Genomic DNA, 58,879 nt, shown 5'->3' on the forward strand with positions numbered 1-58,879 from the left:
TTATAATCCTTGCACCGGCTGATGGAACTCGGAATCAAGTAGATCTCATGAAAAAATAAAAATAACAAAAGTCAGATTTACACTTTTTTAATTATATTGATAAAAGGTATTGAAAGCAGCTAGGAAATACCAAAGTAGAGTAAATGCTGCAAATGAAAACAGTTGTTGCTGTACTCCAAGTTACAGAGAAAGAAGTCACCAAACTCAATGCTGATCCAGTCAATTGAATCCCTATGGCCATCCAACTAACCTGCATAAGTTTTAAATAATACATTTCTCTAGTTACAGTTTTGATTTTATTTACTTGTAATGTGTTTAAAAACAGAAGTTATAAAAAATAGTGATCTACCGGATACATAAAGTTAGGATTAAAAAGTGTATACAAAATATATAAAAAACTTGTTTTAATTAAAAAAGGAATTAATATATACAACAACAAACTTGTTGGATAATGTAAACACAAACACATAGTTTCTTAAGTGTCAAGTTGTATCGTAGTTCCAAAATCTGTTTCATGAATGTTTGCTTAAATCAAAAAAGTTTTAATGTTTAGATATTTAGATGAAAATATTTTTTATAAAATATTAGATAGTAATACAAGGTAGTATTATGAAATTGTAAAGCAAGCTCTTGTTTACAATGTCAATTTAATAAAACTTTACAATATAACCAAAATGCAAAATACATCTTATTTGTACATACAAAGTCTATTTAAATATACAGAAGCAGGAGTGTATCAAAATGCTTGTACTAAACTTTTTTCTGTTTTTTTACAGGTCTTTTTTTTACAGCTCTTGTAGAACAAACCTCATATATGTTCGAAGGATGAATTTTGTACAAAACAGGTAAAACAAATAAGGCGCAAGGTATGGCGGGAAGGATGCACGATACAATATTCCAGAAATTTTTGGTACCTTCATAGTAGACCATAACCGGCACGCTTAGATATGCTATTGCCGAAATAAACGTCACTGCCATTGAAGCTCCAAGCATCACCTAGCGATTAAATGTTATGTTTATTTCTACTTTAATACTCAACTTTACAAATTTATAAGTTGGTTGAAATTAACATTTCACAAAACAACACAATTCAACTGTTTTTGAAAGTTTTTATTTTATATGAAGCAATTTTTATTTTAATCCTTAGTTGTAGTTTGATTTTATGTGACATAATTAAGTTAAAAAATTTACATTTTGTTTGCTGTTACGTTTTTAAAAATAAAGATAAATAGGTGTACAAGTCATCAAAGGCAATAAAAAAGCTATATATAAGTTTAATCCAGTAAGTACCATGTAGCATAATTGAACAATAGCAATACAAACTTTTTTTTTTACCCATATTTATATTTTGGTATAAACAAGTTTTACGTTGATTGATAGCATATGATTTACTAGCATTGTAAATTTAAAAACACACATACTTTAAACTGTGCTTTTAACTATCAAGCTCATTTCTTAAAAATTTGCTAGTAAATAGATAATATTTTTTATGCTAGCTCGACATAGTTATTTTTTTTTTTTATATATACAACTTTGTTATCATTATTTATTAAACGACAAAAGAAAAGCGTTTAAAAAGTTTGGTTTAAGGATCTGGTCTAAGGAACGGTTACCAAGTAGTATACTAAATGATTTTATATTGAATATCTATAAAAAAAAAACAATAATAATAATAATAATAAAACAAAAGAGCTTGTAAATAAAATGATAAATAACATGGTACGAGCTACTAAGATATTTATTAAAAAAACTGTTTAATTTCAGTTTGAACACTTTATAATTCTGCTTAACTATTATTTCTAATTTGTGTAATATAAAAAAAAAAATTTTTAAATGTTTTTATTTAGTTATAAATATTTTATTATAAAATATTAAATTAAAAATTATGCTAACCGGTGACATTTTTTTGCTTCCGAAAAAATAGTTTTCTAAATTTTGTTTGTTTCTATCTTTGTAGCCATGATATATTCCAACAAAAATTGCAACTAAAAGTGAGCCTGTAAGTATTTTTGTTATTCATAAGAGTTTTTATAAGCCTGCTAATTAATTTTGGGTAATTTAAACTATTATGTTATATAGATAATATTATTGAAAAAAAAATTTAATTAATTCAAACATACACTATTTGAAGCTTAAAGATTTAATACTTAGTAAAAGTACAAAAAACAACTTATTACTTTTTCTTCAATTTTTATGTTTTTCAGACTAAACTATTAGGCGAAAAAAGTTGATGTAAAGCTATATAAAAATAAACAAACCTACAAATAAAACCAAGTCCAAACCTCCTAAAATTTGTTCTTTCATACTATTCTTCGAGTAAATTATTTAAATTTCTGTTTTAGTAATAAACTTTATATACTTTACTTTTGAGTCTTGTAAAAAAAACTAAAACAAAAGAACAACAGTTATACAACAAGAAATTATTCTAGGAAACAGTTTGAGTGTAATTTCTTCTGTATTTTGTCACACACGCTTTTCTGCTTGTTTTTTTTTAGTGCATAATTTTTTTAATTCACATAAAGTCTATAATTAATAGTCATTCCAACAAACTTATACAAATAAATCATTTATCAACTTATCATATTAAGATCAAAACAGTCTAGTTACATGAAAATAAGTACAGTTTAAAAAAACTCAACTCTCTTTTTTTTTTTTGTAATGTAACATCTAAAGCAAAAACATAAAAACCTTAAAAGCTTTTTGAGTGGGCGAATTAAAATGCTGCTAATAATATTTGTTTAACAAAGCGTTAAAGTTTCTTTATGCTTGAAAAAACGCAGTTTTAACTTGTAATATATAAACCTTGGTCATTCAAGTTCTTCTCTCATTTAAATGACTTATAACTGAAACTTTGCCAACTTAAAAATTTTAAGTTGTTACGTATAAAATACGATTTTATTTAAATAAAGTGCTACCTGAATTTATAATACTTTATTATTTTAGCAACAAAATGTTTTTTAGTAACAAACCATTATATGCTATATTGTGTAACTTTACAAAAGAAAATCAGTAATAAATAGTTTTTTTTAATCCTATGCCCATGTATGATAAAATTACAAGTTTTATTTTAAGTGTCTAGAATTTATTAAATCCGTATCCAACCAGATTGTAATTCAAAAAAATAACCAGAACACTTTTAATGACTAATTTTGAAACTTTAATATAATTTTTATAGTTTGAAGACTTAAAACTAGGTAAAAGTATAAAAAACGATTTATTACGCTTTTTCCAGTTTTTGTATTTTCAGACTAAATTATTACACAAATAAACCTATATTCAAGTTATAAAAAAAGTCAACAAACCTGTATACAAAATCAAGCCAAAACTTTCTAAAAATTGTTCTTTCATGTTATTTTTGACCATTTTTTTCAGTTATACAGTAAGATATACAACACACACAATACAGTAAATTTAATATACTTCGAGCGGGGACGGGTCTGAATTGCACGAGTGCACAAAATTGCACGAAAAAGATTTTGTACCAAGGGTCAATTTTGCACGAGTTAAATTTTTGCACGCCAGTAAAAAATACAAAAAAAATTAAAATAAAATATAAACAGAAAAAAAAATTAAGAAATAATTTAATAAAATTAAAAAAAATTAAAAAAAAGTTACTGACCGAGGGTAACGGTAAGGGTTAAGGGTAACAGTGATAGTAAAAATAAAAATAACAAAAAAAAAAAATTAAATGTAAAAATTAAAAAAGTTTTTAAATAAGAAATAACTTACCGACCGAGGGTAAGGGTTAAGGGTAACAGTAATAGTAACAAATAAAAACATTAATAAAATTAATAAAAACACTAAAAAAATTTACCCATGCACAATTGTCTCCGAGCAAAATTGTCTTCTTGTGCAAAAGTGACCCTTCGTTCAAAAGTATCTTTGTGCAATTTTATGTTCGTGTTATTTTATCCCCTCATGCAAAAGTATCTTCGTGCAATTTTGTGCACTCGTGCACTTTTGCCCCCCGTGTAATTTTGTACGATCGTGCAATTTAGACAGCTATTCATTTCGAGCAGTTCTCATCAATAGAGTACAAAGCTAACAAGAGATAAGACTTTACAATTAACAAGTAAATTACAGTACAAAGCAAACAAGCTTTTATAAAAACCTTGCTAAATTTGCCCTAAAGCTGTTTAAATTACCACATTCAAATGCAGCAATTGAAATGTTGTTCAGCCAAATGGCAGTTGCAAAAATCGTTTACAAAACCGCATGTATATTGATTTGCTAAACTCCATTTTAATGATTCGGTAAATTTATTGATCAAAAATTGTTGTACAAAGTTGTTATTAATTAAAATTATATATTTTACTACAGAAGTTTTGTTAGATATAAAGCTACATGCTGCCACAACTTTATTATGAATGAAGATGATCTTAACAAAATTGGAACTTCCCTTGCTTATGATCAACCACCACAAACCAATGAAAATGTTTATGAAATTGCATCTGAAATTTCTAACCTTGAGGAAATTTATTTTAAACAGGTTTATTTTTTGATTCTTTTTTTTTTTTGTATATAGCTGTTGTAGATAAGTTTTTTTCACATGATCTACAGTAGACTACCGCTTAAGTACGCAAATTGAACCCGACCAAAAAGTGCGTACTTAGCACAGGTAGTGCGTACTTTTTGACAACATAGTATAATATGAAATTTAGTCGTTTGTTTTCTTTCTTACAACTAGCCACCAAATAATTAAGCCAAATAAACAAGTCTTTAATTTTAAATAACATTTAATACATAATTCTAATATGCAAAATTTTTTAATAGATTTTAAAATGATTTATTTTTTCTATAAAAAGTTTCTACATAATTAATACATACATTTAATATAGAAAGTCAATGTCAGTCAATGATATAAAAAAGAATATTAAGCCATATTTTTCGTATTTTGTTTTGTTAGAGGCAAAGTACCAAACTACATTGTGTTTACCAAACATTTTCAAATATCAATGTGTGTACATTTGAATTAAATTATGACTTAACTATGTTGTTTTTGTAGGTTTTTTTAAATTTGTCATCTAGATTTATTTATTTTATAGCATTACAGCTCAAATATCATTATTCTTTTCACTTTTCTGCAACCACTTTATAACTATTTAGTTTATTAACATTTAATAACAGGACTGTCACAATCTCAGGCCACTTAGACTACTCGGGATTACTCACCCTAGTTTAAAAGTTGTGAAAGTCTCAGGCTAACTCAGCAGGTTGGCCATTCTACTTGGAAACATAAAATAATCTGGAAAAACTTGATGATTGAAAAATTAGGCAATAAAACTGGAATCATTCTGGATAAGTGCGTACTTAAGGCGGGGTGCGTACCAAAAAAAGTGCGTACTTAAGCGGTAGTCTACTGTATTCTAATTGTGTGGTTAAAGTTTCTTTCAATTCTATTTTGTATGTTTGTGAAAGCTAATATCAAAGTAGTTTTGCAATAAAGGTTAAAAAAAACATTTGTTTGCAAGGTTATAAATTTTGTTGAAAAAAAACTTTTATGAAAATATTTAGCTAGTTTTTGTAGTTAATCATATACAGATATACTTACGAAATAACCAGAAAGTCGATAAAAACTTATTGTTTATTATTTGCAAAAATTTGTGTATTAATCACTTGGAAAATTTTTATTTATGTTCATATTTAGCAACTAATTAGTAGAATATAACAGTATAAAAACAATGATACTGAATATCATATTTATTACAAAATATTGTATTTAATATATGTTTCAATATATAAATTTTCAATTTGAATATATTGTTTAGTTTAATCTGTTTTTATCTTATGTTAATATAATGACAATAACACGTCTTAGAAAATATTACGAAAATAAAGAAATAGTGTAATCAAAATACTTTTGCTTACAAAAATTAGCTTTTTTAATAAAATACAACAGCTTATAGTTTGATTAAATCGGAAACATTACTGCATTCATATCTACGATCAACTGTCGGCTGTCTGTCCAAAAGTAAATTAATACGGCTACTTAATTGCGGTCACTCTATTCTTTTCTTTCATTTTTATATGTCAAATATGCTTTTGATTTAAAAGTGCTATCTAAAACAAACTTTTTTTATGTTTCCGAATTTGTTTTGTACAAAAAGCCAAAAATCGGTATGTAGCGTTTTCTGTATAACATTGTATTATTGTTCTCACATCATCAATCATATAGTTGATAAATGTTGACGTAATTATAGTTGATGCACACTTAATCACTACAAGTATACAGGCCCACTGTTTACTCTTGCTGTTCTTAAATTAAATCTTTACTATGAGGTTAAACAATTAAAAATTGTTCAAAGCAGTTAGAAAAAAGTTTTGGGAAAAAGAGTTTTTTATGTTTCAAAAATAAACACTTTTAACAAGTGGTGTCGATAGACTAACTTTAAATGTTACATTTTTATTTTAATGCTGCGTTTTCGTACTTTTAGTTGAAATTTTAAGTACTAAACAAGAACCAAAATGTACTAACACCAAACTATCTTTGACTAAAAGTTAATTTTATATTAACTTTAAAGTTTTTCCATGTCACATAAAAATTTGAATTAACACTTCGAAGCTTATATCTATATTCACTTTTAAGATTTAAAAATCCTAAACATTTTTAATAAATCTAATTCGCAAAGTGTTTTTTACAACTTTTTTTATACTGTCCTTTTTTTATCTTACAGTTTGGTAAAAGAGAAAAATTTACCACAAACTATATATTTGTAAGAAATCTAACTTTAACACATAAAGTAAACAATGCCTGTCAAAACATTTGTTATCTACCTATTATAAAAATGTTATAAAATACTCGTGTTTACCGCTTCGATTTTATTTTGTTTTAATATTTAGTTGGTTTTAATTTTGTTTAAAAAGTATTTTTGATATGCATATGCATATGATATAGATTAGGGGTGGGCAACGTTTTTCAATTAATGGGCCGGATCCGGAAAATTTAAGTCTTTTGCGGGCCGGAGCATTTTGAATTAGTAATTTAAGTCGAAATAGGACTTTTTAGATCCGAACTCGACTGAATACTAATTTTAAGTTGAGATCCGGATCCACTCGGATTTTAATTTTTTAAAAAGTTTTGAATCCGGCCGCATTATAATTTTATGGATACAGTTGATCACTTTTTTGAATCCTTCAAATTCACAAAACTTTCTCAAATCTGACAACTTAAGATGTAGATTGAGACGTGTCAGACGATTAGATAATGTCTATAAATAGAATTGACATTGTAATTGACAAATATCATACTTAAAAAAACACTTTGCTTGGGGTAATTTACAAAAAGAATTTCCAACTAAGTTAGATCAACACAAAATATTAGGACAAAATGGTGTATTTATTAGTACACATTAATTTATAAAGTCATTTTTTAGCATGTTTTTAAATTCAAATTCTTACAGTTTTGTTTTGAAAAAGTATTAAAAAAAGTTTTATGAAATTATTGTAATATTGACCCTTCGCGGGCCTGTCACTTTGCTCGCGGACCGGTTATTTTCATTTGCGGGCCGGATCCCACTAAAGTTTGAAAAACGTTCGGGGGCCGGTCATTTTCACTCTGCGGGGCGGATCCGGCCCGCGAGCCGTACGTTGCCCACCCCTATATTTATATAGATAAATATTTAGCTCCAATTTAATTTGTCGAGCACTATCGATCAGAACTTTTTATAAAACCTTTAATATATATTTATATACTTATTTAAAAATGTAATTAACTTTGAAAATAGCAATGGTCCTGGCTGGACAACATAAAATAATAGTTGGTAGTCAGTCATAATAAAATTTATATGTTAAACCAAAACCTCTACAAAGTTTTATAAATTACTATTAAAGATAACTATAATTTAAGAGCCAAACTGTAAACTTTTGCCCAAAAAAGTTTTTTGAATTATTTTAAAATGCGTAAGTTTAGCAGAAAAGTACTACGTGAGTCTAGTTTACTGACCTGCTCTAATAAAATGAAATAAGAAAATCAAAGTTTTTATTACATAAACTAAAACTAAACAAAAAACAGTAATTAATCAAAGTAAAAATTTGTAAAACTAAAACAAAAAAAAATCTTTGTTAATAAATTATCTACGTATTTTACATTTTTAAAATCGAGTTGAAATTAAGCTAGTTTGAAATAATATTCTCTAAAACATTTAAGAAAACACTTCGTTTGCTAAACACTTAAACAGTATTCTAAAATACTTGTATGTCTTAAATAAAGATTAAAAATGCTTGTAAAAATTATGTATTTATATTTAAACTTTAAATTTATATATACAAAAAAGGATATATGGTTTAATTAAGATAAAGAGTATACATAATAAAAAATCGTAACCTTTTGCTATTTAGCATAATAATACTCGCTTAAAGTTACATTTTAATTTTTTATAGTTTTTAAAGATTAGTGCAATAACTAAGTGTTCCAAATATCTTTTTTAAGTAAAATAGTGTATAAAGACTTGTAACATAATATAAAAATAAAAGTTATGTGCTTTAGCGCTACTATTTATGATAAGCTAAATAAAACTTCCTACACCTTAAATTAGATGTTATTGTGGTCTTCAAAATATACCTCACATGACTGAAGTTAATAATAGAACAAGTTGATAGGAGAATAATTTTCTCAGCAAAACAAATATATTCTCAATAAAATAAATATGTTACCTAATATTTTATTAAAACTTAACTTTACTAAAAATAAGAACATTGAAGATTTTGTATTACGGTTACAAGGGTTTTTTATATGTTTTTGTTGGTGTTATTGTCATGTGTGGAAATGTAACAACCAGTAATCAAGGTGGCCACTCTTTTTTTTTTTAATGGTAAAAAAACCATCCGTCTCAAACTCTACCCCTTGCAACGAAAAACGTTTTCTTTGCAACAAAAAGCAAGCCTGAAAGGTCAAAAATTTGTCTTAGTTTGTAGAAAAATAAAAATAATTGTTTGAGCCAAAAACTAAAGCAGTTACTGTTAACTAGCTTAAGTATCAGAATAATAATAAAATAACTTATATAAAACACAGGGTTGGAGAAAAACTATATATACAAAACTGTGAGCTTTTAAAAAAATCTGAACTAGCCAGAGTTCTTGGAATTGGAGTTTTTTCAAATTTGGCTATGATGAGGTGGAAGTAGAGTTCTAATTTAAAAAAAAGTAACAAAGCTACTGCACCTACAACTACAAAAACTATGAAAATTCATAAACTTACTTTAAAGTATTTTTATTTCACAGTACTTAAATTTGAAGTAGATACTCCTTAATCAAATCAATATATCATAAAAAAAGTTATCAGCTAAATACCAAATTGTTTCCACAGTGCACAATAAGGTACAGTGCTTATTCACTTATCCGGACATGTTGGGCAAGGTTTTTCTGTAAGCATACTTACTTTAAATACAAAGGTTTTTAATAACTTAACTTGTTTTGAACAAAATTTGAATGTAAGCTTTAGTAAAATTATTACTTCATAATAATGAACTAAATTGAAAAATCTATAAAATCACTTTAAATTTTCTTACAGCATGAAAGCTTGAATATTTGTATCACACAAAAATGTCTGTGTTTAATGTAAAAAAATTTGAAATTTCTTCTTGACTGAAACTGTCCGGATAAGTTAAGTCAAGATAAGGGAATAAGCACTGTTCAAATTTACTATTAGGAAATATAACAAAATAACCCTGTCATAAAATTAAATGATAAAAATAAATACAAACAGAGACTAAATGAATTTTTCTAAAAACAAGACCAGTGTAAACTTGATAGAACCTCAAAAAATCAATGATTAATTGTTTAGCTGAAATTTCTGCAAAAATTTAAACAATTTAAAAGAAGTTTTCATTGAGGTCTTTTTTTAAGATTTTGTAGTTATAGTTTTTCCTTAACTTAAGGTTTTTTTGAATAAATCAAGAAGTGCCTCTATAAAACTTTCTTTAAATTGTCTTAATTTCCACAAAATGTGTTTTTGTGATAATTGTAGAACAATTTTCAGCCAAATACTTTAAAGTTAAATTTTTGAGATCCCATACAGTTAACATTAGTGTTGTTTTCATAAAAATTGATTTAGCCTATATTTAGATTTCTTCAAACCATCTTTTATTTTACAAAATCTTTTTGTAATAACCATTTTTATAAGCACCCTAGTGCACGTATAGTTATGAAAATTCATATATGGTCTAGTGATTTTTTATTTTACATCATCCAAAGTTCAAGTTTATCAACTCATTCTGTAAATTATTGAATTCATTAGCTTATTTATGATGTAGCAAAAAAAATTTTTAAGCAACTATTATTGGCCCATATTTTAATTTTAAGCTATGTATCTAACAATTTTAGAACCCTGCAAATACAGTAATAAAAAGTTTTATTTGTAGTATTGATAACCATTTTTTAAGGCATCTAAAGATCAAATATTCCAAATTATTTCTGATGTGCATGGTCCAATGTGTCAGACTAAATCAAGTTTTTTTTTAAAGTTGGCAAAATGTCAGTTTTTATCATTTCGAATGATTTAAAATTTCTGAATACCACGTTGTAAGTTCAAATAGATAAAAACTGAGAATCAGTAATTTTCAATTAAACTATTTAGATGTAAATTTAATTTAGATAAGAATTTTGTTCTTGTGGCTTTAATTAAGTTACTTAAAGTTAAGGATTTATTGCAAGATGTTAGTTTTTGTCATTTCAAATGCTTGATCATTTCTAAAACCTAAAAAACAAGTTTTTTTAGAAAATTTAATTTCTTGAATTTATTTCTAAATAAGAACCTGGTTTTTCTATGGAATACGTCCTATTTTCTGGTCAAATTCTTTAAAAATTCTGAAATTCTAAAAAAATTATCTGATTTATTTTGGTTTTAATAGATATTTTTAACTTCCTCACTAGTAATATACTTTTCAATTAGCTCAATTTGTATCAGTTATTTGAAAAATTAAGAGCATGTGAGCTAGTACATTGAAAGGAATATTCTGTAGCAGTTAAATAAAAAACAAATTCCAAAAAAATAGGTGATGTTTTTCACCAAATTATGAGCCCAACTGGGTACCAATTATCAAAGATAATAATATCTGTCTAAACTTATTGATCTATATTTTGGAATGTCAGTACAATAATGTAACCCTGGATGTAACTAAACTCCAATAAAAAATATATTTTGCCTCAGTGTCTAGCAACTTGGTAAAATATTTTATAAGCAAAACAGTAAAAAGTTTAGGGTTACAAAATGGTGTAATTTTTGTGTGTTATGTTCAAGTTGAATTTTTAACTAAGAGTTTAAAAACGTTTTTAATTACTACATATAATTATGAAACAAAAAGTCTGAAATTATACTAAATCAATTTAACAACAAACAAAATTCTTATACTAAAACTAAGGTTTTGAACTATACAATAAAACTGTTACTAAAAACCAATTTAATATAAAGCATTTTAAAGTTTAATCTGATAAATATACTTTATTTGTTTATATTAACTAGACTTTAATAATTTTATACATCAGGATTTCCTATTTTCCTGTAAATTGTATCTAAGTCCTTTTTTTCTTTTTAATAACCTCTGAATATGTATTGTAATTTAATTGTTGCCGCCTTATTAGTATTTGCCCCCTTCCGCCCCTGACTTACTTAAATTGGAAACTTAAGGAAATCCTGGCATACATAAAGCTTCCAGAATATTTTGCTAAAAAGAGTTTTCAGTTTGCATTAAAATAAAAAAGTTCTCATCCTTGAACTTATCAATAACTCATAATTGTCAATTAAGTGTTTAATTAACTGTAAATGTTACCACTTTTCTTAGCAAAAAAAGTATTAAGGGCATAGGGGGTGAAACACTTTTTTCACAATTTGATCTTATTTTAATTACTTTTTACTAAGCTACAAGATGCTTTTTAAAGATTTAAAAAAAAAAAAAATAATTTTTGAGATATAGCCGGTCAAAGTCTGAGGCAACAATAGGTTCCTTATGGGAGGCGCAAACTAAAACGGCAAAATTAGACTATTTCACTAAAAATATATCTTCTCCTACACTTTTTGAGATAACTACCTCAAAATTTTAGGAAGTGTTTTTTTTTTTAGTTCAAATTTTGCAAAACTAGTTACATTATACTTACTTATGTTATATTATAGCCTTAACTATTCTAATACTTTTCTCAACTTTTAATTATTTTAAGGTTTAAGACTACTTTTTAACTACATAAGTTTCTTTTAACATTTCTGCACAAGTTATAAATTACCTTTCTTTTCTTAACATTTTTAGCTGTTATTACATTTAGTTATTAATCAATTATCTGCTTAGATACATTATTTATAAAATAAAAAATGGCATACCAGCCGGAGCAGCCTGGATTCACCACAAACCATGCACAGCCTCCCCCACCACCTAGTAAGTTTATATTGATGAAATATAAAAAGTTGAGATTTTTTTCATTTTTTTTTAACAAAGATATAAGTTGAGTTTTTTGGTGCTAAGCATTAATCTTGAATTTTTGTATTTTAGATATTGTTTTTATTTTTTTCAGTTATTGTAAAATATAACATGAGCGAAATTGATATTGTTTATGGTATAAAGTTTAGAAAACTTTACATAATACCTTTTTATTGTTTTTGTTTATCAAATTATATGATTTGCTAAAATATGATACTTAAAAAATAAAGCATTGCTTGTTCCAAAATAATTTTTGAAAATGATTTTTCAAATACAGATTGAAATGAAGTTTTTACCTAAAAATAGATTTTAAGTAGCTTTATAATAATCTGTTTAGAAGCATATTTTTTTATACAAAAAAACACTTACAATTTTTTTATCTAAAGCGGAAGATTTAAAATTGTATTGATTTGCCAATCATAAAAAAACATTCTTTTAAATTTTTTAAAGAATTACTGCAAAAGTTCATAATAGTCAAGTTTTTAACATTGTTATCAATGCGGTACTTAATAATATAAAGGAAGTAAATAAAATTCAAAAAAATATTTTAAACATTTAGATAAGCATATAAAAGTTAGTATCTATATCTTATCTATAATTCTTTTTTAAATTATATTTTTTTTCTAAATTGAATACCTTGTTCTTAAATAACTTCTAAAAATATGCTTTTTATTCAAAAGTTTTTAGATAAAGAGTATGCTAAAGAAATATTTTGTAGGTAAACCCATATTAGTTTGTTATATAATACTTTTATAATAAACTTCAAAACTTTCAATAACCCTAACTGCATTAATACCTATCTAAATCAATTATATTTTAGCTCGTTCAGATTAGCAGTTTGAAAAAAACGTGCGTGCTTGGCTTTATATCTATTGGTTTTAAATGTATGCTCTTTTTATACTATTAGAAACTTTAAATAGTATAAAATAGTTTTTGATTACTCAAAAATGTAGTTTTAAATTAGCTAGCGAATGTATAAAGTAAAGATTTAGTCATATATTTTTATAAAGTTCAAGTTTATATACTATATTTCAGTTTTAAATTTATGCAAAAGTGATTTTTTTTTTATACTTTGCAATTAGTAAACACTAAATAAACTAAAACCTAAATAAATTATTAATGAAATAACTTCTTTTGAGCTATTTAATTTAAGAAGTTATAAACTTTTTTATCTGAAATTATTGACTACTGCTTATAAACAGCTTGTTTAATGAACTGTATGTTAAATTTTATCTAGCAACCAAAGTTATTTTTATGGTAAAGTAAAAAAATGTTGTAAATTTATTTTGTTTAGAAGTCATGAAAATACTTTTATAATATATACGAACTACTTTAAATTCACATCAACAAGTAATTGTTTTTCTTCAATTTGTATCCTACACATTGTCTCTAAGTACCAAAAACAAAATTAAAAGTTCAAACATATATCAATCTCTGACTGTGCATTTATAAAATAAGGATGATAAACTCTTGCTTTTTGACCTGATATTAAAAAAAATGTTTAGTCTTTTAATCCGTAGTAATTTTGGTGATCTTTTAGATTTGTTAATAATCACAACTTTCTTGAAAAACTATCTGTTTTTACCTGGTATCTAATGAATTTTTCTTCGTTTACAGGCTACAACCAATACGACCCAAACCCTACAGCGCCTGACCAGTTCGGTCTGCCACCAAACAACCAGTACGGTCAACCGAACCCTCAGTACGGCCCGCCCAACCCGCAATACGCCCCACCAAACTCGAAATACGGCCCGCCTCCCCCTCCAGGTTACGGTGGTCAACCGGGAATGTACTACGGACCGCCCCAGGGTCAGGTCATCACCAGGACGGTTATTGTTGACAACAATAGAAACAACAGAAACAATAATGCTGATGAGGGTCTGCTGGCTTGCTGTGCGGCTATACTGTGTTGCTGCTTGCTCAACAACTGAGAGGCTGTGGTATTTTTGAATCAAATTTCAATTGTTCTGTCTGTGTTTGCAAGAAGCTTATGTCTTTTGCACATATACAAGAACACGTTTAATTTTGTCAGTAAGAAAAAGTGTATTGTAAATGTTACATAAAAGATTAAAATAATGATTTTCTTAAATCATTTACAACCAGTATGCATCACTTTTAAAAGCATTGATTTTAACACATTTAGGCTTTACCTATCAATTAATAATTCTTGATTCAAATATTTTGTTTTCCCTTTTTTTTTAAATTGATGGTAAACAGTTAGTTTTCTTTAAAAATATAGACTAAAGTAACCCTCAAGAGAATTAAAATGAACAGTAAAATTAAATTAACATGTGTTTTATATTACTTTTTTGTAAAAACTAAGCTGCTAATTCAGCTTTTATTTGACTCTATATGTTTCTAGTATTAGTTTTTTGTTAAACAGTTTTGAAGCAAAGAAACAATTATTTTTCATTTTTTATTTATTTGTTACAAAATTGTTTTAAAAGTGACGTCAGTTTTATTTGAGACAGTTGACACTGTTTACCCATAGTTATAAAAATTAAGCTATAAGAGAAAACAGATAACAATTAGTTTATTTTTTGAAGTATATTTTTTACTGTAAAATTTTTAATCGAATACAATAAACAAATGTTGTGTTGATTATGTTAGCAGATCATCTTAGCAGGTCAAAACAGCTGGAATTTTTAAAAAAAATCGGAAAAAACTGGAAAACCTGGAGTTTTGAACAAAAATCACTAAAAACCTGCAATTTCGTATTGTTTTTACATGTAAAGTAATAAAATTTCATTAGATACGTAAAAATATCATATATTTTTTTTTATCATTCAAAATTTTTTTATCAAAAAACACATTTTAAGTTACTTTACTATATCTTATCTATGTTGTTATACTTTTAAAGACAGTTATTTACCTTAAACTCTTTTTATATCTAAAAGTCTTTAAAAAACCTTGAAGAAATTCAGAAAACCCGGAACGAATTTTTAAAAATACCTTTGGCAACCCTGTCTTACATGAAAATATTTATTGCTAGTTTCGAATAGAAATAAGTTAAAAGTAGTTAAGTTTTGAAAATAGGTGTTTTTTTTAATTTTTATATTGATATAGTTCAAAAGTATTTTAACCTGAGGCATAAATTGTTTAAAATTTTCTCAATACTCAACATAAATATTTTACATAAAAGAAAGGGAGTGATATTTTATAGTATTAAACATTTAGATTGTACATTTAAGCTAGCCAATTTGTAAATAGTGTTTTTAAAACAAAAAATCTCTATATGTAAAAAGTATATATGTTTAACTGAAATTCCGAGTATCTTTTTCACTTAGTCTAATATTTAATTCACCTTTTTTTCAATTTTTGTTTGAGAAAGAAATAAATGATAAAATTTGAGAACACTAAAATAATAATAATAAAAGGTTTTTAAGTTTAGAATTCGTTAGTAGATTTTCTGAATTAGTGTGATAATATTGTTTCTATCAGCATTACCTTTTTTATAAATACGACCTTTTAGCAATTTTTTATAAGTAGTTTGTATTTAGTTTTCTACAATGGCTCATACATTTTTAGAAAACTCAATATATTAAAGTATATAGGAATTTGTAAAGTTTGAGTAGGCTTTTAAATTTGCATTCATTTTCAGTTGTTGCCTTAATCAGTTTTTCTAAAACTTTTTTACATTGGGTGCAAAAAATTATTTATTTAGTTGTAAAGTGTTAAATGGCTAGTAGTGTTTTGAAATTAGTTTTTAATAAGTTTTGTTTTTGTAAATAAAAATGAATATTTTTTATTACAGTCTTTGCACAGGTATTTTTTAGCATTTAGGTATGCGCAGCTTTAAATAAGCTTAAGAACCACTGATTTAAATCTTCAGTACTTTAAATTCCATAAATAGATCAACACATAGTTAAGAAAATTTGATCTGTCGGGTATTTCAACATACTTTTTCACGAAATGTATCAAATTAGTGTATAAATTTTCTGATTACAATTGCTTTACACCAAAACGTAGTCGAAACTTAAAAAGGCGTATTATGAATTATTTTAAAATGCTAACCGAATTTAAATACAAAAAGTTTACATTTTGTTTACTACTTAATAGCCTTTTTAACAGATCCAAAATGAAACAAATGTCAAGTAATAATAAAGAATGTAATTAAAAGATTGACACTTTTAATGTTTATTAATTCCATGTTAAGTAGGCCATTAGCCTTTTCTTATAAAAAAGCACAGTGATCTACTTTTAAATCAATTATATTAAAATGTTGACGGTATTTAAGTACATATAAAGTAAGTAAAATGTTAAAGCTGTTTTATAAAGATTAGATGACTTATTTTGTCAAGATGATATTCATATTAAAAATTAATAAAACTTTGTTTATGTTTCTAAAATTAGTTCTTTGGTTTATATGATTGAAGATTGATTTTATATAGGTCAACAAAATTATTTTAGCTTGCTTTGTTCAAAGCAGCTTCAAAAACAAAGTATTCAAAACATTGTTAACTTGTTTTAAGAAACTAGCTGTCAGTAAAGATTATATTATAATATTCAAGTCAACTTTTCATAAGTTAAGTTGGCGCCATGCATATTGTTTGTTTTACTGTTAATTTTGCATTTAATGTATAGTATTACTTTAATCAATACTAGTACAACAATTAAAATCTGAACTGGTGTTTTAGCCTTTCAAGACCTTGCAGAATCGTAAGTTAACAATTTTTTCTAGATTTTGACTTTGTTAACTAAACTTTTTTTTAATTTTAAACAATCCATTAAGTTTTTGCATTGTTTTGTAAGCTTCTAGTTAAATAGTTTTGTAAATAACTTATGTATGATACACAAAAGTATGTTTACTACTTTAAAAATTATTAATCATGTGGTCTCTAACAAAAGTTTATTTATTGTTTAATTTTTAAGGTTTAATTGTTTTTTGTCAACGAAACGCTTGGATTTGTTTAATTGATTAAAAGTTTTTTGAAGAAATAAAACTATTTTTTACATAGATTAAAAAATGAATTATCTTATGTTTTGAGTTCTTAAGTTAGCAAAAATAATCTAAGGTAATATTTTTTTTAAAGAAATAAATAACTTTTCGAAATCATTTATTAACAGTTTAAATGTTAAAGGGAAATTAACAGCTAATAAGATAAATACAAGTAAGTTAACGTTAAAAACTTCAATTCACTAAGGAGATTGGAAATATATACACTGTATTTGACACTTATTTTAAGAATTGTTTAATTTTTACTTAAGTTTCTTAATGTTACAACATTATAAACTATGATGTCATAAATTTTATTCTCAATAAAGTATAAGCAAACAATATATAAAAAATACATCAGTGTAATGTTTTACAACATTGATATTTTATTTTTAAAACTTTTTAATATTTCCTAAAATTAATAGTTTGTGTCAAGCATATCTAATACTTTTACTGTTAATATACTTATTTTAGTATTTATCACTGTTTTTTTTTTCATTATGTAGCAAAATATTTTCTTGAAAGTTTTAAAAGTATAGAATCTAAATAAACTTTTTTATATCTCTTTTGTTTTTTATTCAACTCCTAAAGTTTATGACTTTTATCTAATAAAAGCAACAATTTTTGCAAATGTTTTCTGAATTGGGGAAACTATTTTCAAAGTTATATATTTAAGGCCTATCAGTAATACTATTAAAACTGAATTCTTAACTAATACTTTTATTTCAAATGAAAGGTTTTATAGGTTCATAAAGTTGCAACACATAAAGAATGATAGGGGGTCAAGAGCAGTACAAATTGTCTTGTATTCAGTTATTCATTATACTTCAACATTCAATTTATTTTTAAATTTTTAACAAAACTGCACACTTTCATATCAAATTAAAGGTAGTTAAAACTACTCTAATCCCGCTATGACGTCATCACACATTATTCTTTTACACAGATTCGTAACTTTTTTGAGCTAGCTACGTCCCTGGTATAGACGAAAGTAATAAACTAAACGTACATAAAAAATAACAAAATATATTTGTTTGTGTTCTAAGTAAATTTAAACTATTTACAGATTTTGTATAGTAAATAAATGGCATCAGCACCTCCCCCACCTCCGTATTCTGTTGAGAATCCAGTAAAGGGAGTTCCCCCTCCCCAACCTGGTTACGCAGCCCCGTATCCCCCTCAGCAACCCGGGTATCCACCCCAACCAGGATACCCACAACCCGGTTTGTTTGTTGGTTTTTTTATAACAATTTACCTTATTGGTTAGTCAATATGTTTGCGAGCACCAAACATGTTTACCTAGTATATGACACTTGTGACTATGAAAACTGTTTTGTCTAAAGTTGCAATACATAGAGTTTTTGTCGTTTTCTTACGCATAGTATAGAATCAGAATCTAGAAAAAAAGTATCACTTAAATCAGGGGTCGGCAAACTGCGGCCCGCGGGCCATTTGCGGCCCGCGAAGGGTAAATCTGCGGCCCGCGAGCACATTATTTTTTTGAATGGAATGCGGCCCGCGAAAGAAAATTTTGTGGCCCGCCAGCATGTAAATGTGGCCCGCTGGGCAAAGATATATTTCAAGTTAAATTTTTTCGGTAATTAGATTTAATTTGATTAGTTTGGATTTAAATCTCTGTATAACATTTTTAAATAATTAGAGCAAATTACTGCTTTAGTTTAAAAATGTAAAAAGACAGAATAGCATTCTAACAGGATATTTTTTCAGTTTCATAATAACTTCATAATAATTTCATACTAATTTTTTAGAAGTTTACTTTGCTCTTTAAATTAGTTTCTATGCACACCAACTTAAAATGATGCTCATATTTTAAACTACTTTTTATTTAATACTTTAGTTAGTTTAAGTTTAGTTTATGCATAATTTTGTAACATTGTTGTTTCTATATGTAATATATAAATTTGTACAGACACATTTAAAGCAATATATATACAACATAAATTAAAATAGTTTTTGTTAGGTATACATTTTCATTTTTCAAACATTGTTTTTGTCAAATTTTGTTAGTTTTTATGTCTTGCATATCAATACACACAATTGCTGTTTTTCGGAGCTACCTATTTAGCATAAACTATATTTAGGGATGGTAAATTTGTTAAGTTTGTATATTGTTAATCGAAATAGTTCAAATTCAAGCAAATTAACAACTAGACATTGCTACGCACTCAGACTATCACTGTTTGAAGACTTCAAATCTCAGGCCAACTAAGTAATTTTTTAAGATTTTGGCTAGAATTGCATTTTGTATACAAAATATCATGAATGTTTTTGTTGATTCAGGCTAGCTTTTTTTGCTTAAAAGAGTGGCAAATTAGTTTTATGATGTATGTTTTGCTCAATCCACAGTGTAAGTTTAAGTTATAATATAAGTAAAATTTTAAGTCTTGCAGCTAATATAATTTAAAATATTGTTTACATTATTGTGTACATTTAAGTGTGAACAATCAGTGTTGCCAAAAAAATGAATCCCGGAAAAGCTCTGTATTTGAAAATTTATGCTTAAAAATTCTGGAAAAAACTTGGATTTTTGAAAAAACCCGGAATTTCAAACAATTTTTACATGTAAAGTAATGAAATTTCGATTTGACACAAAAAAATTACAGAACAAATATTGTTTTATTAAAAATTAAAATAAAGTAACTTAACAGTATTTTTTAGTATTGATATATTTTATATAACATTATTTTTGACTTTTATTATTCTTTATACTAAAAATAAAAGAAGAAATTGTACTTTCAAAAACTTTGTATTTCTGCATTGCATCTTTACTTGTAAAATTTCACCGATTGTTATGCTTCGCATTGGAACTATACCAAGAAATTCTACTAAACTGTGAAAGATAGTAAAAACATTTCTAACAAAAAGTCTCAGATGAGCAATAGTTTTTCTATCAGTGCTCACATGTTAGCAGAATCATAAAGTCCTAATTTGATTTATGCGACTTTATAACCTTAATGCATTTCCTAAACATCACTTCTTGTTGTCATTAAAGAAATAAACAAAGTTTTTCGTTATCACTAACATAAGTTCTTTAAAAAATTTTCAATTATAAACGGTATCTCATTTTAAGTAATAAATTTTGCTATTTTATATTTTGCCTTAAAAATTTTTTCTGATTATTCTGTAGTTATTGAAGATAATTATGTGCTTGTTGGAACTGACTTTGGTGATTTGTTTTTTATCGTTTCTCGCAATAACTCCTAACGTTTTTTTATTCTTGTAGCTCGTCTTATATTTTACAATTATTACTTTTAAATGCAATATTCTTATTGCAGATAAAGAATTGCTATGATGCTTAATAAGAAATAATTTTTTCTACCTCGCTAATGACTCAATAAAATTTTATACTTTTGTTAAATTTGTTTAAGAAAAAATTGTCCATTCCAGCTGACTTATAATTTTTTTGGCATGCAATTTATTTACTGTTAATAACCTTCGTTATTTCTTTATGTTGTGAACTTTATTTTAACTGGGTTGCTACACAAACAGGCTATTTTAAAAACTTGGAAACTCAGGTGTGTGTGATACTTTTATTTCAAACACTTTAAGTAAAACTTCCAACTCTCAGAATAGTTTTTATGACTGTAGTGTAGTTTACTTATTGTAAATTTTTCTTGTTTTCTTAAAATTTGTGTACTTTTTGATAATGATGGTATTTTAGCTAGAGATTTAATCTTGATTAACAACTTTTTATTAGCTTTTCAACTTTTAATAAACTTAGGCTGGTTTGATACAACTCAGACATTTTTGCATTTTAAGTGGCAACCATGTAAAAGACTAACTACTAATAAGATATTTTTTCTTAGTATTCGAGAGTTAATTATGTTATAGAATTAGTTTTAGCTTTCTGGAATACCAACATGTATTAATTTTATTAATTTAACTATCTACTAATTTTTTTAACAAGTTTAAATTGTTTAACACGCAAAAACTTTTTTGAAGTAAGTCATCTAGAAATATGAAAAAAGGATTGATAATATAACAAATGTATAAACGTAACCCATAAATTGTCTTTCAAGTTAGGTTTTTATAGAAAGTTAGGTTGTAAGTAAAGTTACAAAAGTACTAAGTTTAAATTATTAAGTGCTTATGAAAGTACATAGTTTATTAACACTCAAATGTATTAGTCAATATGAATTCTAATCTAATAAATATTAATTTAAATAGGCATTCTATGTATAGCTAAAAGTCGTTTGAAATAGTTAAGTGAATAAAAGTAAAACTTTTCTCAAATGTCACTAAAACTAAAACTGCGGCCCGCGAAGACTTTGGAAACTTGAAATTTGGCCCGCGACTACCAACTGCCTGCCGACCCCTGACTTAAATAAATCTTTAAATGTACTCATAATAATAAACTACTTTCAAGTTAAGTTGAGAGCTTCTTTCATTGTTTTCCAAAGTTTTAGAAGTTAAATGCTATTTAATTTACTTACACGCATTCTAACTAGTTACTAACAAAAACACAGGACAGTATCAGGGTGCGCCGTACCCCCAACCGGGTGCTTACCCTCCACCGCAACCGGGTGCTTATCCGCAAGGTGGTGCCTACCCGCCGCAGGGGGCTTACCCTGCTCAACCTGGGTACGGACCGCCTCCTCCTGGCCAGGTGATAAACAGGACGGTTGTGGTGCAGCAGAAACAGAAGCAGAACACCGACGCCGAGGACTGCTTTCTGATTGGTTGTTGCACTGCCCTATTGTGTTGCTGCCTGATGGATTAGAGCGACATCAAGTGTTTCAAGTAAAAGTTTTTCTTTCAATTTAATCCGCAGACGACCACTAGTTCTTTTTTCCGGTAACTTTGTGTCTTTTAGACGTCGTGCATTTAATTATGAAACATTTTTTGAAACTGTCGTATTACCACGTAGTTATGTTCTTGTATTTTTTCTAAAAAATAATTATTTTGTTAAGTGTAAGAATGTTTTTTTTCAAAAACTAATTTCAATAATTTTTTTCTGAAATTCTTTTTTCCTGTTGCTTCTTTTAAATATAAATATTTAAACAGAAAGTCATGCTTGTTTCTTGTTAAACCTATAGTTACAAAAATAATTTTAACTGCGAAATATTTAGATAAAAACTTAATCAAAATTACAAAAACTTCGTATTATCTAAATAGTTTGTTATGGTACATTACAAAACTTAATATTCTTACTTTCGAATTAAGCCAAATATTGAAATAAAGCTTTTAGTTCTCTTTTGTTTCATAAAACAATGTGGTTAGTTTAGGAATTCACGCCCTGTTTTGAAAGCCTTGTTTGCTCAACAATTGTTTGCATTGATGACTTTTAGATTGAGCAATTTAAAATTTAGCTATCTCTTTGTTTACTAGGTTTAAGTAGTAATGTAAATTAAAATATATATATATATATAGTTAGCAAACTATTAAGTATTTTTTTAAACTAAAAATAAAGTAATATCAATTTGAAGATAAAAAATAAACAAAAAAAAATCAGTTAAAAGTTAAGGTTTTCGCAAAATTTTAAAAGTAAATAAATATAATATTGGTTATCTTGTTTACAATGCATAAAAACACTGCTTAAGTAAGTTTTTATAAATATAAGTATTTTACAATAAAACTTATTATAAAAATCTATATTTGAGTTCGTGTAATATAGCTTGTAAGAAAGATACTTTGTTTAATCGATATGTAAGTGCATGTAACTCCAACCTTAGTATGTTTTTACGTTTAACCTCTAAAAACTTAAGTATTATAAAATAGTATTATAAATAACTTTTGAAATATTATCATTCCATTGATAAACTTAAGTGCCAATTTTTAAAGCCAAAACTAAAAACTTACTTTAAGCTATAAATCTTGAATGTATTAGCTATTAAAGTATAGAATTTCTTAAATTTTTATAGTCGAGTATTGATAACAAAAATAAAAACTTAATAAAACAAGACATAGAAATTAATAGTAAAAGGTATGGCAAACATAAGAAAAATTTGGAATATGTAAAATTTTCACAGAAAGCCTTTGTTGAGGTTATTTAATAGTTGATTAATTATCAAACTTTTTGTGTTTTTATATATTTTATATGCTTCTTTTTGTGACCAGTAAGTCTAAATTTTTCTACGTTTGAGTGTTCCTAATAATAATTAAATAATTTCAATTAATAATCTTCAACTTGAAAAATATCTATATAAAAGTTTTAAACTTTTTATTAGTTTTAAAACAAATTAATTTGTTTTATACTATCAAACTACTTGTAAGTGAGCTCAATAATGAACTTTCAAAAGTACGTAAGATCAAAAACATATACATTTATATACTTTGTCAAGTGCATCAACTTTTTAAAAACCTTTTTTTGTTTAATTTACTAATATATAGTAGAACTTACTAATATAGAACGCACCACACGTTTTAAGCTAAACACTACAACGCGCCGTGTTTGTTTAGATCTTCATGAGTGTTTGTCTTGTGCTTAAAATTATTTTTATCCAGATAGTATGCTTTAAAAGTCTTACTTTTTTCGTTTCAATTTCTAAATCTGTTCATTTATGGATATTTTACGAGTTAGAGTTTAATATTTAAACTTTTCCAAAGTTCAAGAGTATTGTTTTTTTTTTTTGTAAGATTGTTAAAATAGGTTTGTTGCAGTACTTTCAATTTCAAGTAAAACGGTGATCAAATGATATAAAATTTTTTAATCACAATGACTAAAAGGTTTTATAATCCTTTATTAGCTGATTTTTTTATACAGGATATATTAGTAGAATTATAAGTTATGACAAAAAATTGAATTTATAAACTTTAACTCGATCTTTTTTGTGTGTATCAAAAAATAATTCAAACTAATTTATTTTTGGTTATTTACAACATTGCTTAAGCTATTTGTTTTTCCTTTGTAAATAGTTACTTCAAATTACAAAAAATATATGAAGGTTGTTATTTAAGAAAACAGTATGATTTTGTTTATACTAAACGAAAAAAACGCTCAAAAATTTTGGTCCAAGGACCTGGTGCACGGAAAAACATTTCGGTTTTCGAATCATACACCAAAACAGTTTAACGTCATGTCCATGACAATGACATTTCAATTTGCTTTTGGCCAAACTGATGCCTCGAACTTATCATATCTGAAATGAAAAATGAATAAGATGTTCAAAAAAATTAAAAAAACTATTTTTATTAGCACAACTTTAAGTTGTCTTCACTGTGTTTTAATACTTCTTTTTTTTCTTTTCTTTAAGAAAATTTGAAACACCGTTTAAAATATTATTTTAATCAAAGGTCGGCAAACGGCAGACCGTAAAGCAAAAAAAAATGTGGTCTGCGATATACTTTTGAGCTGAAAACATACTTTTCAAAAGAATGAAAATAATACTTCGTTGTATAAACTTCCAATCAAGAATTCAATTTAACAACTGCAAGTTATTAATGCTTTATTTTTGCATATTTTATGACAATTTTGTTTCAAAATAGTATTTTATTTTGTATTACTTAAATTAATTTAATTAACTGCGGCCAGTAAAAGTTTTTTTCTATACAGTGCGGCCCGTGAACAATTTTTCTAAAAAAAATGGCCGTTTAGTTAAAATTGTGTAATATATAGAGAGTTTGATAGTTAACGGATAATACAAAATCACTTTTTGGAACACAATTTTTAAACAAATTTACAAAAAGCTCCATTGACGTAACTATCTGAATATTAAAATTGCATATTCATTTAATTCTCAACAAAAAATATTAGAAGAACTTTTCAATAAATCATAAGAGAACAATACTAACTGAGTAAGAAATATTTACATTAAAAAAACTGATGACTTAAAAGCAACATGTGTTCTAGTTGCGATATATTGCGTATTGTTTATACATCAATTATCCGTTAGTTTTATTAAATTGTTCTATTTTTATTTCATAAGTTTAATTAAATGTTTTCGTTTTGAATTACTTACAAAAATGTTTAGTCTAGATAAAATATTTGATATCTAATAAAATATGATAACTGTAAGTCAATTGTTATAAAAGTTTTTTGTTAAAACAATATACATAGTCTATCATAGGATCTTTCCAAAATCAGATAAGTAGGTTTTATTGTATTGTAAAACCTTATAAACCATATTTAAAAAAGTTGTTTGTTTTTTACGTTAAGCAAAATATACCTGTTTTGTGAGCCTTTTAAAATTAAAATAAAACTTTTATATACCAAAATAATAAATAGTAAGTGGCTTCTAGTAGTAACTTTCTTTAAGTTAAATATAGAAAAAAGTCGAGTAACATTTATTACTCATAGATTTAAAATCAATGGTAACTTCTTTTTCTGTATATAACAGCTTAAAGAACTTTTCAGCTAAAAATGTCTTTGGTGTTTAGCACTAAAACATATTTAGTAAAGTAATATACGATTTTAAGCTGAATAAGTAAAGTTATTAATCTTTTCCAAACGCTTATAATGTACTCAAGTTAAAATTCGTTCAGAGTCTTTATTTATTATATTTTTAACTTTGTATTTTCAAGTATCGACTAACACTGCTTTAAAATAGACTTAAAAGTTAAAACCAATGTCTACAAAGCAACTATTTTCTTTAAATTTTAAAAACATTTTAATTAGACTGTTAAAAAATTTGGACTAAGTAATTTGTTAACATCGGCATGCTTTCAAGGCATTTTAACAAAGCGCCTTTCGATCCCAGAGTTAAATATATTAGTACAACATTCTTGTAAGATTAACGTTATAGATACAAAACTACCAAAGAGCCTTAAGAAACTAGATTTAGTAAAATCACAAATCTAAGTCACGCAAAACTTAACTTTTTTAACAAACACTGTAGTATGCGGAAACCCACCGGAAATAGAAAACGGGTTTCACATCGGACCAAACATTCCGTCGTTCGGGGCGGTGTACGAGTACCAGTGCGACAGCGGGTACGTGCCGATCAATGAAGGGTACGAGGAAATCATATGTCTGTACACCGGGGAGTTCTCCCACGCGGCCGACGAGCTCATAGTCTGCGAAAAGAAAGGTTGTTAACAAGATTAGCGATTGAAAAAAATGACTTTTTAGCGCTGTTGCTTTTTTTTTATTTTTAGAAAGAAGCTTTTGTTTTAATTGAATAGCATTTTTTAACTGGGTTAGCTGTTTTTTTTGAAAATTAATTAATAATAAGTTAAAGAATTATTATATAAATTGATTTTTAGAACTCTTTTTTTTAAACTTTACTTTTAATAATAAAAAAACACTTATAAACAAGATTTCCAATAAAATCTTCAATTTTAGAACTATTTTCATACATAGATACAATGTAAACAAAAATTCGAAATTTTTAAGTTTGTTAAAAAATAAAAGCAGTTTTTCGTTACAGTATTGTTGGTAATTCTTGTTTTTTTTTTTTACATTTTGTTAGCATAAAAAAACTTTATAGCTAGCAAAGAATACAAGTTTAACAAAAAATCTTAGAAATTTTCAAAAATGCCAGGAAGTTCTACTGGAACAAACTGCACTGTGCTTGATATTTAATGTAGTACTTTTATCATGTGAGCTAAAATTCACAATTTCGAAATAAACAAACAATGTCAACTCAAACTAACTTGTTGGTTTTGTTAATTCAAGTAAACCAAAACAGCATGCGATAAACCTGCTGCCATCGAGCGTGGCAAGTATGACGAGGAGCAGCTGGCGGACAACTACATGGAAGGGAGCGAGCTCACTTTCTACTGCGACAACATCCGGTCGTTGATGCTCCCCGAATCCGGCGTGATACGCTGCTTGCCGGACGGGTGGGATCACGAGCCCAAGTGTTCCTACCCCGACTTGAAAAGTTAGAGTTTCGCTGTGTACCGTTTTTCTTTTTGGAAGTTCGGATTTTGTCGTGTAAAGGATGTTTTTTATTTGATCTCAAAGATTTCAAAGTTGTAAAGCAAGAAAGAGTTTTTATTGGCTAACGTGTTCTTTTTCTCTGATATTTTTTGTTTTTGTAATACATTACTTGAAATAAAACTAAATTACTTAAGCTGATAAAAAACAATAATTCAAAACATTTTAAAACAAACGAAACCTTTAAAAAAATTTCGACTAAACCGAAACGAGCTTCTTCAAACTTCAATCGTTTGAAAATATCCGTTTTCAAGGCGCGCAACGTTCTTTGTTGACCAATTACAAAAAAGTATACAATGAAATTTCAACGCAGGGTGCGACGATCCGCCGGCGCCCAAACCGCACTCCAGTTGGTCCCTGCAGTTCAGCTTCGTGCCGGGAGAGCTGATAGCGGGCGCGGTGATCGAGTACAGGTGCGACGAGTTCTTCACGATAGAGGAAGGAGACGAAGTGACTTCCGAGTGCTACGACAACGGGAAATGGAGCGTCGTCAGCGCCCCGGATTGCCTTGAAGGTTTATTTTTATTTTAGATATTTGACGCACTGCAGCAGATTTGTCTTTGTCACGTTTGTAGCTTTTAGCTGGCATTGCAAATATTTTTTACAAACAGTTAGTTATTATGAACAATTTTGAAAGTTTATAATTTTTTTCATTTTCACTGGTCGTTTGCAACTGCATTAAGCCATAACGTCACACTAAAACTTGAATTAAGAAAGTAAAGATTCCATGAGGTATATATTGTTATTTAAAAAGTACCTTCCATCTATTATTTTCTTTTTCTAATTCCACTAGTTTTTAAACATAAATTAAAGTCAGTTTTAAAAGCTTTACTATTTCAAAAATTATTTTTAAGTCATCTAGTAAGTGATTACAGCTTTGCTATAAAACTAAAAAATATTTTTTATACCTTTCGAAATTGATCGTACATTACTACATATTTTACCTTTATATAACAAAAACAAATATAGCTAGAAGTAACAACTTTATTTTTTTATTTAAAGAACTTAAAAAATATATTCTATTTTATAAGGTTTGTAAAAAAAGTTTTTTTTTTTTCTCAGTAGCAAAACTAATTTATATTAACGATTTTTTTTAGTTTTCAATTTTTTTCTAATTATTAAAGTTGGGTCCTAACCAAAATATAAAAATTTCAATTTTTAACGTTAAATCAACTAAAACTATTAAAAAAACTGTAAAATAATCTAAAAAATAAATATAAATAGCGTTATTGTTATTTCATCATCGTTTTTTGTTTCTACTAACAAAAATAAAAAATCACCAAGCTTAAATTTACTTAAACTACTGCAATTAAAAGCAAATTTAAGTCATACCTGTTTATTTGAGCATCTAAAATACAAATCATTAAAACAGTGTGCGGTTCCCCTCCGAAGATAGCTAACGGCTACCTTACGATCGTAGAACCTTGGTTTAAAAACGGCGTATATCTTTCCAGCATTGTGAGGTATACATGCGACCAAGGGTACGTTTTCGACCAATCAGCAAGAACGAACTCGCAATGCATCGACGGCTCAAAATGGCAGCCAAGCATCTTTCCGAAGTGTTATGCTGGTAGGTTTTCTTAAGCTTGACGGTGTTTTGTATTTTGTTGCATGAGTAATACTGTGTGTGTACTAAATTAACAAAGTGTTTGATGGCAGTTTTATATTGTTACTTTAGCGATTGTTGAATTTAGTAGAAAAAACTGTTTTAATCACAGCATGTGTTAGTTTAATTTTATAAAACAGCTAATTTCTAATTACATCGACCTTTTTTTAACAATCTACTGTTTCTTTTAAATGTTTCGTGAAAAAAAATTTGTAAACTATAGAGACATTAATAGCACCACACTATGTAACACTTAAGTACTTGTTGATCCTTTTACGTTACTAGCAAAATAAAGTTCACTCAACCCTTTTACAGTATGCGATGACTTTCCTGTCGTTGAATACGGCAGCGCAGACAACAGTAAAGCCATAAGGAAACAAAACAAATTGGTGGAAGGGAGCGAACTGGTGTTCAGCTGTCCTGATGGGTTTGTTGTTAATTTCCCCACCACGACTTGCAACAGCGATGGGAAATGGAAGCCTTCGAACATCGAGTGCTTCCCTGGTAAGGCTGATACTTTAATCAAGTATGAAAAGTAAAAACTGTATGTAGAAACTGACAAGTTCTTAAGTATTTAAGAGTGCAAGTTTTTTTTTTTGTTTTACCTTTAAAGTTATCTAGACTGAGATGGTTTTATTAATGGAAGCAATTAAAATCAAAATAACTCCGTTTAAATAGTATGACTTAGATCGGCAACTAATCAACACCAACGCAGTTTCAACTCCAAAGTAATTTTTATCTACTTATAAATAAGTTCTTTGGTTTGATTGTTAAAACTATTATTCTTATACAATTAGAACTTTTTTTTTTTTAAAGTAAACTCCATGTGTTTAATTTTACTGCGCAAATAATAGCTAACAGAAACAAAAACGCTTTCAAACCGTATTTTTAAATTTTTGTCCTTTTACATACTTCAGTTGTTATGATGTTTACCTTCCAGAGCGACATCTTTCTTAGGCTTAAAAATTTCAGCTTCGTGTATGGCTTTACGTTAGAATGCCATTAATATACATCATACGTTCATTGTGCACTGATAACCTAAGTTATAACTTTATAAAACAGACTGCGGGGATTCACCGGAATACTGGGGCGCCACCAAGGAGGTTACCTCGGTGAGGTTGAACGCGAGGACTGTTCTGGAAACTTCCGCAACCTACATCTGTAACGAGGGGTTGTTCCTGACCCCTCCCACTGCTGACGGGGTCCTGGTCTGCGGGACTGACAGCAAATGGAACGCAAACGTTACGTTCAACTGCCGAGAAAGTTGGCACGTTGTTTTGTTTTTCTTATAAAGAAAAAAATAACCGACCGCACACTTTTTAACGAAGCTGTACTGTACAATATGATAAATTAGAGAACTTTTATTTTTAAGCAGTTTTAGAACATTTGCAGTTTAGTAACTAATTACTATTAAGTCATTTGATGGTAAGTGTTTTAATTGCGTGAAATACTAAGTTTTGTATTGATATTTTGGTAGGCATTAAAGCTTAAAAAAAAAGTATTTAAATATCATGTTCTTACTCAGAAACTTATTTGTGTATTAAAACTAAAGAGTAACGTTAAAGTTATGACAAATTCCCTAAAGTGTTTGTAGTTTATGTACAAAAAATAGAACCATTCAAAACCTGTAGAAACAAAACGCACTTTTCACTTTCAGCCTGTGCTACCTCATTGCCCGTGGAAAACGGCGGGTTCGCGTACTCCGCACCGCTGACACCCAGAATGACGTTTTACCAGGGGACTGAAGTCACGTTCCACTGTGACGAGGGCTACCGGCTGAACAACGCTTCTCTGGAAACGAGCAGCTGCCTCGGCGGCAGAAGGGGGTGGACCAGAAGCATCCCAAAATGCTTGAGAGGTATAAAAATGCATAGAAAAAATTGAATGCAAAACCTAAAGGTTTTTTATTAGAAAGTATTGAGCTTTAACAAGTATTGCGTTGTGTTTTTGTATAAAGGTTTTCGTAATGTTGTAGAGCATTGATAAGTTTTTTTGAACCGTAGTGGGCAAAACTAAGTTAAAAAATTCGTAACAATTATTTGTCGCTGAGTTCGCATTGCTTTCTTTTGTATAAGTATATTCATTAAGAAGTGAATTTTTGTTTTGAATGATTTTAATTATCAAAACAACTTTGTAAAGAAAGTTGTATCAACTTCAAAATAAACTATCTCTTAGAATTTTAGTTTTTTAGAAACATTGTCTTAAAATTCGTGTCTTTAATATTTACACAAAACTCGATAAAGTTTTTTTTTATATTGCATGTAAAAACAAAAGTTTCGACAAAATAAAGTTTAGCACGTTTTAGCAATAAATAGTTCTTCGCATTTACTATTTATCAAGTATTGTAGTAAAAGAAAATATAAATATTAAAACTTAGAATGTGAAGAACCTCAGCCAAATTCAATAAGTTCAATTAATAATCTGGTAAAATCAAGAGATGAATACTATTTGGAAGGTGATATCTTTCGGTATGATTGTAATTTTGGTATCCTTAGTAAAAGTAAGGATTATAAATGCCTTAAAAGTGGATCTTGGGACAGTTCAATTGAAATACCTTGCTTTAATGGTGAGAATTTTATAAATAACTTATTTTTATTAGATTTACTTTATTCTCTGTAGTTTTGTATTTGCGCTGGTATTTATTATATTTTCTTGAGCTTTTTACAATTTAACTTCTACCTCTACTTAAACTTATCAATATTAAAAACTGTCTTCGTTTAAATTACAATTTTGATAAATTTAAGTTTCTTACTAAAAAAAAATTCACAAAAACAGAGTGTCAAAACCCACCCGAAAGCAATCTTTTTTCCTTAGTTCGACTTACTGGTTCAGGAAAGTTTTGGAGCGGAGATGAGATAACGTACGAGTGTAAGAAGGGCTACCTTCCTGAGTACGGAACAGTGTTGCCAACATTAACGTGTGGAATAAATGGAAGCTGGAACGCTGCGAAAGCTCCAGTTTGCGTAGAAAGTAATTTTTCTCAATGAAATCGTGTAAAGTGTATAGAGTATTTTACGTAGTTATGCTGTTATGGTTGTGTACTTACGAAAATAGTGTGTACTCCTAATACGCTAAAAACTTTATGCAACTTAAGGAAGTATAAACTTATTTTCAACACTTTACTAACATTCCAAAGCAAATTTCTTAAAAATTTTGAAGGCTATCACTTTAAAATATTATGATGGAATTTTTTTTTAAGACGAGATTACTCTGCATATATTTTATTTAAAAACTAAAGTTAAGTATATAACATGTCAAACCATTATTTGCTTGATTTTTTTTTCAATTAGAAAAATATAATTTAACAATTTTGATATTTCCAACAAAAAAAAAATTATAAGAAAATAAACTATTAAGTTATCAAAGATTATTATAAATATATATTCCTAAAAACGTTTAACTTTAAGTTAAAAAACAACAATAAAGTTTCTTTAGTTTTCAGTTTGTTGTGTTGTCCTACAATTTGTAAAAAATAGTAGTTTAATTTTTGTAACTAAAATACAGCTGTTTTGTTTTTAATTCAAGTGTACTATTAATTTTTTATCAATCTAAACAACTTTACTTATACGAGGAAGTATATAAAATTCATATAAACTTGACTAAAATGCTATTTAAAACTTAATTATGATCTTTTTAACATAGTTTTTCATAAGTGTGCAAGTATTTGTATTAATATTGTTGCTTAATTGACTCAAAATAAAAACTATAACTTAAAACTTTTAGAATTTTTTTTTTTTTTTTATTAGAAAAATCATAAAAAAATGTTTACCATTTGTTTTTTTAATTTAAACAGCTTGTATGGCACCACCATTTGTGGAAAATGCAGATATAACTTTGACTCCAACAAACGATGATTCAAGCGTCAGTAACAAGGTATCTGTTGAGTATTCGTGCAAAACCGATTACTTTACAAAAGACGAAAGTGTTAGTATGACGCTCGATTGTGAAACTAGTAGTGGGTGGGAAGAACAAACGCTCCCGGCGTGTGTGAAAAGTTGGTATTGTTTGGTATAATTATTAAAAATAAAATTGAAAATATCTAACAAGTTTAGTAACTTGAGCTTTATAAAACTTAATCAAAGTTGTTATAACTTTTTTTTTCTAAAAAAAAGCACTAAATTAAACTTTTAATTTTTAATTAGTTTCTAAACGTCTTGAAAGTTGAAAAATACTTTTTAGTTTACAACAAAACATTAAGGCAGAAGTTGTAAAAGCTAAATTTATAGCTTTTTGAAACCGCTACTTGAGTTTTTATGCTCTTTAACCTCTGTTTTAAACACTTATATCAAATTATTTCGTTGCTTTTTCAATTAAAACACAGAGTGCGAAGATTTTCCTGATGTCACCAACAGTGCCGGATATGATTTAATTTTTGAAAATCAAAGGGACACGTTTTATCTGAACCCAACTGAAATCAGCCACAGGTGCCAAAGTGGCTTCATTAAAAAAGGCTCAACGCTCACTTGCGATGAAAGTGGAAATTGGGTAGGCGAGGTAGCCTGCATACCGAGTAAGTATAAAAATTTCTGCTGACCTACCAACAACGAACATACATTAAACAACATAACAGCTCTATGTGTTTTGGTAGAAATAAAGTAATTTTTTCTGCTCATTGCAGACTGTGGAGTGGCAAGCGACATTACAGGAGCCACTAAAGTTGTTGAGAAGTTTGTAGACATCACCGAGAGTTTGTCTGTTGAATCTGTGGTGAGGTACTCTTGTGCGGGTGACAAATTCATGGTTCCCCCGTCCAAACCCATAAGTTGCACTGGTACCTCTTGGAATATTGATGATTTTGAGTGCGTGTCAGGTAACATTAAATTTTATTATATTTTTGATTTCAAAGTTATTTAAAAGTTATTTAAAAGATAGGTAAGTTACAGTCTAGTTAGCTACAATATCAAAATCAGGTACATTTTAGATATAATGTACTTTTAGAAATTTGATGCATCGTTTTATTAAGCAGTTATTTTCAATAAGCATATAAGTTTATTAAGAACAGAAAGGAGTAAATAACTAAAGTAATAAAAAATTCTAGCATAAAATTGTTTAATTAATAAATAAAAATAAACTTGCATTTTTATACTTTGTAATGACAATCAAACTTAAACTGACTGGTATCTACAATCTTACTTTACTAGTTTTTATTTGCTTATTGTTTTTATAAATGAGTAGTTTTCTAACAAATCTGTTTTTCAAATGTTTTGGAAAGATTAAAAAGGTTTAATTGAAGCAAAGGAAAAAATAAGATATTATTTGTATGGAAAATACTTTAAAACAAATATTATAAACATTTCTTATTAAACATGTTTTATAAATAAAACTTGTGTTTGTTTGAAACCATTGTGTATGTATTCAAATTTTAATTGCATAAAATTTTACCTTAAATATCTTAATTTTAAAACAACTTATAAGCATAAATCTTATAAAAAAAAAACAGATTGTCCCCCTATAACAAATATTTCCTTTGATGTTACTACAACCATTTTAAAGGATAGGTTCGTAGCAGGTACAGTGGTAAAATTTTCATGTCCTGCGCCATCAAAACTTTCAGACAGCAGGAGTTCAGTGATAACTTGTGGTGGTGATGGTAGTTGGTCAACAACTGTCCCACACTGTGTACCAGGTAAATAGTAAAAGTAAAATCTATTCATCAAATTAAAACTTAAATCTTTCTCTCATAACTTATTGTAAGTGTAAATTACAAAAAATTTTGAAAATAAAAGTTTTATTTTTTCGAATTTTTTTTACAAAATTTATTGTTTTGATATGACAACTTTAGAACTCAAAACTTTGTTAAAATTACTGATTATGTTTATGTTTCATAAGCCAAACAGTTGTAACTACCGAAATTACATCAAATCAAATGTCCACACTTTTTTAAGAAACATGTATTAGTTAATTTAAATTCTAAACATCTTGTATTGTCATCATAATTTGAAAGTAAATGTCCAAGGAGCTTTATAAAAAGAATAATTTACAACCTAAACTTCTCCAAATAAAGTGTTTTTTCTACTAAAAATTACAGCAAAATTTAATAGAAAAAATGGTTAGATTATTAAAAGGTATTGATTATTGAACACAAACTTGAAAAATTGCATTAAGACAAAATATAAAAACTTACTGTTAAAACTTTAAAAATATTTAAGACTGTGGAAGCCCGCCAGTTCTTACTGATAGACATTTCACCGAAACTTCAAACAAAAATGTCTACCTCAACGACAAGTATGTTGAACTTCCGCAAACATTTTCATACAGTTGCATGGAGGGTTTCGCATTTGCTTCAGGTTTTTCTTTTGATGTAGAGTGCAAACAAGATGGACTTTACCAGCCCACCGTACCTGATTGCATAAAAAGTAAGATTTGTTTAAAAGTAAAGAAGTTGGATTTTTCCTTGCATCAAGTTTTCAAATTAAAACCAAAAATATGTCAGTAGAATAAAAGCTACACTTTATAAACGAGCTGAAACAAAGTACGTTTGTTGTAAAAAATGTAAAACTATTGATATGTTTTTTAAAAACTCTGAAACAAAACAGTACTCATTCAAGCTTTTAAATATAAATTGAATAAAAAGTTTTTGTACTTTACATAAAAAGCTAGCGCAATTTTTATGCTTGCTTTTTGTCTACGTATGTAACACATTAATCTGGTACAATACAAACTTAATAAGTCATTGACAACTTCAACATTTTAAAAGCAGATTTTTTTAACTAGTTTACTTTAACTAGAAAAATTTTTTGGTATTTAAAATTCGCATAAACTATTCTGAAAAAAAAATGTGCTTAACATTTATGTTTTACAGTGAGAATTTTAAAATATTAAATCAAAGTTTTATTTCAGTTTGCCAGGACCAGCCTAAAGTAAAAAATGCCGATTACAATTCCACCAAAGGTTACGCCATAGAAGGCTCATACGTTATAGGGTCGGTTTTGGTGTACAAGTGTGCACGCCCCTACACACTGATACCCGTCAGAAAGAACACCGTTCGTTGTGACGATGAAGGCGTGTGGCAAGGGAAGCTTGGAAACTGTTTCAGAGGTTAGTATAAAACAGGGGTCGGCAAACTGCGGCCCGCGAAGGGTAAATCTGCGGCCCGCGAGCATGCTATTTTTTTGAATGGAATGCGGCCCGCGAAAGAAAATTTTGTGGCCCGCGAGCATGTAAATGTGGCCCGCTGAGCAAAATTATATTTCTAGTTAAATTTTTTCGGTAATTCGACTTATTTGATTAGTTTGATTTTAAGTCTCTCTACAACATTTTAAAATAATTTCAAGTAATTACTGCTTTAGTTTAAAAATGTGAAAAAGACAGATTAGCGTTCTAACAGGATATATTTCTCAGTTTCATAATTACTTCTTTTTTACAACAGTAGGTAATTATCTGAAAAAATAGTGTCAAGAGTGCTTGGATTTAATAAGTTGGTTGTATAATACCTATTTATAAAATTAACTAAATGCAAATATCTTCCATTTTGTACAAAAGTAATGCACAGTAATTAACTAAAGTGTCATTTCTTTATAGCTTAGATATTCTTTTTCAATATTTTTTATACCTCAGTTTCTTTTATAATTTTTTTGTTTGTAAATGTTATACTTTAGTGTGAACACATTTAAAATAACATAGTAATAAGAGTAAGGTTCATTTGATTTTTGTATTGACACATTTTAATTTTTTATAAGTTGTCTATGCACACCAACTTAAAAAAATGCTCATATTTTAAACCACTTTTTATTCAATACTTTAGTTAGTTTAAGTTAGTTTATGCATACTTTTCTAACATTGTTATTTATTCATGTCATATCTAAATTTGTACAGACACATTTAAAACAATATATATGACATAAGTTAATATAGTTTTTGTTAGGTATACATTCCATTTTTTAAACATTGTTTTTTTCAAGCTAAGTTAATTTTCATGCCTTGCATATCAATACACACAATTGCTGTTTTTTCGAGCTACTTATTTAATATAAACTAGATATAAGGATGGTAAATTTATAAAGTTTGTACATTGTTAATCAAAATAGTTCAAATTCAAGCAAATAAACAATTAAACATTGCCAAACACTCAGACTATCACTATTTGAAAACTTCAAATCTCAGGTCAACTAAGCCATTTTTTAAGTTTTTGGCTAGAATTTCTTTTTGTATACAAAAATATCAGGAATGTTTTTGTTGACTCAGGCTGGCTTTTTTGCTTTAAAGAGTGGCAAATTAAACTTATGACGTATGTTTTGCTCAATCCACAGTGTTAGTTTGAGTTTTAATATATGTTAAATTTTAAGTCTTGCAGCTGATATAATTCAAAATATTATTTATATTATTGTGTACATACATTAAAGAATGAACAATCAGTGTTGCAAAAAAAGTTGAATCCCGGAAAAGCTTTGAATTTGTGAATATATGGTTAAAAATTCTAGAAAAAAACTTGAATTCGAGAATTTTTGAAAAAACCTGGAATTTCAAACAATTTTTACATTTAAAGTAATGAGATTTCGATTTGACTCAAAAAAAATTACCAAATAAATGTTTTTTTATTGAAAAATATATTATAGTAGCTTAACAGTATTTTTTAATATTGATAAATGTTTTAAGACATTTTTTTAAACTTCAATTAAACTTTATACTAAAAATAAAAGAAGGAATTGTACTTCCAAAAACTCCGTATTGGTACATTGCACCTTTACTTGAAAAATTTCACCGATTGTTGTGCTTTTCGCGTTGGAACTAAACCAAGAAATTCTACTAAAATGTCAAAGTTAGTAAAAACACTTCTAATAAAAATTCTCAGATGAGCAATAGTTTTTCTATCAGTGCTCTCATATTAACAGTTTGATTAAAGTCCTAATTTGATTTATGCGACTTTATAACCTTAATGCATTTCCTAAACACGACTTCATGTTGTAATTGAAGAAATAAACAAAAGTTTTTCATTACCGCCAACATCAATTCTTTATAAAAGTTTTCAATTATAAACGATAACTCATTTTAGGTAGTAAATTTTGCTACTTTATTACTTGCCTTAACAATTTTTTCTAATTAGTCTGTAGTTACTGAAGATAATAATGTGCTTTGTCGGAAATGACTTTGGTAATTTTTTTTTATTGTTTCTCGCAATAACTCCTAACTAACGCTTTTTTTATTATTTTAGCTCGTTATATATTTTATAATTAATATTTTTAAATGCAATATTCTTATTGCAAATAAAGAATTGCTATCATGCTAAATAAAAAAAAAATTCTACTTCGCTAATGACTCAATAAAATTTTATACTTTTGTTAAACTTGTTTAAGAAACTCAATTGTCCATTCCAGCTGACTTATACATTTTTGGCATGTAATTATTTACTTGTAATTACCTTGTTATTTCTTTATGTAGTGAACTTTATATTAACTGGATCGATACACAAACAGGCTATTTTAAAAGCTTTAAAACTCCGGTGTGTTAAGCTTTTATTTCAAACACTTTAAAGAAATCTTCCAATTCTCAGTATAGTTTTTATGACTGTTGTGTAGTTTACTAATTGCATTTTTTTCTTGTTTTCTTACACTTTGTGTACTTTTTGATAATGAATATATTTTAACTAGGTATTTAAGCTTGATTAACAACTATTTATTAGCTTTTTCAAATTTTAATAAGTTTAAGCTGGTTTGATACATCTCAGACATTTTTTCTTTTTAGTGGCAATCATGTAAAAGTCTAATTACTAATAAAATATTTTATTAAAGTATTTGAGAAATAATTATGTCAAATCATTTTTTTTAGCTTTCTGGAATACAAACAGGTATTAATTTTATTATGTTATCTAATTACTAAAATTCTTAATGAGTGTAAATTATTTAACTCGCAAAAACTTTTTCCGAAGTAAATACTATTAGAAATATAAACAAGTGTTGATGATATAACAAATGTATAAAAGTAACCCATAAATTGTCTTTCAAGTAAGTTTTTTTAGAGTTAGGTTGTAAGTAAAATTTAAAAAGTATTAAGTTTAACTTATTAAGTGCTTATGAAAGTACATATTTCATTAACAATATTAATACATATTTTTAAAGTATATTAGTCAATGTAAATCATAATCTAATGAATATTAATTTGAATAGGCATTCTATGTATAGCCTAAAAGTCATTTTAAATAATAAGGTGAATAAAAGTAAAACTTTTCTCTAGTGTGACTAAAACTAAAGCCATAAGATTATTCAAATGTCACTAAAACTAAAACTGCGGCCCGCGAAGACTTTGGAAACTTGAAATTTGGCCCGCGACCACCAACTGACTGCTGACCCCTGGTATAAAACGAGTTATTGTAAGCTACAGTAGAGCTTTAGGTTAAAAATGTTGCTTGGTTTTGAGAGTTGTTAAACTTTGAATGGTGTATGTTAAACCTTGAATGTTTATTGACTACTATAAGTTTGTGTAATTGTCTATAGTTTAAGGTATTTGTTTGTTGAAAATAGCAACGTGCTACTAAGCAAAGCCTTAAAAAAGCTTAACTAGTTTCTTTTAAACTTTTTTTAATGGCAGTTCAAATTTCTTATTGGAATTTAAATTTTACAAATGTACACAACAGGGAAAACAATAATTGAAAAATAAGATTGTTACTAGAATATTAACTTTAAGATTAATTTTAGAAACTATAAATCGCCAAATTGAATACACTTAAAAACTGTAGACTGAAACTTTTATTAACAATTTAGTTAAGAACTCTGTTTTTAATATATTAATCTATTATCTTTATTTTTATAGAAAATAATTTAGACACAGCTTTAGTAAAGATGTATTTTACTTTTGGATTGTTTTTTTTTTCTCAAACAATAACCATATGCCTTTTTTTTTTTTAGCCTAAGCTTTTTGATTGATAGCTTTAAACCTCAAAAAACTTAAACTGGTTAACAATTACAGCATCTTATGACTTTAAAAAAATTTTCTGCCTCATAATTTTATTTTTGTTAACTTTTTTTTCAAGCACTTTAAATTTTAATCGAACAACTTTTATTTTTCAAACTCCAACCACTAACCAACACAACCTTACTTTACGCAACAAAAAAGTTGCCAATATATTTTTCTTTCACCAAAACTCACATGTTATGAACAGGATATCAACCTTGATTTTTAAATGTTTGGCTTTAAACTGATTAACACTTAAAAGGCTTAACGAGTTTTAAAAACGTTTTGTCTTATATACATGACTTATATTTTCTATATTTTTGTTTCAAACGTCTTTTAAGCCGAAGAACTTTTAAATTTTAAAAGTCAACCAATGACCAACACAGCTTCACCTCACGCGCAAAAAACGTTGCCAATTTTTTTTTTAAACTTTCACAAAAATTCACCTGACCAGGATCGTCGGCGTTGTTCGACAACGAGTACGAGCTGCGGACCGCCAGCACCTCCTTCCTGTCCGCAAAGTACGATTGCGCAAGAGGGGAAGTCCCTCGAGTGGAAAACGCTCGGCACCGCGTCGACTCGTGGGTGGACGAGGAGATGATGTTCCCGGGCACGATGGTCAGGTACGACTGCAACAAAGGGTTCACCATGGCCCCGGACAATTTCGAGGGCAAGATCTGCGGGGAGGACCGGACTTTCGAGAACGTGCCACCAAAAGTTGAGGGGGCTTGCGTGAAAGGTATGGAAATATTGCAGTCTAGTTATTTGAGTAAACCGTAAGTGGTTGAGCCTGCAGTTTTATAAAACAAATATTTATTAAAACAGCTTCATTGCTACAAAATTTTTATGCGAAAATGTTCTTGTAAAACTACTGCTAATTTGATTATTTTTTCTTTTTAGTTTTAAAGTTGCATAAATACTAGATCTCTTTCTTACAATCGTTATAAAGTGTTTTTATGCTTTTTAATGTCTTTATTTTTATGTAAGATATATAAATAAATCAAAAATATTTTTTAATAAAAACTTAAAGCATCCATGAAAAAACTTGTTTTAAATTCCGTTAGTTTTTAATTTTTATTTTGAAGATAAATTTTTCTTTGGATCAAACAGGAATTTTTGGCTGTATACTCTGTATACTTATCCTAAGAGTGTAAAGTGTGAACAAAGTGTTTTAAGTTTTTATATTGATATTTCAACAGATTGTGGACCTTTTCCCGAAGTTGACAACGCATCCAAGCGTGTAATTAAATCTGTCGTCGTCAACGCAACGTACACAATCGAACAAGAAGTAACTTACGAATGTGGTGCAGGAATGGGATACACAATAAGAGACAATTCAGTGTGTAATGCAGAGTTGCACAGTAACAATACTGGAAAGTGCGTTGCAGGTTAGAAAAAGTTTTGAGAATATTTTACTTTCAAAACATTTTTTTTGAGAACATCAGTTTTACTCTATTCAAAAATGAATACGGCAAGAAAACTAAAATTTTAAGTATTCTACTTTTAATTTATTTGTAAAAGCTAAAAGCTAAAATTAATACTATTTTTCTTTAGTAGTTCGGTTTTGTTTTGAAGAAGACTTAAACTAAGACTAAAACACAAAAAAAAGTAAAATTTTATGAAGTAAATTTTGCACATAAATAACAAGTGGTTTATCAACACAGAGTGTCCTCGTTTACCGCTGAATATTGACAACGGTAACGTCACAGTGGCCCACGCGTTCAGAGATGACAAGTACCTGGAAGGAATGAGCGTCTTGTACAACTGTGAAGCCGGTTACGGTTTCAACAGCAACGATGCAAATTATTTGTGTCAGTCCAATGGGCTTTGGAGCAACGATAACTTGGCACCGCAATGCGTAAAAGGTAAATTGTATATAATTTCTATGTAAATTAGTTCATAAAGCTGTCTATATACAACTAATACAAAGTATTTTTTTCATGTTTGTTACAACGATGTTTGAACATTTAGACAAACTCAACAAAACTAATCAAAACTTTTTTTTTTGAATTGCACAGTGTGCGAAACATTACCTAGCATTGAGTACGGTACGTATGATCCGGTTGACCCAATGAGACTCGGTTTCAACATGATCGGTGACGTTTTCAATTTCAAGTGCGTTGAAACTCATGTTCTGAAAAGTGGTGAAGTTGCAGACTTTCAAATCGAGTGTATGGAGAGCGGTAGTTGGAGTCCATCAGAACAGCCTGTCTGTATAACCGGTGGGTAAAGTTTAATAGTTTTATGTGGATCTTTTTTTTTAGATATAGTTTGCTGTAATTTTCTATATGAACGCTAGTTAATACAAAAGTTTTTTAAAGACGTACTCTTAATTGATTAACATAATTTCAAATACTTATGTAACAATTTTTTCATTAAAAGTTTAGTTTTTTGTTACTGTCTAAAGCAGTTTTTTTATTTACCATGTTTATGTTCAAAAATTCAGTAAGTAGTTTACTTTGTTGTACAATTTTTTATACTAGAGGATATTTTCCTTCAAAATTTTAAAGTTATATCTTAAACTTGATAGATTTAAAAACTTTAATGTATTTTTTACCACCAAATTACTCCAAAATTTTTAAGTTTATTTTGTTAAATAAATTTTTAACATTGTAACCTTTCGAATAAAAACTAATGATAATTGCTTGAAGATTACCAAGTACATTGTTTAAGCACATCTAAAGCTGACCTAATCTAAATTTTTAGCATTTTGTAATAAGTTTAAATAGCAGAGCAATTACGAAAAATTATTTTACAGCTCTAACATTTATAAAAACAACTACAAGCAGCCTACACTTTTGCAAAATTGAACGGCTTTAATTAATTTCTTACTTAAAGTGTACATTTATATAAGTGTGTTGCACACTTTATTTTTGTCAGTTTTTATAAGTTTTATTTAAAAAATCTGACCAGATTTACAGATAGATTGTCTTATCGAAACTAATAGTTTAACTTTATAAAACTTGTTAAGCGTTAAAACAACTATTACACACAGTTTGAGTTTTAATTTTAAAGCACTTTATTTAAACTTTCCAGAGTGTCCTGATTTTCCTGTGACGGACTCAGCAAGGATTTCTGACGTGAACTACGCGCACACCGATGGCGAAAACTGGACGGGGACGACAGTGCAGTACACTTGCATGAACGACTATGCTTTGAAGTATGGCGAGAAGTCTGTGTTAACCTGCCAAGCGGATGGAAGTTGGGATGCAGAATCAGCTCCTACGTGCCTTCCGTGTTAGTGTTTTTTAACTTAAATGTTTTTAATGTGTTTTCGTCTACCTAAAAAGTTGTACCAGATTTCTTTTGTTTAGGTTATTTGTATAAGGTTCAAGATTAACTTAAAACTGCTAGAAAAATTATCTTTTAAAACATGACTTAGGCTTTTTCTATTTTCATCTTAAGCTACTAAACTGTTACTTATTTATATAAAGCAACGTAAAATGTTTTTGTTAAACCGTTTTTATTTAATTCATTTGGCGCATACTTTTTGTCCAAAGCATTTATGTAAAATATTTAAGTTGTAAAATAAGTTCTAGTAGTTTTTTAAGCTCTTATATGTGCAATAATCTTTATAAACAAGTTATAAAGCCTGTTATTTTTAAGTGTGTTTTTGTGATTTACTAAGTTTACATGCTGTGTAAAAATTTCTTATTTTTGGTTTTCAATCTAAAATGTAGTTTACACCTTTTACCCATTTATGAATAAAAGGTTAGGCTTACGCAGAATTACTATATTTTGCTACAATTTTTTCAATGTTGACTTATATAAGCAAAAAAAAATGTTTAGTAAACATCTATTTTTATTTTATAAGCTACAAACCTTGAAACTAAAAACTAACTTATAGTTTGTGAAAACCCGCCTGAAGTCATTAACGCACGATTTGTCAACACGTCGACACATGCAACTTCAGATGGATCCACAGCTCACATTCAGTTCGAGTACAGTTGCAATGAAGGGTATTACCCTAACAACTTCGACAAGACATTGGTGACCAACTGCATCTCAGGGAACACCTGGTACCCGGCCATAAACTTTGCTTGTTTTAAAGGTAAAACTAAAAAAAAATAACTTTAAGGTGTTTAAAACTCGAAAATATATTTACAACAAAGTTTTTGATAACACGTAATGGTTAATTTTTTCTATTAATTTAAAATAAAAACTTTGAGTAAACGTTTAAGCAAAACAGTTTAATCTGATCTATTGAGAAAAAATTATAAAAACTATTTTCTAACAAAAAAATTTTAAACAAAAAATTCTAAAATTTTGTCTATGTGTCAATTTTGTTTTTTTCGTATTACTTAAAACTTAAGTACTGAGCTTTTATATTATAGATAGACGATTAATTTCTAATACCTTTTTTTTCTGAATGATTTTAAGCAAGAACTTATAAAAAGTCTAAAACATATTACTTAATTAGTTAGTAGAAAAAAAAATATTACGTACTACCTTTGTGTATGATCATACTTAATGACATTTTTTAAATCCGAGCTATTGACTAAGCTTTATCAATGATAAAACATTTTTGTAATATTGAGGTCAAGCCTCTTAGTAAAAATAGCTTGTAATACTGTACGGCTGAGTGATTTTAAAACCCCTTAGAGTGTGATACGATCCCCGAAGTGGAAAACAGCGAATCACATGTTGCCACGCACGCAAGCAGCAGGAATGACGTGTACGTGACGGGTTCGCAGCTCGCCTTCACTTGCAAGGATGATTATTTTTTGATAGGGGAAAACCCCGAGTGCGGAACGGACGGGAAGTGGGAGCCAACAAACACGTGTCAGCCGGGTACGACTTTTCTACGTTGTAACATTGTTGAAATTTAGTTTTGTTCCTATGTGTGTCTGTGTAGAAAAAAATGAGTTAAGTGTAGTGCATTATTCATTTGTTTCGCTTACCTTGTTTTTAGTAAAATAAACTTGCTTATTACGTTAAGTATAACTCTAAGTATTTATTTTTAGTATGTTTTTGTATTAAAGAGTAAAAATAAAACTTACAGGGATGCAATGCTTTATAACACATTGCAATTTTATAATGGTTATAACTTTGCATAAACTTGGGTATGTATTTTTAGTGATATGTATTTAAGAGAAAGTACGTTTTCTACTAAGTATAAAAACGCTGTAAATAAAGAAATTAAATTTTATTAACAACAAAAAGTTCTACAACTTTTATCTTTGGAATAGACAAAATCTATTTTATTCTTTTTATGTTTTATTCTTAACTTTCTTTATTTAAGACTGCAAAGACCTACCATTAATCGCAAAAGCGACAATAGATGTAGAGTATGTCAAAATAAGTGACGACTTCAAACTGGCAACCAGAGTGAATTACAATTGCGATACCGGATTCGTCATTAAACCGTCTACATCTGACGGTTACAAGATTTGTTCCCATGACAACGCTGCTTGGTCATCCGAACCATTTAAATGTCTTCGCTGTTAGTTTGACTTTTATACTTAGAATCGCATTTCGAATTTTAGGTGATTCGAAGCAGTTGTTATGTCAACAATACTCCATCAGTTACTTGCTGCTAATAAAAATGTACAAACTATAAAATGTATAAATTAAATTTGTCTCAATTCATTAGGTAAAAGGTTTTGGTCACAATTTATTTTTAAGAAAACGTGTTTTATTTTAATACACACTTTTAGTTTAATAATCCTTTTTTAACTGTTTTAAGCTCGATGACCGAATGGTCTTTCTATACCTTGACCATATTTTTGAGCGTCGATTTCTTTACCTTGTTCAACAAAATAAGCTAGTTTTACATGACCTTAAAATTAACAAATAAGAAAAGTTGTGACTTAACTTTTCTTTCAGCTTGTCCGGACATAGAAACGATTCATGGACTTTCTTACCAAACGACGGGTACTACCGAAACCAGCGAAGAAACGATAACTGAAGGAACCACTGTTTCATTTTCGTGTGCAGATGGTTTCTATATGAGTGACGTAAGCCTGGAAAGCACTACTTGCACGGACGGAGGAACGTACAGCTCCAGTATACCTTACTGCGTCACAGGTTGGATGAAAGCTGTTTAAAAGATCTTTTTTGTACAGAGCATTCTAGTTGGTATTTTTTAATAGAAGAAATATAATTAATAATCACTTTCAATTTAACATGAGATTTCTCGTTTGTGATTTGACGTGTAAATACAAAATGTTATTTTTATCTTAAGTATACACTAAAAGTAAGTTGAGCAATTTAATTATAGTTCTGCTGAACATTTGAAAAGTTTGTTTGTTATTTTTAAGACTTACCCGGCATTAAGTTTTTGACGGTAAATTAGTTACACAAAAAACTTTTTTTGTGTTGTTGTATTAATTTAAAAAATACTATGAGTTTTTTAACAGAATGCGAAATACCAACTGTAATTAACGGAGAATACGAAGTAAGCAAGACTGTAGCAGTGATGATTGAAGGCGAGACTAAAAGTCTGCCGCAACAACTAACTCTGAATTGCAACAGCGGTTTCGTATCCAACCCGGCTTATCGAATGGCAGATTGCGTAAATAAAGAGTTTTATCCGATTGAAGAATGCACAAGAGGTTTCAGTTTTTATTCAATTTTTTTAATGATCGCTTAATTTTGTTCTAGAAACTATTTAAACTTAGATAACCTAGCTCAATAATAAATTTATACCAATTCATTTGAAACTACCAACAACACCAGATTGTGGCTTACCGGGAGAACTGACAAACGGCAAGTACGATATAGCCAAGAGTGCGCTTGAGTACGCCTCCACAGTGGGTTCCGTTGCAACTTACGAGTGTGAACCTGGTTACACGATACTGCCTGCTGAGCATAACCAGCTCACGTGTACAGAATCTGGCGATTGGGAAGGGGATCTTGGCAGTTGTTATTCTGGTGAGCAGTTTTTTTTAACACGGTAGTTTTCTAAATGGCTGTAAAAAGTTCAAAAAAATGTACTTTCATTAGTTTGTTTCTAATTATCTTAAGTAAAAAGGCTGTAAGATATGCTCAACCAAATGTTATAAACATTTTTTTTACTCCTGCAAACTGAGCTATAACGCGAAAATGCTTTACAACAAAATTGAAATGTTATTACTTACAGTAAAAATTAGTGACCGCTGTTTGAAGTGAAAAGTTAAGTTAAATTTGTTCCTTATTTTCATAAGTCCTAAAATACCAATCTGATTTGTAATTACTTTAATGTTCGCAGCTAAGGCTTTCATTTCTATATTCAACTAATAAGTAGTTAACTTTAAATGAGTTTCTGAAGATAAAACATTTGTAATTATTTTTTGTTTTAAAGGAGCATTCGATGAGTTTTTACAAAAATTTGTGCATAAGTAAGTGCAGAAAATGGTTAATACTTATTCGTGTTTTTTAAACCTGAAAATAAAATATCAAATCAATACTAGATTCATCACAAATAAAAAAACTCTTTAAACCTATAAATAACATTCTTTTTGCAAAAAACATAATAAAATGATACCATGCAAAAACTTGTTTGTTTCGTTTTGAACCGGTGCCAACATTTTTCAAAAAAAAACTACTACTCCTAAGCATTGACACCAAAAACACAGAGGCCAAGTGCGAAACTCTGCCGACCATTCAAAATTCTGAGTTTACCCGAAAAACGAGCCACCCTTTCGACCTGTATTACCCTGGTGACGAGTTGACACTTGCGTGCGACACGGGCTTCGTGCAGCGCCCGGTGGGAGAAGTAGGGGAAATATGCAACAACGACCTCAAGTGGGAACCTGTTTCTGAGGTCGGGGTTCGCGGCCAGTGCATAGCAAGTTTGTTGCATAAAGTTGTAGAAATTAATTAACATGATGCTTTCAACCTTTTATGTCTTTTTGAATACATAGTATGATACTTTTACATTTTAACTCTTTCTTTAATACGTTCAAAGTTTATTTTAGTGTATAAAAACATTATTTCGGTTTCAGCTTTTCATCAATAAAAAACATAAAACAAACTAATTAAGGGTGCCTGAAGTAAACTTTTGAAAGTTTAGAATTAAATTTTACCAGAATGCGAAAACTGGCCTGATGTTGAAAACGGTCTTAAGTCTATAACAAATGGCTACACTGTCGACGGAGAACTGTACACCACTGCAGTTGAGTATACCTGTTTCCCGGAGTATCTATACAATGTGGCAGTCAGTACGGTGGTATGTTTGGGCGATGACAAATTTGATAATGCTATAGGTGATTGTAAAAAAGGTAAGAGAGTTTAAAGTTTTAGGCAATGTTTTCTAAGGTATCATAAATATTTTAATTGAATCTAAAACTAACTATCGTTTTAAAGTATATAACGCTATACATTTTTTCATACAATTCAAAGTTGTTGTTTTTGTAAAAAAATAAATTAACTAAGACTATGTATTCAAACTTTGTATAGACATTAAATACTGTAGTATGTATAGTTTTAAAATATAACTTGAAATAAAGTTAAAAATAATATTTTAAACTTGCAAAAACTTCTCATCCTTAGATAAGTTTGATACATACTACCTTGAAAACATTTTGTGAGTAAAGAAAATATGTTGTTGGATACAATTTTTCGTTTGAAACATTTAACTAGTTTTTTATACAACTTTTATCGTTTATACGACTTACTTTATTTATGTTTTTAATTTTATACCTCTTAGTTAATTCTAAGTCTTTAAGTTTAGTTAAGAAATGACATTATCATAATACATAGTGTTTATGTAGGTTACAAATAAAATAAAAAAATGTAAAAAAAATTTTTTTTTATCTTTATTCAGATGAGTTTAGTTTAGTAATTACTTCTAAGACTAATTAGTTTCATTAGTCTTTTAGTTTTGTATGTATTAACGATTCAAAAAGTATCAAACTTTTGTTATGCAGCTACCATTTGATAGGTAAATTTTACAGAAAAATATCAAAACTTTCCGTATAGAATTTATATAGTGCAAAGTAGTTTAACGGATATATGTATAACATTTTCTAATTTGTATGCCTGACTAAAAAAAATAACGATTCTTTCTGTAACTATTTAAATATCACAAATTTTACAGTTTGTAAAGAACCAATATCATTGACAAGCGGCAACCACAAAGTGAAGAGCCATGATGAGGTGCTAGGCGATGAGAAACTAGTTTCCGACTCTGTACTGACTTTCTCTTGCGATGAAGGTTTTATATTCCGTAACGGTGGTGAAGAATATGACAGTACATGTAACGAAGATGGAGACTGGAGCCCGATACCAAGTTGCATTGATTATATTGGTAAGAAGTTTTTTATACATACATGTTAAAAAATTACTTCATATTTATGTTATGTTTTCGGTGTGATCTTTTTTTTTATTTTAAGGTTCTAATTTATACGTAAACGTGTTTATTTGTACGTAGTTTTTCCTTGGAAAGGTTAAGAAGTCTTTGACTCATACGACGGTCAAAATATATCTGTTTTTTATTTTAAATTATACATAACTGTTGTAGACGGCTCTTCAAAAGAAAGGTGTTATAACAGCTACTCGTACCATTTAACTGAAAAAGGCACTTTCAGTGAAACTAAAGAATATTGCGAAATTATAGGTGGAAATTTGATCCATAAAAACATCGGACTTGATGAAAACTCGCTACCATTGAAGTTAGAATTTTTTTTTTAATAAGTTACTCATTGGTTTATTTTCTTTTAGAAAAAATAATTTTAAAGCTAATCCAAAATCAAATCAGATTCCATAGTTTTATCATTTTAAGCTATTACATTTTGTTTAATCAAAAACCCTTAAAGTTAGAAATTTTCCTAATACTTGAAAAGCGACATATTAAATTATCAAGAACAATTAAAGTAAGATTTTGTTTTCATCATAGTTTTTATGCAGCGAACTCGACAAGTTAAGAACGGTCAACGGCGAGGTAGTTCCAATCTTACTCGGTATCAAAAAAACAAGCGCCGCCTCGTGGACAAAAGAGGATGGTACCGAAGTTTCAATCGCGTCCTCGGCAGAAGTTCTAAGCACAGGCAACTGGCTGCAATGGGACGCTGGTAAACCTGGTATCAACACCTGTGTTGAGCTCGGCACCGAGGGAAAGTTGAGCGATGTTTTTTGCAGTCCGGCCGTAGCGGTAAATAAGATAAGAGGTTTTTGCGAAGTGGAAGATGAATTTTGTGTGGTATAAAGTTGTGTAAAGTTTCCTTTTGTGAAGGAGTTAATAAAGAAGTAGCTTTAACATAGCATTTGTTTTTGTAGTATTAAACAGTTTTTTTATTGTTGTTTTGTAGATGTAACTAAATTAATAGCTATAGTTATCTACGCTGAAGACTATGTTGTTCCTCGTAGAACTTTGTTAGAAAATTTTATTATTCCTAAATACTCAATGTAATTCTTTATGATCTTTTTACCTATAAGTGCTTTATTCTTGTCTAATTCTCATTCGAGAAAACCATCAGTAAAACTATTTGTTTTGTATAAAGTGTTTTGTAGTAACTGAATCTGGAGTAATGAGTGTTTAAAACTTAACTAACACTTGAACTAATGTTTATAGATAAACTTATCACAGTTCCCAGTAGTAAAACTTTAAAGCTAAAACTTTAATACATTTTTGAAACGAACAAACTTAAAACTTTTTTGTACTCACTAATACTTTTTAAATTAGCTTTTCTGAAGTATGCATTTCAGGGTAACTTATTAAAGAAATATTTTTATTTTGAAACTTGGTTGTTAAATTGTTAACAAAGAAATATCTTTACAAGTAACTGTGTGTAGTAGGTAAATCTTTTAACATGTACATTAGGTAACTTTATAAAGATGTATAAGTTTATTTTTGATTTAATGTAAAGCTTAGAAACATAATATAAAAGTTTAAAAGTTGAGCACAGAAAAAAATCTTTAATTTAAAAATTTGTTACAAAAACTCTAATAAAGTATCAGCAGTTAAATGAAACACTACAAGAAAATCTAAAAGGATAACAACAACAAAAATTGTACATTAAAATCTTAAATGTATATACTTTTAGTATACTGTTGGCACGTATCTTCTTAACAGCTCACTTTTCGTTTATAAAGTAGCAGGTAATTTAAAAAATGACGAATGTTATGCTTCTACACTGACTTAAATAAAATATTTTAAGTTCAAGAAGCTATCCATTATATATTCCGGTTGCATCCCAAAAATCACAAAAGTCTTCATCGAACTGGTAGTCTAGTCTTGATTGTGGTGAAATAATTCTTAAGTTGGCCCATTCATGCGAAGGATTCTGTGAACAATAATATAAAATATCAAAATATTATCGAAAATTTTATTATGAAAATATCCATATCAAACAAAAAAAACAAAATTACGTTTTATTAACCGCTTTAAATATAATCATATAGATATAAGATTTTAAAAAGCGTCCTAATCAGATTGTACGTTATTGTAACTGCTTGTTTTGAGATTCAACCAACTTTTGCTGATTTGTAATAAGGTGGCCACTGTGTAAAGTTTTCAGCGTGCGGCACTCCGAAGTAAGCAAAGTTTTTCCAGTACTCACTGAACATGGATGTTATGAGGGCATCACTTGTGTCTTCTACCCGACTGATAAATATATCATTAAATGCATTCATATTATGAATTTGCAATTTTCAAAAAACTAAGACTGTTATTTTTTTATGTAAAAATAATAATTTTTAGTTTACTTTTGTAAAAAAACTAAAAGTCAGGTGTTAAAAAACATTAAAAGTTAAATACAAATAATCTAAAAACTTTAGTAGTTTTTTATTTTGTACGGTAAAAAATATATACAATAACATATTTCTTTATTTTTAATATTGTTATTGTTACATTTGTTAACTTAAACAATCTAAATGATTTATTTCATTAATATAATTTAAAGTTGAATTAAAGTAGGCTAGGTTTAAAGTATACTTTACTTTTAAAAGTATTTTCAATAATATAGAGTTGTTGATAATGATCCTATATTTTTCTAAAAGTTAGTTAGAAAATTTCTTTTTAAAACCTCTTATGGTATTTATTATTGTAACCTGTTTAATTTTCATAATCAAAATTCCATTTTGTAAAATGTTTTTATATATAATTATAATTTTTTTTTTTCAACTGAATTTTATTAGGAAAATATCAAAATCTCTTTTTTAGCTTATAGGTTTAAACAATTTAAAGTTTTAAGTATAAAGTATTTTTCTTGATTGTAATTTATTGTAAAATGATAAAAACTTGTACAAACCCTGCAAACTCAATGGTGCCAAACTCGAAAGGAATCTCGCAACCGTGGCAGGTGTGAGCGCAAAACCTGCTTTGTGACGTCACTGTGGGGCAGGCGTTGTGCTCGTAAACGTACAAGTACGGTGAATCCACGTCTGTCGTTAACGCGGCAAACCTGTAAATTTTGTAAAATTCAGCTCTTTTTTTGGTAACATTATCAATGAAATACGTTATACATTTAAGCCAATGTACTGTCCAAGTTATGTTTACAAAACAAAAGTTGTAAGAAAACAGTGCTTCTAGACTTTATTTACTTTTTTTCAACGTTCAAACAAACCTGGCGAGTGCGCGAGTGGAGCAGGTGAAATACAAATCTCGAACTTCTCGAGAAACCACGTGAATGTAATTGAAGTCATCACCGGCGTTAGCGGGCACAAGTTTGGAATATTCGAGGGTCATGTACGGTTCGATTCTCCCCCCAACCAGCAGTTCGTTCAATCTCTGCATAATCATCAACATAATTATTATAAACTTGTTTGTTTGAAATTCTGTCGTTATCTACTGAAACAAATACACGTTGATGTTTAATATTCGTTAAAAGCTATTACAGTCTTTTGGTACTATAAAACTTTTTTTATTGTTTTTCGGCAGTAAACATTCAAAATGTTTTTACAACTTTTGAAAACTATGACTGTTTTAAACCATTTTTGTCGTACTTTTTTAAACGAATATTTAACTTATAATAACTAAAAAACTACTTTGTCTGATAAAACATGTGATTACCTTGAACAGTTCAAAATCTACTCCGTTTCTTAAAACTCTTTCAGTAAGAAGAACGAACTCGTCTATATTAGAACCAATTATCAGCTCCTTGTAGGTTTGCCAGTTGCCTTCACGAAACAAGTTCAAGGGATTTTTTGTAAACTCTGTTTGATCGATGGTGGGGCGAAATGTTTCCAAAGCCTCCAAAACGTACCCTTGTTTGGCAAGCTCGATCGAAAATTCAGATGTTTTTTGAATTAGCTCGATTGGTGAAACATTCCTTTTAACAATTTTTTTTTACTTACTACACATCTAAGCGAACTTATGATTGTTTTTCACTTCACTTTATGTTATGTTTCTTTAAGAAGTAAATTGCTTTTCATTAGATGTTATTATTTTTTCATAGGGATAACAGAAAAATATGTAACTATCTATTATGTAAGTTTTTAAATAAAACAAAAAATGATATTATTTTAAAGTTTTAGTAGTGATCTGTAATAAAAAATTTAATTATTGTAGATCTACAGTATCTTTAATAAAAATAGATTTATTATTTACTTGTTTTTTTTATATATTTATTTTTTTTTTTTTAATAATTTCGTTAAAAAAGTATTGCAACAATTTTCATCTAGAATAGTTTCATATGATACATTTTAGAATACTGAAAAAGCACAATAAATCATTGATCCATAATTTTTTATATTTTTATATAGTTTTATGAAGTTTATCTACTTAAATAAAAACGATAAACAATTTAGAAACTCTCTTCTTATCTAATTAATGTTTCGTTAAACATGCCTTTCAATCTGACTTCATAGATTACATGTTACAAGTAGCTTTTTTTTCTCTATTTCTTATACTTTAAGAAACATATTTTAAAAAAAAAACAATAATTAGCGATATTGTTTAAAGATTTTAGAAGTAATTTCATGCAAGAGTGTTAACTTTAAGCAGTGAGTTGTGTTTTCATACGCGCCACAGTTCAAAGTGCTGACAAAATTTTCTCCCCTCGTTTGAGCTTCACCTGGGTGTAGGTACTTGTAAACGGCCGGGTTGCTCTGCATGATGGCGCGACTGAAGTAGGGTTCGCTCTTTGCCGACACCATGTGGAACATCACCGACTGACTTCCCGCGCTTTCTCCGAACAATGTCACCTGCATGTATTTAACTGTGAGTAAATTATTCAGTACAAAATCTCATCTTTTACCCTTTGTTTTGAGTATGACAAATAAGTTAGTTATAATCTGTAATATAGTTTTGCACATCTATTTATTTCAAACAATTTCTCGCTATAAAAACTAAACTTGTCAAAGTATCGTTCTATTTATAATGCATAAAGCTAATAATAAATACATTGAATACTCAAAATAATTGTGTTAAAATGATCATTTAAATTTTACTAAGCATTTTAAACATTATCAATTTGTAGACGCAATTATCGAAATAAAGTCAACTTAATTATAACATATTGGTAAAATCTACTCGAATTTTATATCAAAATAAATAATAATTTAATTTTACACAATAGTTTTCTAAATATTACAATATGGATTGTTTAACTACAAAGTAAGTAAAAACTAAAACTTTTAAAAAACTTATTGTTGTTGTAATGTTGAAAGATGTAATAAATTAAAAAAGAAAAAATTAACTTAATTACTCAACTAAGTTCAATTAGATTTTTTACTTAAGTTCGGTAATATACATATTCGCTTGTTTTTGTTACGAAAAAATATAAAATATTCGAGAAAAAAACACTATTATTATACTATCATAAACTTATAAGTTAAAAGTAAAATATTTATAGATAAGTCTTTTGATAATACCTTTAAAAAATTTAAAAAAATGTTTACTACTTTTTATTTCATTAAGGGTTGCCATTCCTACACCATTGTTAAATGACAAAAAACAATTTTTAACTTTATTATTTTAGAAACTTTTAAATTTTTAGCTCAACAGTTATCGTATCTAAATTTATACAAACTATTTCTTTTATCTATTAAAATGAATATTTATTTTAATAAACAGAAACAAAAAAGTTCAATACATATATATATTATTATTATTATGAATTTTACTAAAACATTAAAAAATTACACAAAACTTTAGAAAGATTAAGATGATTTTCCAAAAAAAAGTTACTTTTAAATTCGTTTAAAATAAGGATTACTTTATTAACTTGTACTAGTATGTAAATTAATTGCACTATTTAAATTTTTTGTTCTATACAGTTTTTTTTTTTTGTTATAACCTATATCAAACTCTCAGAATTTTCTTACCTGGGTGTTATCTCCACCAAAGCTACCAATATTTTCATAAACCCATTTCATAGCTAATTGCTGATCTTTTATTCCCTGATTGCCCGTGTAGGAAATTTCATCTTTAACGTAATAAAGAAATCCAAACGAAGCTAAAATATTTAAAAAACATTTACTTAGTCAACACGTTTGTGAAGATTTTATAAAACACTTTTTAAAGTTAGGAAAATAAGTTAAACGCTCAAATTAACGTTATTAAATAAGAACCATTTCAAAACACAAGTGATAACCTCTTTTTTTTTTTTAATACTTCAAAAATGTTTACTTTAATAGTTTTCAATAACCACTGGAAGACAAGAAATGAAAATTATAATTTATTCTTACAAACACTGATGCAATCTCAGTTGAAGTGTTTCACCTTCAAATAGAACTCAACCGACCCAGTCTGTAGTTCATTGTGACCACCACGGTGCTGGTGGCGCTGCTGAGGAACCTCCCGTCGTAAGGCTTTCCGGTGCTCGAACCCACGAAGAACGCGCCACCGTGGATGAACACCATCACCGGAAGTTTCTCTTTGAAGTTGCCGCTTTCCAGTTGATCGGGTTGGACTGATCTCGGTACGTGAACGTTGACAACCAAGCAGTCTTCGGAGTACTGGAAGTTTTATAAAAGATTTTCTCATTTTGTCTTTTTTTAAGTTTAATTTTTTGAGAATTAAACAAAAAAACTTTAGATATAAATCAGCAGGAACAATACAGTTACCAGTATAATTAAAGTATGTACTAAAATATATACTTATAAGTAAAGATGACTAATATGAAACATGAATTAAACAAAATTTGTTTTATCAGTCGTTTTATGTAAGTTTACTGTTCTTTTCATTTAACTTTGTTTTTGAATGTTTTTTATGTATGTCATTATAAATCAAAACGAGGTATACAATAAAATAAGTTTCAAAATGTTACATAGTGTGTTTAAAACCGATATAATTGTTATTCTTAATTATTAAGCTTACTTAAACTTTACCCAAAACTTACTATGTAAACACAAAACATTGTTGCTTGCACATTTAAAAAAATGTTAGTGTAATCGAACAGTTTACAGTTAGTTTAAACAGGAAATTTTTCGTAATTTAAAATCTTGCGTTTTAATGCAGTAAAGGTGTTAAATTAAGGGAAATCTTTTGGTTGCATACGCAAACAAAAATATATAATGTTCGCCTAATTCAGAGTTGGTAAAAGTGATAAACTCATTACAGTTTTTAGAACAAATACATGTCCGTATAAAACTACAATTACGTTGTTTATGTGGCATTTACTCTATGCTTGCATTGTAACTTTAATGAGCTAATTAAAACTAAATTGGTTTTTTTCAATTTAATTGCACAACTATACAACAAGCGCGGTCGAATTAAATACTAATGGAAAGTTCAAAACACACCAATTTTACAGTTACAAATTTTTCTTAAACTAAAAACCTGTAAAAATATTTTATGTAACTTTTATAAGTTTATAAAGATTCTAAACTGTATATTTTTTAAACTTTTAAAGGTAAAAGCAAAATTCAGAGTTTTTATTAATTAATAAAAGTTGTAAATGCTTACGTGTCCTTTTGGAGTACGTAATTGGTAACACTGAACAAAGTTTGGTTCAGACGCATTGTAAATTTCGTTTTTTTCCCAAACTTTTTTTACTGGAGGCTTGAACCTTTAGTTTGTGTTTTCTTGAAAAATAATAAAACTAAAGCAAAACATTTTTAGTTAGAAAACAAAATTTTAACTAGTACTATTGCCGCAATCTTTCTAACATTAAACAAAAATTAAGTATTTATATCTAAACATTTTTTCTGATACATAAAAAACGTGTACTATATTGTGAAAAAATAAACTATATGCAAATTTACTCAAATTGTAAAACCTCAAATTTCCAGTTGGCGGCTCTGCATAAGGTATCGAGTGAAAAGAGTGTGCTTTTTCGTTTGTCTGACCGATAAAAGTGGCAGGACCGGATTTTACTTTCGGAAAGTTCACGACGTCAGAGGCAGAAGATTCGTCGTCATAAATTTCAAACTGCTGCACTAGTAAATCCGTCCATTCTTTGTATAAGTCCTCAGCAAAGGTTGCACTTAAGTATGTATAAACTACATCAGTAGTAACCGTTATCATTAAAACAGAAAGACATAGTAATTTCGTTTTCATCCTTTATTAATATTTTAAAAATGAAGCATCATGCAGTGAGCTATACAGTAGCTTTTGGTTCTGAATATAAAACAGCCTCGGTTTGTTTATCTGTCAATAAAAAAAATTTGAAACAAAACAAATATTTAAACCAAACAATGCAAGTTGACTAAATGCAAAACTTCAACTTGTAATACTTTGCTTACACAAATAAACAATACATTTCATCACTAGTATTTAAACTTAATCCAACACACAGTCGACAAACTACTTAAAACTCATGCAAGACTTTTTTAATATCTTAAACTGTAGCATAAAACTTTGAATAAAAACTATTTGTTTGTAAAACTTTTACAGTTATATAGTTTCATATAAATTAAACGACACTGATATTTATTGTGGTTTTAATTCAAACAACTTTTATTAATCTCATTCTATTTTTATCCGTATTTTTTCTATAAAACAAAGTTTTAGAAATATATATTTTATGTTTTAATAAAATTTAAAAACTAAAATAATCAAATAGTTGTATTTTTATATTTTACAGCTTTTATTTATACTTATTTCTTTATAATCTTTGCATAGTTTCATAAAGCTTTTATGTATAATTTACTTTAAAAAAAACTAATTTATACGTTTCGATTAAATAAAATATTATTTACTAAATATATATCATTTGATTCTGAAATAAAACATTAAAACAGGTTCGGTTTAATTTTTTGTGTAAAGTTGTTTAAAAAAACTGTTTTTCCTTATCAAACCATTGTAAACAATTTTTAGTTAGTTAAACTAATAGTTTATTGAATACGCTATTAAATATGGTCCATCGAGCTACACATTACAAACAAAGTTAATAAAAGTACTAAGTACTTAACTATAATAATAAAAAATTTAAATAAAGTTAGTAGCGTAAAAAGTATACTTTTGATAAGTTTAAAATTTTCATAAATATCCAAGTGTAACATTGAAAGAAACGAAAAACAAATAGTTCTAATTATTTGCCTTTGAAAACTAAATGCTTAGTCATTCTATGATTTTATAAATAATGTAAGTTTAATTTCAATCATGCTGTTTTTATTTGAAAGTAGAAATATTTCAAAATACTGCTTATTACAATTATAAGCTTATTTTATAATTTTTTTGATTCATTTTCGGAACAAAATATTATTGTACTGAATTTTAAAGCTTATGTGCATAAGATCTATTAAGAAGATTTTTTTACTTCATAGATCAAACTTGTATAAAATAAGTTATTAAAGAACAAACTATATTTATATAACAACAATATTCTACATTTTAACTAAAATATTTTAATTAAAATTGTTATTTTTTGTTATTTTTAACGAATTGCCCTTTAACTATTCGATAATTTTTTAAAAATAAAATGTTTTAATTTTTGTGAATAAGAAAGTAGTTTATCTCTTCAACTTTAAAACAATCAAAACATGCTAGTTAACATTTTTTAAAGTTATAAATCTTAATAGACGTTTTTTTTTAATAATCTTTTTTCTTAGCGTACCTTAGTGTGTGTTTTAGGTAAATACTGAGTATTGATATAAAAAGTTTTTACGAGAGGTTTATAATTTTTTGTTTTTTATTATAAATTAAAAAAATACGAATGTTCAATTTTCTAACGCTAAGATTGTTGGCAGCAAAACTTAATTATTTCAAATAAACGACATTATTTTTGGCATTCCTTTTAAAGTATGTAGTTTTTCTAATAAAAAACTTCACTGTACATTAAATAGCTTTAACATGACATTTACTTTGTACTTTACTGTTTTATTTATCGTCTACAGCTTTATGAACAAAAAGTTCTTGTTACTTTTAATAATATTGTTGTCTAGCATTTTGCCTTGCAGAAAAA

At 27.9% G+C, this 58,879-nt stretch overlaps 5 protein-coding genes across 5 annotated transcripts in view; 3 read left to right on the forward strand and 2 right to left on the reverse strand.

Moving 5' to 3' along the window:
* Positions 1 to 2,335, reverse strand: part of LOC145842307 (sodium-coupled monocarboxylate transporter 2-like) — a 6,813-nt gene extending 4,478 nt beyond the window's left edge. Inside the window, exons 1-5 of the mRNA XM_082949731.1 lie at positions 2,259 to 2,335; positions 1,894 to 1,997; positions 808 to 996; positions 442 to 507; positions 131 to 250 (exon numbers count right to left, since the gene is read on the reverse strand). Coding sequence (XP_082805857.1) covers positions 131 to 250; positions 442 to 507; positions 808 to 996; positions 1,894 to 1,997; positions 2,259 to 2,304 — 525 coding nt within the window. The 5' untranslated portion in view covers positions 2,305 to 2,335. The remainder of the gene's footprint in view (positions 1 to 130; positions 251 to 441; positions 508 to 807; positions 997 to 1,893; positions 1,998 to 2,258) is intronic.
* Positions 2,336 to 12,279: 9,944 nt separating this feature from the next.
* Positions 12,280 to 16,655, forward strand: LOC145842494 (uncharacterized). Its single transcript, XM_082949947.1, has 2 exons — positions 12,280 to 12,362; positions 14,022 to 16,655. Exons 1-2 carry the CDS (start codon positions 12,299 to 12,301, stop codon positions 14,333 to 14,335), a joined length of 378 nt encoding a protein of 125 aa, XP_082806073.1. The 5' UTR covers positions 12,280 to 12,298; the 3' UTR covers positions 14,336 to 16,655.
* A 1,626-nt stretch (positions 16,656 to 18,281) lies between these two features.
* Positions 18,282 to 22,368, forward strand: LOC145842214 (uncharacterized). Its single transcript, XM_082949628.1, has 2 exons — positions 18,282 to 18,563; positions 21,828 to 22,368. Exons 1-2 carry the CDS (start codon positions 18,425 to 18,427, stop codon positions 22,079 to 22,081), a joined length of 393 nt encoding a protein of 130 aa, XP_082805754.1. The 5' UTR covers positions 18,282 to 18,424; the 3' UTR covers positions 22,082 to 22,368.
* A 2,771-nt stretch (positions 22,369 to 25,139) lies between these two features.
* Positions 25,140 to 49,797, forward strand: LOC145843063 (sushi, von Willebrand factor type A, EGF and pentraxin domain-containing protein 1-like). Its single transcript, XM_082950529.1, has 31 exons — positions 25,140 to 25,188; positions 26,136 to 26,327; positions 26,928 to 27,122; positions 27,492 to 27,692; positions 28,551 to 28,748; positions 29,100 to 29,288; positions 29,847 to 30,047; positions 30,442 to 30,642; positions 31,560 to 31,754; positions 32,578 to 32,778; positions 33,106 to 33,294; positions 33,403 to 33,594; positions 34,225 to 34,410; positions 34,934 to 35,140; positions 35,625 to 35,822; positions 40,126 to 40,410; positions 40,871 to 41,059; positions 41,336 to 41,536; positions 41,690 to 41,893; positions 42,708 to 42,908; positions 43,519 to 43,722; positions 44,274 to 44,462; positions 44,914 to 45,114; positions 45,498 to 45,698; positions 46,031 to 46,225; positions 46,350 to 46,544; positions 47,228 to 47,443; positions 47,681 to 47,872; positions 48,691 to 48,900; positions 49,114 to 49,264; positions 49,500 to 49,797. The coding sequence occupies exons 1-31, from the start codon at positions 25,140 to 25,142 to the stop codon at positions 49,795 to 49,797; spliced, it is 6,126 nt and encodes a 2,041-aa protein (XP_082806655.1).
* A 961-nt stretch (positions 49,798 to 50,758) lies between these two features.
* LOC145843064 (acetylcholinesterase 1-like) lies at positions 50,759 to 57,000 on the reverse strand. The gene is made up of 10 exons (XM_082950530.1): positions 56,753 to 57,000; positions 56,440 to 56,542; positions 55,277 to 55,490; positions 54,858 to 54,988; positions 53,554 to 53,735; positions 52,603 to 52,861; positions 52,157 to 52,320; positions 51,842 to 51,994; positions 51,066 to 51,195; positions 50,759 to 50,875 (listed from the first exon to the last, which is right to left on the reverse strand). Exons 1-10 carry the CDS (start codon positions 56,998 to 57,000, stop codon positions 50,759 to 50,761), a joined length of 1,701 nt encoding a protein of 566 aa, XP_082806656.1.
* Between the last annotated feature and the right edge of the window lie 1,879 nt (positions 57,001 to 58,879).

The sequence above is a fragment of the Thalia democratica genome, chromosome 8 (genome assembly GCF_965202585.1).
Source record: "Thalia democratica chromosome 8, ktThaDemo2.hap1.1, whole genome shotgun sequence".
NCBI lineage: Eukaryota > Metazoa > Chordata > Thaliacea > Salpida > Salpidae > Thalia > Thalia democratica.

What these genes read in the sequence shown, in the direction of transcription:
- LOC145842494 (XM_082949947.1), top strand. Translation starts at nt 12,299, where the DNA reads ATGGCATACCAGCCGGAGCAGCCTGGATTCACCACAAACCATGCACAG. An exon ending in ACAGCCTCCCCCACCACCTA is followed by an intron (nt 12,363 to 14,021) that starts GTAAGTTTATAT and finishes CTTCGTTTACAG; the next exon opens with GCTACAACCAATACGACCCA.
- LOC145842214 (XM_082949628.1), top strand. Translation starts at nt 18,425, where the DNA reads ATGGCATCAGCACCTCCCCCACCTCCGTATTCTGTTGAGAATCCAGTA. An exon ending in ACCAGGATACCCACAACCCG is followed by an intron (nt 18,564 to 21,827) that starts GTTTGTTTGTTG and finishes ACAAAAACACAG; the next exon opens with GACAGTATCAGGGTGCGCCG.
- LOC145843063 (XM_082950529.1), top strand. Translation starts at nt 25,140, where the DNA reads ATGTGTTCTAGTTGCGATATATTGCGTATTGTTTATACATCAATTATC. An exon ending in TACGTTCAACTGCCGAGAAA is followed by an intron (nt 30,048 to 30,441) that starts GTTGGCACGTTG and finishes TTTCACTTTCAG; the next exon opens with CCTGTGCTACCTCATTGCCC. An exon ending in CGTACCTGATTGCATAAAAA is followed by an intron (nt 35,141 to 35,624) that starts GTAAGATTTGTT and finishes GTTTTATTTCAG; the next exon opens with TTTGCCAGGACCAGCCTAAA.
- LOC145843064 (XM_082950530.1), bottom strand. Translation starts at nt 57,000, where the DNA reads ATGATAACGGTTACTACTGATGTAGTTTATACATACTTAAGTGCAACC. An exon ending in AGCACTTTGAACTGTGGCGC is followed by an intron (nt 52,862 to 53,553) that starts GTATGAAAACAC and finishes AATTGTTAAAAG; the next exon opens with GAATGTTTCACCAATCGAGC. An exon ending in TCCACTCGCGCACTCGCCAG is followed by an intron (nt 51,995 to 52,156) that starts GTTTGTTTGAAC and finishes CAAAATTTACAG; the next exon opens with GTTTGCCGCGTTAACGACAG.